Source organism: Eumetopias jubatus, unplaced genomic scaffold (assembly GCF_037043125.1).
Source record: "Eumetopias jubatus isolate StellerSeaLion01/CBP00866 unplaced genomic scaffold, mEumJub1_p1.0 scaffold_16, whole genome shotgun sequence".
Classification (NCBI taxonomy): domain Eukaryota; kingdom Metazoa; phylum Chordata; class Mammalia; order Carnivora; family Otariidae; genus Eumetopias; species Eumetopias jubatus.
In genome coordinates this window covers 15,249,464-15,321,552 of record NW_028274822.1, presented here as the reverse complement: position 1 = coordinate 15,321,552, position 72,089 = coordinate 15,249,464, and the positions used below count along the sequence as shown (strand labels likewise).

Below are 72,089 nucleotides of genomic sequence, written 5' to 3'. Positions count from 1 at the left end.
GGATACAATGGAACAGCTCTCAAGAGTTCCAATGGGGCACTTTTGGTAGAGGAGGGAAGATGGGGGAAATTGCGAGACTGGACTAAAGTCAAGAAAAGCAGAGTTCCAATGGGGCACTTTTGGTAGAGGAGGGAAGATGGGGGAAATTGCGAGACTGGACTAAAGTCAAGAAAAGCAATAAAGCGTATGAGCACCGAAACGTCCAGTAACCCAAAAGGAACCAGAGAAAGAGAATAGGAGAGAAAAAAAATGAACAAAGCCTCATTGAGAAGGCACTAGGCTTTAAAAAATTACCACATTATGCATATGTGCAATAAAGAAGAGCAGGACTTTACGCAAAAATAAAGTAGCTGTTTTTCTTTCTTGCTATCATTATTTAGTACACATGTTTTATTTCGTAGTTCTAGATACTCTGAGTCTCTAAGTGTCTTGATGACCCAAGTAAGGATCACATATTGATGAATGATCTGTAGCCTAGTCTAAAACCCATTTGCTCATTCCCCCTGATGTCCTCTGTGTTATATTTTCATCATAGTTTCCTTGTTACTTAATTAAGTCTTCCATGAAGCCAAATGTAAATTGGAAGGAAGAAGCACTGAAATTCGGTCATTAAGGTAACTTCTATGTAGACGCAGTCTGCCAAAATTGGAAAGGAAAAGCCAAAATCCAAGATAAAAATAAAAAGGAGAAGGAAATCGATGCTTAGTTTTTGGGGAAAAGAGAGTCCCTTTCCCCTAATAGGAAAGAGAAAAATTGAGAAAGTGAGGTAAGGTAAGACATCTAGCTTCTTAGAAGGCTGAGGGAGAATTAATATAAAATCAACAGAACCTATTCATAAATTAGCCATGGAGCTCAGAGGGTTCAAGGCAATTATATTAACATACATTGCCAGATTCCAGGCACCCTTATGACACAGGATAATTGAGTATGCATCTAAGGAATGACATGGGTAAGTATATATTGTGATATAGTTATAGTTACAGTGAAATAATTAATGAGTTATATATGAGGCAACTAGAGCAGTCAGGACTCCCATCTTACTCCCCATCCCATAAAGTCAAATGCAGAGCATAAACAGCCAGCATTATCTCCCCAGGCAGAACTCCAAAGGCTATTCTCTAAAGGAAGCAAAATCAATGTTGGACAAAGGTCAGATTCTCATGGCAAGCATCCTTTCCCCTTTCCCTTTCTGGCTAAATAAAATGCTATTGGTGTTGACTTCACATTGTGGAATGGCGTCTGCAGTCTGTTACCTAGATTACATAGCTCTACCTACCAAAGCGACCTACACAGAGCTCCTTAGAGAAAACATCTAGAGAACCATCTTACTCTCCTGGTAGCTTAGAAAACCTGTATCTTTCTTAAGTGTGAATGGAGAAATAGGAATGAAATGCCAGGTATGTGATGAAAACCAGAAGCATACAAGAGAAAGGACAAAATAAAAATTTTCAGCGGCATTTTGAAAGGTTAAGAAAATAGGAAAGGCCTTTGAGAAGTAATGTAATCAGAGTGATCAGAAGAAGTATTATATTTATAAAACAAAAACATAAAGCTATGAACAAGGAACAATCTGAGAAGATGATCTCAGAGATTAAACATATCATCATACAACTGAAGAACGACGGAAAGTAAGGTTGAGGACATCTGGAATACAGAGCACAAAAAGATAAAGAGTCAGGAAACATGAGAGAGATGAGGAATAAAACCACCTAGGTGTTCCATTGTCCAGCTAGTAGGAATTCTAGAAAGAAAGAGCAAGAGAGTGGAGAGGGATACACACCAAAATAATAACAGAAAATAATTTCCTAGAGCTAAAGGAGGACACATCATCAGACTAAAGATAAATAAAAAAGAGTCACCAAACAAATGCAAAAGGAACCATGCTGGGGCACAAGAAATTGCAAAATATTTAAGAATAAAAAGAAGTTCCTAAAAGCTTCTTTACAGAATAAACTAACTGCTGCTGGGACGCCTGGGTGGCTCAGTCAGTTAAGCGGCTGCCTTCGGCCCAGGTCATGATCCCAGGGTCCTGGGATCGAGTACCACACTGGGCTCCTTGCTCAGCAGGGAGGCTGCTTCTCCCTCTGTCTCCCTCTGCTTGTGCTCTCTCTGTCAAATAAATAAAATCTTTGAGAATAAACTAACTGCTTTCAGAGGAAAATGAGGCAATCTGACATCTGATGTTTGGTCAGTCCACTGGCTACAAGATAACATTGGTGCAGCAATGCCTGGAAAGCAATATGGAGGTTCCTCAAAAAAGTAAAAACTGATCTACCATACAATCCAGCAATTCCACTTCTGGGTGTAAACCAAAGGAAATGAAAACAGGATATCAAAGAGATATCTGTACTGCTATGTTTATGGCAGCATTATTCACAATGGCTAATATAAGGAACCAACCTAAGTGTCCATCAATAGATGAATGGATAAAGAAGGTGTGATATAGATATACAATGGAGTATTATTTGGCCATGAAAAAGAAGGAAATCCTGCCATTTGCCAAAACATGGATGGACCCTGAGGACATTATGCTAAATGAAATAAATCAGATGAATATGTATGATATCACTTACATATGGAGTCTAAAAAAGCCAAACTCATAAACACAGAGTAAAATAGTAGTTACAGAGGCTGGAGAGTGGGGAAATAAGATGTTGATAAGGGTACAAACTTGCAAATAGTAGTGGCTAACTTCTAGAGATCCAATGCAAAGTACAGTGATTATAGACAATATTATATAATATTCAAGCTATTTCTTAATTATTCCAACCACAAAAAAGAGACGATAATTACATGATGTGACAGAGCTGCTATCTATCACTACAATGGCAACCACATCATAATATATTAATATATCAAATCAACATGTGCACCTTAATTAGCATCATGTTGTATGTCAAATATATCTCAGTAAAAAGAGTTCAAAAGACATTAATACATGGGTTGCCTAGGTGGCTCAGTCAGTTAAGCATCTGCCTTCAGCTCAGGTCATGATCCCAGGGTCCTGGGATCAAGCCCTGCATCAGGCTCCCTGCTCTGTGGGAAGCCTTCTTCTCCTTCTCCCACCCCCCTTGCTTGTGTTCCCTCTCTTGCTGTGTCTCTCTGTCAAATAAATAAATAAAATCTTGAAAGAAAGAAAGAAAGAAAGAAAGAAAGAAAGAAAGAAAGAAAGAAAGAAAGAAAGAAAAAAAGAAAGAAAGAAAAAGGAAGGAAGGAAGGAAGGAAGGAAGGATGGATCTGGGAGCAAGGAGGGAAGCAGAACTAGTATTTCTATTTTACTTGATTTGTTACCAAATCCATGGACTACTTTGATAAAAAAAAATATTTTACCAAAGTTAATGAATATAGGCAAAATTTCATATGGCCCTTGATGTTTAAAATTCAAGCATCAGAAATTGTATACGATCTTGTCCACCACAAAGTTTCAATCATCATTCAGTGTCTGGCATGTGGTTGATGTTAATAAATAAGACATAAAGAGCTCTTACAAATCTGTCAGAGGACAGCACCTAAGTAGGAAAAAAAAGAAGGTAAAATAGATAAATAGATAGTTCAGAAAATAATTACACGTGGCTAATAAATGTGTTTAATTTTTTTTCTCACTAGTAATGCAAGTTAAGCCTACAGTGAGTTATCACTTTTCCCATGAGAAATTGGAGATTGTTTACATTTACGATAATGCATGCATACACAGAAGTTGTGGTGAGGCAGAACTCTCATACATAACCAATTGAAGCATAAATTAGTTAAAACAACTTTCTTGAAAACATCAAGTACAAGCAAGAATCCTTAAATATTCATACTTTCGATGCACTACCCTTATTTCTGGAAATCAATCTTAATAAAATAATCCAAGATCCTATAAAATACTGATGCATGTGTTTCACAGACCTATTTAACAGAATGAAAACTGGCATCAATCTAAGTGATCAACACTAATATTTAAATAAATGATGTACATCCATATTAGAACATATTATTTAATAATTAAAATGTCATTACAAAGTGTATGTAATCAAATGGAAATGTCCATGACATGATAAATGAAAAAATCAGGATACAAAATAGTAGATATATACCAATTTGGAGTGAGTGAGTATATGGGTATAAGAAAGCAGGAGAGAGAAAACTATGGTAATGTATTTCAAAATGTTAATAATGTTTTTTTCTGGGTAAATCTATTACAAATTTTTTTTTCTATTTTTTCCATATCGTTCAATTTTTCTACAAGGAAGGTTTATTTTTAGAATTAGAAAAAAACAAATATTACTTCATTAAAAGTTAATGGAGTTCTGCTTCTGGTGAGGGCAGAGTAGCTTGTAAGGGATGAAAACTGCAGATAAAATTATAAACACTGGACATAATTGAGAAAACAAGTGGTCAAAAGCAGAAAGAAACTGGAAGAATCAACCTCTGAAATAGGAAAATGCACTTGGTAGGTTTGCATTTATGCAACTTTTCATGTGAGGAAAGTCCTCATTCTACACAGTGTGGGATGTCTGGACCTTAGGTAAAAAGCCTGAGTCTTAGTGGCTTGGCTTTGGGGCTGCCATGTTACGTAGAATATGTTAAAGGAAACTGTGGAAAGGAAAGAGTACGGTAAAATCCAAAATTCTGCATTTAAAATCTGCCCAAACCCTTGGCTGGCCCCTGATATATAAAGAGCTGACTCCTGAATGTCTAAGAGAAAGTGACAGACTGTCAGAGCTTTTAGCTGCTGCCAACCATAAAGGAACTAGCACTTTGAGACTGAGTCTACCCAGATTAATTCTTGATAAAACAACTATAAACACTCTCCAGGGGAAGGTAGCAGAATTTAGACCTGGAGTGGTTTTATGCACAATGTTCTGTTTATAAACAAAAATTCCTAAATAAGGAAAACATAAAAAAATCTGATTCAGAGGGAAATATTGCAATATCAGTCATCAGGAATCAACTGAAACCTACAGATGTCATAATATAAAGCAGTTATTTTATTATAAATATGTCCAGAACAAAAAGATGGAGAATTTCAGCAGAGAGATAAAAACTACCAAACGATGGAGACTCAACAGTACCGTATCTGAAATTTTAAAAATCAGTGGATGCAGTTAGCAGAAGATTGGAGATGGAATTAGTGAACCTGAAGACAGATCAGTAGAAACTAATCTCAAGAAGAGAGAAAAGAATAGAACCTCAGTGACATGAGGACAATACCAAACAGTCTAACATATGAGTAGTTGAAGTCAGAAAAGGACAGAAAAGAGACTGGGACCAATATATATATATATTTGAGGAAATAGTTGCATAAAATTTCTTAAAATTGTTGAAACAGAAACTTACAGTTTGAGAAAATCAGCAAAGCACAAGCAAAATAAATATAAAGAAAACCATACTAGGGCATATCATAGTCAAACTGCAGACAGCCAGAAAAAAAAGATGATACATTATACACAGGAGAACAATAATAGAAAGAACAGCTGACTTACCTTCAGAAAAAACAAGGGGTATTTTTACATTCATTAAAATGTATTGAATTGTGCACTTGAGATGTGTGCATTTCACTCTCTAAAACGCTATAAATGGATATTGAATTATAGTTTGTAGGTTTGCTTTTTTTCACAGTGGTATGAATTAGCAATTTTAATACTGTATGCCCTATACTCTAGCTTGAGCAGAAATGTGACTACATTGACAATAATGAAAGCTAGGTTTCTCATCATTGGAGAAGAGAGTTACAAATATGGAAAGAGGAAAGACTAGAATACACTCTGCATGCTGGACTGGAATGAGAAATATGAGCATGAGCATATAAATATATAGAAATAAATATAAATCCATACATATATGTGTATGTGTGCACATACATATATACATGTGCATTCATATAGATACAGGTGTATATGTCTACACATGCGTGTATTTGTGTGGGGGTTTGCATGTATAAATCCCCACACATATATTTCCTAGGCTACCTGATAAAGGGACCTAGAAAAAAATGACCCATCAGTAGTACTGAACATACCTAGTCCCCAAATTTTAGTTTCTAAAGACCATTATCCACTAAAAGTGCAGGGATTTTTGCAGAAAAGCTTAGGATATCTTGTTGTATCATAAAGAAAGGAAGAACTAAAGTAATACTAGCAACATATCAAAAGAATACAGGCCAGTTTGAAAGGGATCCCACTGGCCAAATTTTGAACAATTTGAATATTAAAAATAAATACTGATGGAAATGGCTTATATCCCATTGAATCAAATAAAAATCCATTAGTTCATTTGATATAAATACATCAAAGTACATAAGTAGATGGGGAAGGGCAGGGAAGTTCTTCTTTACAGTAGAACTCATAAATATAGAGGGATGCTTAAACTAGTGGACAAAAATTTGGTGAAAAGCAGTCTATTTGTGTAAGTCTCAAAATAGCTCCCTCTCAAACTGCTTATTAATTTCAAAGGAAAAAGTGGTAGAAAACTTGGCAGACACCACCTTAACCATGTGATATACACCTAAAACATGCAATTCTGATATGATACATTGAAGACACAACACGCTTCTTTGGAAGTCCTACCAAAAATGCATCACAAAGGGGCACCAGGGTGGCTCAGTCGGTTAAGCGTCTGCCTTCAGCTCAGGTCATGATCCCAGGGTCCTGGGATCGAACCCCGTGTCAGGCTCTCTGCTCAATGGGGAGCCTGCTTCACCCTCTCCCTCTGTCTGCCACTCTGCCTACTTGTGCTCTCTCTCTCTCTCTCTCTCTCTGCCAAGTAAATAAATAAATAAAATCTTATAAAAAAAAACCCACATCACATCAATCTCATTATAAAGAAACAGACAAACCCAAAACCGAGAAACATTTTACAAAATAATTGGTCAGTGCTATTTAGAAATATCAAGGTCAAAAGAAACAACGAAAGAATAAGGAACTGCTCCAGATAAAGACGAGAGATACGAGAATTAAAGGAAATGCATGACGGAGAAAGGGGATCCTTTCTACACTGTTGGTGGGAATGCAAGCTGATGCAGCCACTCTGGAAAACAATATGGAGGTTCCTCAAAAAGTTGAAAATAGAGCAACCCTGTGACCCAGCAATTGCACTACCGGGTATTAACCCCAAAGATACAAATGTAGTGATCTGAAGGGGCACCTGCACCCCAATGTTTATAGCAGCAATGTCTACAATAGCCAAACTATGGAAAGAGCCTAGATGTCCATCAACAGATGAGGATAAAGATGTAGTATATATATACTATGGAATATTATGCAGCCATCAAAAAAAATGAAATCTTGCTATTTGCAGTGACATGGATGGAACTAGAGGGTATTATGCTAAGCGAAATAAGTCAGTTAGAGAAAGAATTATCATATGATCTCATGATATGAGGAATTTGAGAAACAAGGCAGAGGATCATAGGAGAAGGGAGGGAAAAATGAAACAAGACAAAACCAGAAAGGGAGACAAACAATAAGAGACTCAACCTCAGGAAACAAACCGAGGGTTGCTGGAGTGGAGAGGGGTGGGAGGGATGGGGTGGCTGGGTGACGGACACTGGGGAGAGTATGTGCTATGGTGAGCGCTGTGAGTTGTGTAAGACTGATGAATCAAAGACCTGTACCCCTGAAACAAATAATACATTATATGTTAAATAAATAAACAAACAAACAAATAAAGGAAATGCATGATCCTGCACTGAATTCTAGAACAGCAGGAAACAGGAAATAGCCTTTAAGGACTTTGTTGGGGCAGTTGATGAGATTTAATATGGAATACAGATTATATTACATCGCTATTGTATTTCCTGAATTTTATCATTGTACTATGGTTATGAAAGACAATGTCTTTGCTCCAAGGGAAAAACATACTTATTTATGGGTAAGCAGCTACATCTCCAATTTGCTCTCCTATGGTTTGGAAAGTGCTATCTTTACATAAATATATGGGTCAAATATATATGCAGCCAATAATCTGTATTTGTGAATTTGCCTACTCATTAAATTTATTTATAACCCTAAAATCAACACAGTGCTTTAGTGATCATTCACAGACAGAGACAAAGCAGCACAAAATTTGAGTCTCTTGACTTGCATGTTCCCAGCTGAGGAAGAAAACAGACACACTCGGCCTTCTTTCAGCTCTAATCTTGTAAACAAATGTCCTTTTTACGGTCTATTTAGTGGCACATTTTTTTGCATTTTTGTGTGTTTAGTGATTTTGATATTTAAAAAGACCTTCCACTGCAGGGCAGAAGTGCTGTCTAGTGTTCCTAAGCTCAAGAAAGCTGTAATGTGCCTTCCAGAAAAATACATACATTATATAAGCTCCCTTCAGGCATGAGTGGTAGTGCTGTTGGTTGAAGGTTCAGTATTAATGAATCAACATTGTCAATTATGTTATCTTGTTAATAAATCAAGTGTTTTAAATAATACTATTTATAATTTATATACTAAATAAGGTAACTTTAAACAAAAACACACATAAAAGTTATGTATTAATCACTTGATTAAAAAAAAAAAAAAAAAGCTCGTGACCCGAGACTCACAGGAACCTAATCCCATATTTCCTCTAGGAGCAATGGTTCTGGATTCACTCACTCAGTGTTCACAGTGACTTTACAGAACATGACTACTACAAATTACAGCAATTCCCTATACATAAATGATAGATAGATAGATGTAAATATAGATACATAATTGGCTCTATATGTACATATAGATTTAGAACAAACAGAACAAAAAGTAACAGTTGCTGCTGAATCTGGGGTAAAGGTATATGGAATTCCTCTTACTATTCTTGCAACTTTTCTGCAAGTGTAAAATGTTATCAAAATAAAAATTTCCCAAAATGCATGAGATGATAAATTATTACAAGATGCTCTTCTCTACAAGACATATTAATGGGTTTCTCTCTGCCTAGAAATCTGAAATCATATGAGAATGCAGTCTTCTGTGTGGTATTTTGGACAATTAGAGAGAGAGAGACTGCTTTGATAAAATCCAGGCATTAGCAGATATATGTTGTTCACACAGTAAAGATGAAGTAACTAAAAGACACAAAAGAGAAGCAATGACTTTTTTAGGAGCTCATGGAATGTGCAGTCTGAACAAGACATAGTAAGTAGCAGCATAGAAAATGACATTGGCCAAGAGACTATGGTTCTGTTAAGGACCTATCAAAAAAAAAAAGGGGGAGGGGGGAACAAAGTCACAGGAAAAAGGCCCAGGTCCTCAGGAAATGATGACAGCCAGTCTGGGGTTCTCTTTAAAGTACACATCAAATTAGCTTTTCCCTATTGAAGTAAACTGGCTTAGGTTGGAGAAGTTCTATTTTGCCAAAAGGGGCTCTCTTCACCCATTCCTCCTTTCATTCCTGGGTGGCAACCATTAACGTACTGATCACAAATAGTCTGCGGATTTTACTTTTAATTAAAATATGTCCCTTATATTATGGAGCCATTAGCTCCTGATCTTAGATTCTACCACTCATTTCTAATATTAATGGATATGGGCTCTTAGCACTTTGCGTAATAATTTTAACATTAAGATTCATCTTTCTCAAAATGAAATACCTATCCTTAAAAAATTTAGTTTTATACTTGCACACATATATGTATATAGTTTCTATAATGCCAAACATCTGACTTTAAAAAACTGAAACCCAAAACTGTTGTTGCTTTCAATGTTTTTATTCATTGTTTTCACTTTAACTGATTATTTTAATAGATATAGCTCAGATAATTTCATACATATTGATTTTCCCAACCAAGTTTTGGAGAAAAAAATAATAAAGAAAAATAATAAAAAAATAATAAAGTAAGTCATTCAGCTTATCCATTTAAATGAAAAGATAACGATTTTCTCGAGACCATAGTGTTAATATTGCAACTAAATGAAAGACATAGGACTTAGGACTCGACTCTGCTCAACAAATGTTTTATTAACACTTACTACGTACTGGAAGGCCCCTGTCTTCAAGGAGCTCACACAACATACACACGTATACACACAATTATACATCTAATCGTAACCAATTATATCCTAGCTGGCAAAGACTGTAGTGAATATTGGGGGAAAAAAAAACAATCTACTGATCACCTATAAGACACTAACCTCTGGTAGCTCACTTCATCTTTATAAAAACCTCATGATGTCATATTTTACAGATATGTTTAGAGATTCAGAGATGTGAAATCACCTGCTCATGGTAGGCAGCAGAGCTGAGATTCAAAGCTCTTCCTACTTCCAATACCTGTTTATATCTTTATTCTTTTTTAAAGATATGCCATTAAATTACATATAAAGGAGTGATTCATTCCACCTTGATGACTCAAAGAAGGTTTTCAAAAAGAAGTGGCATAGAGTCTGTCTTTAAAAACTATTGTCATGATCAGGCTCCTGGTAAGGTAAATGACTACGGGATGTTAGATCTGCATTCCTGAGGAAGAACCAACCTGCCAGTGTGAATCTGGTGGACTGTGGATAATTTGAAGTTGATTTGGAGGCTCTAGCTCTAATGATGCCATTCATTAAATACGAACCCCAAAATGAAAACAAGTTTGTAGCACGATAAAACATTGAAGTGAGTAACTCAAAACCAATTATTATATCGAGACATTATCTTTATCTGACTTTAAGGGTAAGAGAGATATTAATTGGGCAGAAGAGGAAAATATGAAAATTATGCTTTTATAGGCTGAAATATGTGTAAATCCTTGGGATTATTTGAAAACTCTATAATGAAATGCTTTATATGTAAAGGTGAAAAAAATTATTTTTCAACAACACAATTTTTTTTAGCTAAAACTGTTTAGTTTTTGTTTGTTCATTTTTTCCTACTGCAGGCTGGGGAAGACTGTCAGCAATTAATTAATGTCTTTTTTTAAAATTTTTTTATTGTTATGTTAATCACCATATATTACATCATTAGTTTTTGATGTAGTGTTCCATGATTCATTGTTTGTGCCTAACACCCAGGGCTCCACGCAGAATGTACCCTCTTTAATACCCAGAACCAGGCTAACCCATCCCCCTACCCTCCTCCCCTCTAGAGCCCTCAGTTTGTTTTTCAGAGTCCATCGTCTCTCATGGTTCATCTCCCCCTCCGACTTACTCCCCTTCATTCTTCCCCTCCTGCTATCTTCTTCTTTTACTTTTTTCTTAACATATGTTGCATTGTTTCAGAATAACAATTCTGTGATTCAACAGTCTTGCACAATTCACAGCGCTCACCATAGCACATACCCTCCCCAATGTCTATCACCCAGCCACCCCATCCCTCCCACCCCCCACCACTCCAGAAACCCTCAGTTTGTTTCCTGAGATTAAGAATTCCTCATATCAGTGAGGTCATATGATACATGTCTTTCTCTGATTGACTTATTTCACTCAGCATAACACCCTCCAGTTCCATCCACGTCATTGCAAATGGCAAGATCTCATTCCTTTTGACAGCTGCATAATATTCCATTGTGTATATATACCACCTCTTCTTTATCCATTCCTCTGTCGATGGACATCTTGGCTCTTTCCACAGTTTGGCTATTATGGACATTGCTGCCATAAACATTGGGGTGCACGTACCCCATCGGATCCCTACATTTGTATCTTTGGGGTAAATACCCAGTAGTGCAATTGCTGGATCCTATGGTAGCTCTATTTTCAACTGTTTGAGGAACCTCCATACTGTTTTCCAGAGGGGTCGCACCAGCTTGCATTCCCACCAACAGTGTAGGAGGGTTCCCCTTTCTCCTCATCCCCGCCAACATCTGTCGTTTCCTGACTTCTTAATTTTAGCCATTCTGACGGGTGTGAGGTGGTATCTCATCGACGTTTTGATTTGGATTTCCCTGATGCTGAGTGATGTTGAGCACTTTTTCATGTGTCTGTTGGCCATTTGGATGTCTTCTTTGGACAAATGTCTGTTCATGTCTTCTGCCCATTTCTTGATTGGATAATTTGTTCTTTGGGTGTTGAGTTTGATAAGTTCTTTATAGATTTTGGATACTAGCCCTTTATCTGATATGTCATTTGCAAATATTTTCTCCCATTCTGTCGGTTGTCTTTTGGTTTTGTGGACTGTTTCTTTTGCTGTGCAAAAGCTTTTTATCTTGATGAAATCCCAATAGTTCATTTTTGCCCTTGCTTCCCTTGCCTTTGGCAATGTTTCTAGGAAGAAGTTGCTGCAGCTGAGGTCGAAGAGGTTGCTACCTGTGTTCTCCTTTAGGATTTTGATGCACTCCTGTCTCACGTTTAGGTCTTTCAACCATTTGGAGTCTATTTTTGTGTGTGGTGTAAGGAAATGGTCCAGTTTCATTCTTCTGCATGTGGCTGTCCAATTTTCCCAACACCATTTGTTGAAGAGACTGTCTTTTTTCCATTGGACATTCTTTCCTGCTTTGTCAAAGATAAGTTGACCATAGAGTTGAGGGTCCATTTCTGGGCTCTCGATTCTGTTCCATTGATCTATGTGTCTGTTTTTGTGCCAGTACCATACTGTCTTGATGATGACAGCTTTGTAACAGAGCTGGAAGTCCGGAATTGTGATGCCGCCAGCTTTGCTTTTCTTTTTCAACATTCCTCTGGCTATTCGGGGTCTCTTCTGGTTCCATACGAATTTTAGGATTATTTATTCCATTTCTTTGAAAAAAGCGGATGGTACTTTGATGGGGATTGCAATGAATGTGTAGATTGCCCTAGATAGCATTGACATCTTCACAATGTTGGTTCTCCCAATCCATGAGCATGGAACGTTTTTCCATTTCTTTGTGTCTTCTTCAATTTCTTTCATGAGTATTTTAGAGTTTTCTGAGTACAGATCCTTTGCCTCTTTGGTTAGATTTATTCCTAGATATCTTATGGTTTTGGGTGCAATTGTAAATGGGATCGACTCCTTGATTTGTCTCTCTTCTGTCTTGTTGTTGGTGTATAGGAATGCCACTGATTTCTGTGCATTGATTTTATATCCTGCCACTTGACTGAATTCCTGTATGAGTTCTAGCAGTTTTGGGGTGGAGTCTTCTGGGTTTTCCACATACAGTATCATATCATCTGCAAAGAGTGAGAGTTTGACTTCCTCTTTGCCGATTTGGATGCCTTTGATTTCTCTTTGTCGTCTGATTGGTGTGGCTAGGACTTCTGATACTATGTTGAATAGCAGTGGTGATAGTGGACATCCCTGCCGCGTTCCTGACCTTAGGGGAAAAGCTCTCAGCTTTTCCCCATGGAGAATGATATTTGCTGTAGGTTTTTCATAGATGGCTTTTAGGATATTGAGGTATGTCCCCTCTATCCCTATACTCTGAAGAGTTTTGATCAAAAAAGAATGCTGTACTTTGTCAAATGCTTTTTTCTGCATCTATTGAGAGGATCATATGGTTCTTGTTCTTTCTTTTGTTAATGTATTGTATCACGTTGATTGATTTGCGGATGTTGAACCATCCTTGCAGCCCAGGGATAAATCCCACTTCGTCGTGCTGAATAATCCTTTTAATGTATTGTTGGATCCTATTGTATCCTATTTAATGTACTGTTGGCTAGTATTTGGCGAGAATTTTTGCATCCATGTTCATCAAGGATATTGGTCTGTAATTCTCCTTTTTGATGGAGCCTTTTTCTGGTTTTGGGATCAAGGTAATGGGGGCCTCATAAAATGAGTTTGGAAGTTTTCCTTCCATTTCTATTTTTTGGAACAGTTTCAGGAGAATAGGTATTAATTCCTCTTTAAATGTCTGACAGAATTCCCCTGGGAAGCCATCTGGCCCTGGGCTTTTGTTTCTTGGGAGATTTTTGATGACTGCTTCAATTTCCTTAGTGGCTATAGGTCTGTTCAGGTTTTCTATTTCTTCCTGGTTCAATTTTGGTAGTTGATACATCTCTAGGAATGCACCCATTTCTTCCAGGTTATCTAATTTGCTGGCATAGAGTTGCTCATAAGATGTTCTTATAATTGTTTGTATTTCTTTGGTGTTGGTTGTGATCTCTCCTCTTTCATTCATGATTTTGTGGATTTGGGTCATTTCTCTTTTCTTTTTGATAAGTCTGGCCAGGGATTTATCAATCTTGTTAATTCTTTCAAAGAACCAGCTCCTAGTTTCGTTGATCTGTTCTACTGTTCTTTTGGTTTCTAGTTCATTGACTTCTGCTCTGATCTTTATTTCTCTTCTCCTGCTGGGTTTAGGCTTTATTTGCTGTTCTTTCTCCAGCTCCTTCAGGTGTAGGGTTAGGTTGTGTATTTGAGACCTTTCCTGTTTCTTGAGAAAGGCTTGTATTGCTATATACTATCCTCTCAGGACTGCCTTTGCTGCATCCCAAAGAGTTTGAACAGTTGTGTTTTCATTTTCATTGGTTTCCATGAATTTTTTTAATTCTTCTTTAATTTCCTGGTTGACTCATTCATTCTTTAGTAGTATGCTCTTTAGCCTCCATGTATTTGAGTTCTTTCCGACTTTCCTCTTGTGATTGAGTTCTAGTTTCAAAGCACTGTGGTCTGAAAACATGCAGGGAATGATCCCAATCTTTTGGTACCAGTTGAGACCTGATTTGTGACCCAGGATGTGATCAATTCTGGAGAATGTTCCATGGGCACTAGAGAAGAATGTGTATTCCGTTGCTTTGGGATGGAATGTTCTGAATATGTCTGTGAAGTCCATTTGGTCCAGTGTGTCACTTAAAGTCTTTATTTCCTTGTTGATCTTTTGTTTAGATGATCTGTCCATTTCAGTCAGGGGGTGTTAAAGTCCCCCACTATTATTGTATTGTTGTCAATGTGTTTCTTTGCTTTTGTTATTAATTGCCTTATATAATTGGCTTCTCCCATGTTAGGGGCATAGATATTTACAATTGTTAGATCTTCTTGTTGGATAGACCCTTTAAGTAGGATATAGTGTCCTTCCTCATCTCTTATTACAGTCTTTGTTTTAAAATCTAATTTGTCTGATATAAGGATTGCCACCCAGCTTTCTTTTGGTGTCCATTAGCATGGTAAATGGTTTTCCACCCCCTCACTTTCAATCTGGGGGTGTCTTTGGGTCTAAAATGAGTCTCTTGCAGACAGCATATCGATGGGTCTTGTTTTTGAATCCAATCTGATAGCCTGTGTCTTTTGATTGGGGCATTTAGCCCATTTACATTCAGGGTAACTATTGAAAGGTATGAATTTAGTGCCATTGTATTGCCTGGAAGGTGACTGTTACCCTATATTGTCTGTGTTCCTTTCTGATCTATGCTGCTTTTAGGCTCTCTCTTTGCTTAGAGGACCCCTTTCAATATTTCTTGGAGGGCTGGTTTCGTGTTTGCAAATTCCTTTAGTTTTTGTTTGTCCTGGAAGCTTTTTATCTCTCCTTCTATTTTCAACGACAGCCTAGCTGGATATAGTGTTCTTGACTGCATATTTTTCTCATTTAGTGCTCTGAAGATATCTTGCCAGTCCTTTCTGGCCTGCCAGGTCTCTGTGGATAGGTCTGTTGCCAATCTAATATTTCTACCATTGTAGATTACATATCTCTTCTCCCGAGCTGCTTTCAGGATTTTCTGTTTGTCTCTGAGACTCATAAGTTTTACTATTAGATGTCGGGGTGTTGACCTATTTTTATTGATTTTGAGAGGGGTTCTCTGTGCCTCCTGGATTTTGATGCCTGTTTCCTTCCTCACATTAGGGAAGTTCTCTGCTATTATTTGCTCCAATATACCTTCTGCCCCTCTCTCTCTTTCTTCTTCTTCTGGGATCCCAATTATTCTAATGTTGTTTCGTCTTATCGTATCGCTTATCTCTCGAATTCTGTCCTCGTGATCCTGTAGTTGTTTCTCTCTCTTTTTCTCAGCCTCTTTATTTTCCATCATTTGGTCTTCTATATTGTTGATCCTCTCTTCTGCCTCATTTATCCTAGCAGTTAGTGCCCCCATTTTTGATTGCACCTCATCAATAGCCTTTTTGATTTCGACTTGGTTAGATTTTAGTTCTTTTATTTCTCCAGAAAGAGTTTCTCTAATAACTTCCACGCTTTTTTCAAGCCCAGCTAGTATCTTTAAAGTCATGATTCTGAACTCTAGGTCCGACATCATACTAATGTCCGTATTGAGTAGGTCCCTGGCTGACGGTACTACCTCTTGTTCTTTTTGCTGAGGTGATTTTTTTCGTCTTGTCATTTTGTCCAGAGGAGAATAGATGAATGAGAGAACAAAATGCTAACAGGTTAACAACGTCCCCAGGAAATATACTCTATACCAATCAGAAAAGACCTGAAACCAGGGGAAAAGAAAGGGAAAGAAAGAAAAAAAGATAGAGAAAAAAAAAGAAAAAAAAGATAAAAACAAAAACAACAATATAAAAAAAGGAGAATATGATCAAACATGATCAGGCTAGTGCATAGATCAGTGCCACACGCTAGATTTTGGGTGTATTTTGGTCTGTTAGAAAAAAGTGCCTCCTAAAATTTTAAAGGAAGAAAGACATATATGTACAAAATAAGGGTTGATACAATGAAGGGATGGAAGATGACTGTAAAGATGAAAATTATAAAAGATTTTATAAAAGGAATTGATTAGATAAGTTGTTTGAAAAAAGAAGGAAGAAGATTTAAAAAAAAAGAAAGAAAAAAGGGAGAGAATGTGATCAGGCAGGAGACTAGAACAAAGCCATACACTAGTGATTTAGGGTATATTTTGATCTGTTCGGAGAAACTGTATGTCAACATTTTAAAGAGAGAACAACTTATATATATATGCCAAAAATAAGGGTAACTACTATGAAGGGATAAAATATGACTCTAAAAATGAACAATAAAAAATGTGTTTTTTTACAAAAGGGATTGATAAGATGTTGGTTGAAAAAGGGAAAAAGAAAAATTAAAGAAAAACAGTTAAAAAATTAACTTTGATGAACTAATGAATCATGGTAAAAAAAGCCATGAATTCTATGTGCAGTATTCCCCTAGCGCTGGAGTTCTCCCGTTCTCCTTGATCGGTAAACTTGGTCTTGGCTTGCTGGCTGTTCCTGCTGATCTTCTGGGGGAGGGGCCTGTTGCCGTGGTTCCCAAATGTCTTTGCCGGAGGCGGAATTGCCCCGCGCTTGTGAGTCCGGGCTAAGCAAGCTGCTCGGGTTTGCTCTCAGGAGCTTTTGTTCCCTGCAAGCTCTCGGTTCAGCTTTGGAGGACCAGGGCGAAAATGGTGGCCTCCCAATCTCCGCCCGGAGGAGCTGAGAACTCGGGGCCCCACTCCTCAGTGCGCCCCCAGAGAAAAGCAGTCACTCCCTTCTCCCTGGTCTCCGGCCGCACTCCGTGCTCACCCGGCCTGTGACCGAGCGTTTCTATCTCTGGCACCCGACCCCGTGTGCAGTCTCCAAACCCAGCAGATCCCTGCAGTGCGCTCCCAAGCTGCTCCTCCCGGGGGAGGGAGGGGAGTCTCCCTGGATCCTCCGCTTGTTGGGTCCCTGCTGGAGGAGCAGTGGCCCGACTGGGCCGCGGATCACAGTTTATGGCAACCCCGAGCTGAGAGCCCGCGCCTCGGCTCCGTCTCTGCAGCCGGCTTCCCCGCTCTGATACCTGCGAGCTCTGCTACATTCAGGCACCCCCGGTCTTTCTGTGACCCCAAGGGTCCTAAGACCACACTGTCCCGCGAGGGTTCCACCCCCCGCTTAGCCACTGCAGCGACGTCCCTCAGCGGAGCCGACTTCTAAAAGGTCCGATTTTGTGCTCCGCGGCTCTAGCACTTGCCAGAAGCGGCCGATGGAGGCCCCTCCCCCGCCGTCTATCCTCCCGAATATCACCTCGGGTTCACTTCTCCGCACGTCCTACCTTCCAGTAAGTGGTCGCTTCTCTGTTCAGAGTTGTTGCTACTCTCCTCTTCCATCTCCTGTTGAGTTCGTAGGTGTTCAGAATGGTTTGATCCCTATTCAGCTGAATTCCTGAGACCAGACAAAATCTAGGTCTCCTACTCCTCCGCCATCTTGCTCCGTCCCCTAATTAATGTCTTTTGAAGTTGTAGTCTTTCTGAACTGCAAGAAAATATAATGGGAAACATTTTGAGCCAAATAACACATTAATGTGCCCCTAGATTTCAAACCCATGATTGTTTAAGATGCCTGAAGTTGTCCCATGGGGGTGTTTAAATTCTTCTAGATGCTCCCAAAATAATCCTTTCTGACCCAAGTTAATTGTCAATCTTCGGAGGCTGGCTCTTGCCAAGGAGAGCTGGGGTGACATGGGAACAGAGACTCCCAACTGGGATTAATACACCAGCGTCTGTTAAGCTGCGATGCAATATCCCAGGTGTCTCTCCACCTCCTGTTGCTCTGACAAGGAACCAAGGGGGAGAAAATAGAAAAAAAAAAAAAAGAGAGAGAGAGAGATGAAACTTACTAAGGCAAAGGTAGTATAAAATTACTATTCTAAGTCAGTCTCATATTTTATTCAAAGTGTCATTCTTTAACCTAGAGAAGTAACAAGTAGGGTTTGGGAGTGGGGGAGATATGTTATTGCCTCTCCCCCAAAGAGTAATCTTACATGATTAGGTGAAGAATCCCAAATATCTCTATTCTGTCTTCCTGAAGCCTCTACAGCCTCTTAAAGTAACAAATTCTGTGGCTTTTCTGTCCACAATATAAAACAGTACTTTCTTGTCATTCTCTAAAATTTACTCTTCTAGGTTTCAAAAGATGCCTCTTAGATTTAATATTCCAAGAACTATGAAAGCCCGCATTCACCTGACACTTGGACTTCAGTTATATGATCATGCGAACTTTCAACCTACATCTATTCAGGTTTGACTCTTAATTATTTTGCTTTCAGTAATGACTCAATCATTTACCAGGTATGTGACCTTGGGCTAGCTACAATGATTTGTCTGTGTCTCAGTTCCTTCATCTTTAAATATATCTTAATAGTATCTATCTTGAGAATATTACAAAAATTAAATTATTCAATGCATAGAAAGACTTTGGACTAATGCCTGATTTCTATGATAAGTTTTCAATAATTCTTAACTATTGTTTTCATTGTAGACATAGGCAATGTCTAGATTTTATTGTCTGAAGTTAATGATGCCTAACTCTAGGGTGAAGAAATAGAAGAATTGGGAGGAAATATGAAAAAAGTGCACTTGAAGTTATATCTAGCCAATAATAACAATAATACCATTTTATATTTACATAGTGCTTACCATTTATCAGGCACTGTTTAAAGAGTTTTACATATATTAAGTCATTTGGTTTTATAACTTTATAAGGTATATATATACTGCCATCATCATCACCATTTTACAGATGAGGAAACAGAGGTAGCAGTAACTTGCCCATTATCACACAGCTAGTAAGTGGCAGAACTAGGATTATCCCATGAGGTCTGGCGATAGATTCTACATAATTTTTTTTAAGATTTTATTTATTTATTTGCCAGAGAGAGAGAGAGAGCACAAGTAGGGGGAGCTGCAGGCAGAGGGAGAAATAGGCTTCCCACTGAGCAAGGAGCCTGATGCAGGACTCAATCCCAAGACCCTGGGATCATGACCTGAGCTGAAGGCAGACGCTTAACCAACTGAGTCATCCAGGCATCCCTAGATTTTACATCTTTACCTATCATGTAATATTGTATCTCATAATGGTTGCTGAATAAGTGTTAGTTATTATTTTATTAGTCTTATTACAAATGTTGCTACTTCTGTTGTTGTTGACCCTCATCCTTTTAGAAAAATCCAGCTCAGGAGGACGACAGCTGAGAAAATTAGGCAGAGTATATCCTGCCACAGCATCATGAGCATTGAAAGAGCAGGAAGCCAGGTCTCCCTGAACAGAGTGCCTGATGTTGGGAGGATTAGTTATGGACAGGAAATCCAACCTAGTTTAGCTCCGATTTTGATTGGGTATATATATATTCACACACTCACTGGCAAACCGGTCAGGAGAATCCTAACTTTTCAGTAAATGGCTCTGAACCCTCAGGTAAAACTATAGAGAAATAAGATGGGGTTGGGGGAAAACACGCAAATATACAGATCAGGGCAGCAGAGAGTGGTTGAGTAGGAAACATCCATGGGGAAAAAAAAATGATACTTTTATGAATCCCAAAGATGGTCTAAACTATTTTAAAGAAGTGCATGAAATGTACTATTTAAACTGGATAAAGAGGTGGAATAGTGCAGAGGTCAGCAAACACAGCCTGATGCCTGTTTTTGTACAGTTCCAGGAGCTAAGAATGATCTTTACGTTTTTGAACGGTTAAGAAAAAAAAAAAGGAGGAACATAAGAATATGTTTTATAACACATGAAAATTATACAAAATTCAAATTTCAGTTTCCATAAATAACATTTTATTGGAACCCTGCCAACCCATTTGTTTATGTATTGTCTACATCTGCTTTCTCACTACAAAAGCAGAACTGAGTCATCCCCAGAGAGACCATATGGCCCACGGTCTAAATATTTCCTATCTGGCCCTTTACAGAAAAAAGGTTGTCGTCAACCACTGGCATAGTGCAATGGAAAATAACTTAGTTTCTGCCAAAAAATATTATTACTGTCACTATGAATAAAATACTGCTACTTTTCTCTTACCTCAGGTTTTCTCAGCTATAAAAAGAGAGAGTTGCCCTTGGTCACAGTGGTGATCAAGCTAACCCCTCAGGAATGCTGTAGTTGGCTAAGGAGCCATTGTCAAAGTGCAGAAGAAAGAAGTCAACAGGGAAGACCTTTGCCCTTCCTATAATCACCCTTCTTCAACCGGAACCATGACTCTGGGATCTGATTTTCTAAAGAACATTTCTGAGAAACAAACTGCAGTACCAAAAATAAAAAACCAGATTTGACCACTCCTGAAAGGGCCTCCCAGGTTGTAGGTAGGCCTCATTCTGCCCTTTAGCTTTCCCGTCTTGACCTCATGCCCACAACAGGGGCAACTCTCTGGGTTTTCACTTGTCAAGTCCCGTCCTAGATCAGAGCAGGCAGGTTCACTTTCTTCAATATAAACTCTGTATGCTCATCAGTCAACATTTTTAAGCCCTTTCATTCACAGCTTTGGGTCTATACTACTTTGGGTAGAACCTTGTGCCTTGAAAATACTGAGAAGAAGCTGTTGTTTAGGTTACCTTAGGCTTTAAAATTTCTAAATGCATCAGTAAGAAACAGTGGATAGTCCTTTGAATCGAATGAAAGAGAAGAAAAGGGGACTAAACCACTGAAGTAGTCCCTGAATTTCAATCCTTTTATGCAAAAAAAGAAGTGAAAGATTCCATCAACAAAGCTGGGGCAGAGAAATGTATGCATGATACTGAAAAACTATTTACCAACCCTTCCACCCCATTTTTTTTTTTAACTTTGCATTGATCTTTTGATAGAACCATCAAGTGACTGGTTGTTTGCTTCAGTGATATAATAGCCTTCATAAATTCCATTTGTTTCTGGAGATTGTTATTAAAGAATGGAGCAACTTCCGGCTCTTTGTAGATGAGTATCCTCTTATTGGGTGAGAAAAGATACTGAGATACATTTTCTTCCTCCTCTTAGTGATTTTGCATTTAGGAACCCTAGTTATGTTATTTTTTAAACTTATTTCCACTTAGAGACCGCAAAAATGCAACTTTATGGTTCAAAGAGAAACGCTTAACATGGCTTATAAAAAATGTATAGGACTTCTCCAACATCAAATAACTCTTCAAATACTACAGCTTGGTAGGCTAAGTGTAAATGAAATGGTAACATGCTCCAAACATACCTGAATTTAAAAATTAAAAGAGAAAAAGACTTCAGGCAAAATGTACCATGATCTTGAAAAGCCCTACTCATTTAGAAAGTTATTAGAAACATTTTGCTAAACATACAACAACTAGGACTTCTTGTCCCTTTGGAATTGTTCAGTGGGGGAAAAAGTCTGAACGTGAAGATAACACACAATATTCTTGATGCCATGGTTTTAAATTGAAATAGTCTGTTATGCTTCCTTTCTGATGCTCCCATGCGCTCTTAAACTCTGGCCATGGCAGAAGCAGCTGCATTGCACTGGGGTGTGAAATTATCCTTAAGCATATTTGGTGGAAGAGTTAAGTTTATTCATTGTCATCACAAAAGTAATTGCAAGGACAGTGAAGCAACTGAGCAGGCCTGGTGGTGTTTAGACAAAATAAGATTTCTGTTTCTCTCTGTGTAAATACATATTCTGCAACAGTATTTACAATAAAATCTTTTTATTGAAATTTTTTATCAAAGATGTAGAACATTAAGAGAATACAGAATATTCTTTCTTTTCTGAAGATTCTACTTATTTATTTGAGAGAGAGAGAAGGAGGGGGGGCAGAGAGAGGGAGAGAGAGTCTTACACAGACTCCCCGCTGAGTGCAGAAACACAGGGCTCCATCTCACAACCCTGAGATCATGACCTGAGCTGAAATCAAGAGTCAGATGCTTGACCAACTGAGCCACCCAGGCGCCCCTAGAATATTCTTTCAATTTCACTTTCTCTCTTCCTCCATCTCCCATTCCTTATTTCAAAAAATTGACCAGGGTGCTCCCATCTCACAAAGCTTTTCGGAGACCCCTCTTTTAAGCATTCTTCAGAGAATGGCATTATAGTCATTTGAATTGTGGCATAATTTAAAAGCAAATGGAAGTCAGCACGTAGACTGTAACAAATGGTTATGGAACTACCACCATAATTCCACCAAGAGGCAGAATTCAGTGGTCCACTGACAACAGTACAAGGTGGGGTTGACTAGGAGTTTAATACAGAAATTAAAACAATGGATTAGCCTCTTGAATAAAAATTTTCCATATCTACAAAGCAAGAATAACTACACAGAAGTGAACTGATTCCTCTCAGAGAAGTGGAAAGCCTTTTCATCCCCCTTAGTGAGAGTTTTCTATTTAATAGCATGCTTAAAAAGCACAAGTAGGAGGGCCAAGACTGAGGGAAAGGCCCCTTCATCCTGACCCAGTCTCAGGTTCCTGGTTTTCTTTTCTCACCTATGATAATTATAACTGCCCTGGTCCTCTAGATTTTAACTGGCTTTTATTTTGTGTTATATTTTTCTCTTGACACCTTTATTTAAATGTATGTAAATATATGTAAAGTGACTATTTCAAATATCTGTGCAAAGACTATGCACCCAACTGCCCCCCTCAACACACACACACACACACACACACACACACACCTGAGTTAGAAATGTGATTAGTACCATTCTGGAGGAAAGAGACCCTGCAAGGTTAACCAACTTGCTTAAGTGGCCCAACCAGTGTTGACCAGTCTGACTTCAAAGCCTATATAATTTCTTCTAAAACAGCTCCTTTCTATCTGCTAGGTGATACATTGAGGGCCTTCAGACTTCTCTATGATATTTTCAGCTTTTTTTAATAATAAAAACGTGGTGGACAACGTGTGTTCTCCATACACATCCAATAAATTTATGTATGGCATGTCACAGATCACCTGGATGAAAAAGTTAAGATGAAGCATTGCCACAGTTTTAGGATCCACATCACATTCCTTTACAGCTCCTTCTCTTCCTAGTAGCCAGATTTTTAAAAAGTAATCCTAAACAAAATCCTCCAATGACTTCCCACTGCCATTCCAAGAAAATCAAAACTCCTTGCCTCACTTCATGAGACTCCACATGATCTACTTTTCTAGCCTGGTCTTTCACCTCTTCCCCCCACCCCCCACTCTGCCCCCTCTCAGTAACTCCTGGAGGGGAGGTCCCTCTTCGGGATTTTTTTTTCTCCTATACCTATACAACACTCCAAAACACAGGACAGGTACTCACAAAACAAATACTTTCAAACGAATGAATGCTTACATTGCTAATTGTTGAGAGCTTCGAAAAAGAAAAAGAAAAACAACAAAAAACAGACCTAATAAGTAAATAATGTGATAAATCATGAAAAGGCCAAATCATGACATATTACACTAACGGAATGAATATTTTTCAGTTTAAATTTAAAAGGGTGAAAAAAGTGGGTCTTCCCACATAGTCACTCTGGTATGACATGTTGAAGAAAGATCCTGCCATAGTCACGATGCCAATATTGCTTTAATTTCTTCAAAATAGCATCATTAGTCACATTAAGTTAAAGTTGTTCATTTCAATTTGCTTTTATATTTTCATTTGAGTTCAACTTGATGCAGCAGTAGCATCTCCTGGGAACTTGCCAGAAATGCACATCCTCAGCCTCCAGCCCAGACCTACTGCACCCAAAAACTTAAGGTGGGACCCAACTAAGTGTATCCTAATAAGTCTCCACCACTCATGATTCCGATGCCCCCTAACCTTGACATCACTACAGGAGATACTGACTCAGATAATATTAAGACTCTGGCTATACAATAGAGAAATAGCTTCCCCCTGAAAAGGGCTTACTTTACAGTGGCTTTTTATTTTCGTTTATAAAATGTGCTTCCCTTTAATGTGCCATCGTATCTTTCTAGTTTTCTTCCTTCCTCCTGTTTTCTTCTTCATCTACTTAGGCTACAAAGGTCAATGCCAGTCAAACAGCCCAAATACTGTTTGGCTAAATAGGCTGTGTTCAGAAGATTCCAAATCAAGCAGTAAACTGGGTCGTCTAATTCAATCAAACACAAAAGTGAAAAATGAAGTCACTCATTCCACCTGTTTGTCTTGCTCCCAGCATAAGGAGAAAGGAAGCCTCACTTAGGATTCCATGTCAGGCAGTCATACTCTACACAACCATCTCAGAAACGAGGTCTGGAAAGTGCCCCACAAGCCACTGTGTGGTTTAGGAATCTGTATTTTGAGACTCATACTCCAGCTACCATGCTGCCACCTTTTTTATTAGTTATGCCCTCTAGAACTCTGAAGTCTGTAATTCTCATAGAACAGGCATCTTTAAAGCCAGGAAGCTTCCAAAGCGAATGAGTTGCATTAAACTTGCAAATACATTTATCTTGAATTAGTCTGGGGGAGAAATGGGAATGCAGTTTCCTCACGAAAGATCAGAAAAAGGCCAATTATCCATCTTCAAATTACCATTTAAAATAATAAATTGTTTCCCCACAACTTTCCTCCTTGGCCCCTGAGCATGTTTTCGTGTTGTCGCAAACAACAACGCAGAGGTTCTTCTCTAAAGAAAGACGCCACGCGACGCAACAAGCTCTCCAGGAGAACAGAATAATCGGTTGTTTATCTCAGAGGCTGGGTCCTTCAGCAGCGGGGGGGCTTGGCACCGAGGAATGCTTTTCACACCAGGTCTCCTGACAAAATTATCAGCTGGGAGAGGAAAGTGGCTCCTGTTGTGCGCTGAGTCACAACACAGCTAGAAAGCTGAAGCAGCCTCTCCAAGGAAGCTGCTTTTGTTGGGAAGTCATTGCAGAAGGGGAGGAAGTTGAAAAGAAGAAAGGAAAATTAGATCCGAAAGAAAGTGCATCCTGTCTTCCCCAGACACACTCATATTGTGTGGTATGTGTCCCTCTTCTCGGCTCTAACCTGTTTAACTATAAAAAGGCCCTGTGTCCTCGAATTCCAAGGAGAATTTGTGAATCCGAGTGCTAGAAAGCAGCCCTCCAACTAATCTGTTTCTGAGCTGACAGCAGTTAGAAGAATCAGTGCTTATTTACTGAAACTGCTTAATGTGTTTATCTGTGTTAGGATCACTCTTTCCTTTCTCCGTCTCTAGGACAAGTTGCCAGAAGCCATAAATTCATTTCAGGATTCATGAATTCAAAACTTATTATGAGTTCAAAAGGTTTCCTTTGAACGAAAATCTATAAGAAGTTCAATAATGGTGGAAAACCCATATTCTTTTCTAAGGAAAAAAAGTTGTAACAAACAAGATAATTGCTGGTGGTATTTGTCAGGGGATAAGATACAGTTCAAGGCTACCCTATGAGATATAAAAACAAATTAGTCACCCATGTCTTAAAGGGTTGAAATGGTAAATACACACTTTCATAGAAAAGAAAAATACCTGAAATTTCTGCCCTTTGATGGTTTATACATAAACTCAAGAAAGAATGTTTCCCAAGAATCCTAAAAGCTGAAAACTCTGTTTTTGGTAGTTATTTTTTTTTTAAGATTTTATTTATTTGACAGAGAGAGACACAGCGAGAGAGGGAACACAAGCAGGGGGAGTGGGAGAGGGAGAAGCAGGCCTCCCACGGAGCAGGGAACCCGATGCGGGGCTCGATCCCAGGACCCTGGGACCATGACCCGAGCCAAAGGCAGATGCTTAACGACTGAGCCACCCAGGCACCCCCTGTTTTTGGTAGTTATTTTAACATGACCAAACCAGAGTCATCCTCCAAAAGTACAAGTGGCATCATTCGCAGCATAGAAAAAGCATAGGCTTTGGGGCCAGCAAAGCTCTAATGGCATCTTTGTTGTATGTGTTTGGGTAAGCACAATATCTCCCAGTATCTCTCTCTCTGATTGATTCAGCTGAAATTTACTTAGTTAAGTGCTTACTACAAGCCATTGCTAGGTTCTTGGCCAACAGAAAGGAACAGCGAGGAGGCTAGTACAGCTGGAGGTGAATGAATGAGTAAGGGGAGAGAAGGACAGAGAGCTAAGGCTGGGCCAGGCCATGTGGTAGTACCCTGACGCCATCATTCAGCTTTTATCCCTCCCTTGGAGGGATTCCATGAGAGGAGGAACAGAACCTCTCTGCCTGCTCTGAGGGGAAGGGAAACCAGTTAGGAGGCTGTTGAGATCTGTGGGTGAGTGATAAGGTTGTCATGAATGTGGGCGAGTGGTCACTGGATATACTTTGTAGATAAGCCAGTATAAGGTGCTGATGGATTCAATAATGAGTGCGAGAGAAAAAGAGAAGGCAGAGATAACTCCAAGATTTTTGGCCTGAGCAAGTGGAAAAATAAAGCAGTCGTTAACTGAGCCTATGAAAGGCGGAGGGTAGGGTGAGGGAAAAGATGAAATATCAGGAGTCCAGCTTCGACAGATTAAATTTAAAATGCCCGTTAGACATCTAAGTGGATCTGGTACCTAGAGATACAGGGAAAAGATGTCCAAGGACTAAGTCTAGTGGGACTCCATCATTAGAGATCAGAACAGGAGAAGATAGGAAAAAAAGAGAGAGAGAGAAAGAGAAGGAACAGCTGAAGAATATGAAAAAAAATTCAGAGAGTGTTTTTTGGAAATCAAGGAAGTTTTTCAAGAAGAGAATAATGTGGGGCGCCTGGGTGGTTTAGTTGGTAAAATGTTTGACTTCAGCTCAGGTTATGATCTCAGGGTCCTTGGATTGAGCCCCCCTTTATCAGGCTCTGTATTCAGCAGGGAGTCTGCTTATCCCTCTCCCTCTGCCCCTCCCCCACCTCATACACACACACTCTCTCAAATAAATAAATAAAATCTTAAAAAAAAAAAAGAATAATGCACTGTGCTAAATGCTTCTGAGGTCAAGTCAGTGGAGACCGAGAATCAACTACTGGATTTAGCAAGGTGAACACCATCCAACACTGATCTTCAAGGGTCAACCCTTGATAAGAGTGCTTTCAGTGAGGTGGGAAAATGATGGGCTGATTGGAATGGTTTCAAGAGAAAAAGAAAGAACTTGGAGTCAGCCAAGTGCAGAAATCCCATTCAAGGAGTTTTGCCAAGGAACCAGTGAGGGGCGCTTGGCTGGCTCCCTTGGTAGAGTATGTGACTCTTGATCTTGGGGTCATGAGTTCAAGTCCCACGTTGGGCCTCAAGCTTACTTAAAAAAAAAAAAGGAAACAGTGAAATGGGGTAAGTAGTAAGAGAGGAATGTAGGGTTGAGGGAAGATGTTAACATTTGTCTTAAGATTGGAGAAATAACAGCATGTTGTAGGCTGATGGAAATTATTCCATAGAGAGGGGAAGAATTCCTGATGCGGGAGAGAGAAATGAGAACTGCTGGACGGATATCTTTGAGTAGCCTTAGCTGGGAAAAGACCAGTTCCTCAGGGGATTGGCAGAGAAAATAAGAGTGTATATACATTGTTACAGAGTGAAAATGGGAGAAATGAGGGGAAGATAGGACACAGTCAGCTGAGTGAAAGAGTGAACGTAGTGAACGGAACAGCACTGCCTGCCAAGCAGCATTCAGGCTCACCGAAGGCCACGATGTTCTCATGTGCAGGGGCAGAAGAGGGGATGAGTATTAGCCAAGGAACTTGGTCAAACAGGTACAACAAGGTGAGGGTAGAGCAAGGGAGAAGAGAGTATATGCAAGAGAGTGACCACGATGATTGAGCTTTGAATATAAACTGGATAAAAAAGGAAGGGAAGACATGAGGTGGGTGAAGGGTTGCGTGAAGGGGGATTGAAGATGGCAGTAGCTGCATTAAGGAAGGATAACATATACATATGAGATTAACCCTGGATGTTTTTAGGGAGAACACCTGGTCTGGGGATGTCAGCGGGAATCAAAGAGGGCTCCTCTCTCCTCCTTTCATATAGGGAAGATCTCTTTGAGGGAGAAAACCCCTTGAGAGGGTTTCATGGTAAAGCACCAGGGAAGAGCCAGGTTTCCATTAAAACAAGAAGGCGAAGGAAACAATCACAGCAGAGATTGAGGATACAGGGGGTGTTCAGAGGTCAAATGTGAAAGGGGTTCAGAAAGCAGAGACAGATGGGAGACGGGAGCCAGGGAAGTCGGCGCTTGGAGTCACGTGGCTCTTAGATAAGACAAATGAGCTTGGGGGCCTGACCTCACTGAATGTGAAGCAGTCATGATGAGATTAGCCCACGTGGTCCCCAAACCGTCCGCCTGCCTGTGGAGGACGCAAGCATTGAGAAACACGGGAGCGACAGGAGCATTGCCAGGAGCAGCACAAGTTATGGGGCCTGCCTGATTCCGGAGAGGCGATTTATACGTGATGGGCATTTGATACGCTAATAACAAACCGAGTTCTAGTTAGTGTCTGCACTTGAAAGTAATAAAACACCATTTATTAAAACCCATTCTAAAAATCAAATTTGCCTGAACTATGTGAATTATCATTAGTTTAAAACTAACTTTGGCTCCAATTAAGTTAGAGCTACCTCTTTTATAAAAAAAGAATATCCCATTTGCTATATAATTCTTTAGCCCTATCTCCTTCATTTTATGAATTTATTCTTTTCATAGAGCTGTCAGCATTATCTACTTGATTGGGCATTCGCAATTTATTAACATGAGGCACAGGGGCACTCAGGAAAAGCGTTCATGCCATATTGGTTAAGAGGATGCGGTTTCCTTTGATTTCTTCCCCCCTTATTTTCAATGCTTATTGCAATGCTCCTTTCTCACTTTCTGGCTCACTGGCATCCTGCGTACATGTACCTTTACCGCCTATTCCAGCAGTTCCCTGTTCAACCCCCCAAACCCTCTGGCTCCTCAACAGACTATTCTCAGTTAGGTGTTAGAAGACATCAAACCACATTAGAGTCATTGGCTCTAAGCAATGACTGATTTGAAGGTAAAACTGGGTACTTTCATGAAAAGAGGGAAAACCTACTGACTCAAACACACTTTCAGTAGAAAAAAATATGTATGTTTTGGGGGCACCTGGGTGGCTCAGTCAGTTAAGCATCCAACTCTTGATTTCGGCTCAGGTCATGATCTCAGGGCTGTGGGATGGAGCCTGGCGTTGGGCTCCGCACTCAGTGGGGAGTCTCAGCAGGGAGTCTGCTTGAGGATTCTCTCTCCCTCTGCCCTTCCCCTGCCCCACTTTCTCTCTCCCTCTCTAAAAAAGAAATAAATAAATCTTTTTTTAAAAATGTATGTTTTTTTAATTGGGAAGACTGTGAAGAACAGCTACTTAATAATGGCCTTGATCTACTCTAAACTAGCACTATTCCGATTTCCATCCCTCACTGCCGTATGTCCATCCCAGTGCGCACACACCACACAGACCCAAAATCAGGAGTTGTGATGGGCCAACACACCCTTTTCTGTACGACCATCAGCAACCATCAGCTCCTAGCTTCTCCTTTTCACAGCTACTTATTAGTAAGAAGAACATTTTTTTTTTTTTTTTAAAGAAAGTGCCATCAAACATTCGGCCGTATTAATCTCCCATCTGTAAAACACACTTTACTTGGATTATCAGCAGGGTATGTGTCCTCTGAATTTGTTTTCTGGGGAATGGGAATTTATTCGAGTAAATTAATTTGCAAACAGATACAGCTATTGCTGGATGAATGGATTTTCTCTTGGCACTTTGAGGTGCAGCTCTGTGGGTATCTGGGCTATTGGCACTCACTGAAGTCCTCACACTGTTTGCCAGACCCATTCCTATAACGCTGGAAGAAAATGTATGTGACAATTTTGCAGCTCAGAACCCAACTTGGCCATCTAGCTTCCTGTTTTACTATTTGAGTATTTAAATGGATTCTGTAAATCTGCTTTCTTAGATTCCTAGATGTGACCATTCATTCGCTCTTCTTATTTTGATTTGTTAATATGATACTTTCACCATTGCCAGGCCTTGCTTTAAATATTCTGAGGGTTCTACCACATGAGAACAGAACTCCTTGAGGTTCAGCAGTACACAACAATCCACTTAGAGCTGGCCAATGCTGGAAATTCTTCAAACTCCAGACATTAAGAAAAGACTTCATTATCATATCCTATTGCTCTGAATGCAATAAAACAAAGAAGCCCTAAACAGGCTTCCCACAGGCAAGTGATGTGTCTAAATGAACAGTTAGGTAGGGCCTTGATCTATTGATTGAGAAAACAAATGGATATGAGCCTTAATGTCAGTAATTTGCTTTGTTTTTTTATTTGTTTGTTTGTTTTTAATTGTACCCTTACTGCACAGCGTAGAGACAAATTTCAGCCGAAGGGACTGAGGTAATAAGAAGTGCATATTCATCAATTCGTAGAGAGAACTTAGAAAGTGAATGAGATGTTACAGAAAGCTTTCCTCCATATGTAAAAATTCTCTTTCATACAATTTTTCCATGCAGACAATAATATTATGATTCTGTGAATATCGACTAGCCCAAAACACTCAGGAGATAACACTGATCATGGTTAGTTCACACAGAGGTGCAAAAGTAAAGACAAGCAAGAACAGTCCTCAGTTTACACAATAAAGGCTGAAAATAAGGAATATGGTGCCTATTTCCTGAAATGGCTTTTACAAGCATCCCTTTTTTGCATTAAGCCTTGCGTGCTCCCAGCTCTGAGTCTCAGTTTTTACCATCTGTAAAAGGAGGAGGTTAAAAACAAATGAACTTGACGTTCTATTTTTATGGTTCAGAGCTCCTTGATGATATGTGAGTTTTAACACCTTGTGAGATGTTCTCTTAAAAGCCCTAAATTAAAATTTAAATGTGATAACTAATTCACCAATTATTTTATTTTCCCAAAGTAAATGTGCATGCATCTCAATCAAATATTAAAGACCTACAAAAAGAGTTTTTACTAAAAGAATGTTCTTTTGGTAGGTCCTTCATGGTTCAGGAAGAGGTCATCCTTATGCAAAGAGTTCCTGGAGGGGAAGAAAAGAGGCAGACACTTCTGAGTAATCAGAGTAAGTGGAACAAACACGAGAGCCAAGTTGAATACAGAAAGGCCCACTCACAACAGAAGGCAAATCTGCTTTCCCCATTAGCTGAAAAACCTGTTAGAAATTTTTCAGGCAGGAGGGAAAAGAATGGTAGGGAAAGGAAATTGTTTTTCCTGGTTTTCCATCTGCCGGACTCCTGTTCACAGGGAAGAAAATCATTGGGAGTAAAATGCTAGACTCTGCTCTTTTCCTTTTCCTACGTGTAATAGTCCTCCACCCTTTAAGAATACAGATATCTTTGCCTCTTTTTCGAATTTATTAGAAACTCCAGGGAACTTAGAACTGGGTTGCTAGTTCGCCCCGTACAAGGCTGAGTCTCAGGTGCCTATAAAGTAGCTAAGCAGCAACAGCGACCGTTCACTACTCTCTTCTTACCAGTTGGTTCCAACATAATATATTCCAAATGGCCCCTTGTGGGGGAAAGGAAGCTGAAGGAGGGTGTAAATCAATATGACCAGCAACTCTTTAATAGTGAGAGCTTCTGCAATACTTAATGTTCCCATCCTCACGGGAGGGCAGCTCTTCAGATTCCTGTTAAAGGAAAAGCTGTAATACGCTCCACAAAATGGATTGATGAGTCAATAACCAGATGATTTGTCTGTGTTCACCTTGGTCATGTTATAGTCCTTCCCCAACAGAGACTATTCTTAGGATTCTAAATTATTATTCCTTGATTATTAAATTTTTAAGAAGAAAGATAAGTTTTTTGTTGTTCTGTAAACTATGTGTGAGGTTTGGGTGAGTTAACCTACCAATTTCTGTTTTATAGAAAAAAATTTGTGTTTTCTTGTCTTAATTCTTAACACATTTTGTAAAATGGCCATTAAAGTTGACCTGGTATAGTGTGTACTTACAGAGTAAGAAATAAGCCTCAAGAAGAAGTTACGTGTATTTTACAGGTTTTTTTTCCTATTTCATGCAGCAGACTCAACCAGGTAAGCTCTATACCTGTGCTGTCCAGGTCAGTAGCCCCTAGTCACATGAAACTCTTTTGACTTAAATTGATAAGAACTAAATAAATATAAAAATTTAGTTCTGCAGTTGCCCTGGCCACACTTCCACTGTTCAGTAGCCACATGTGGTTAGTGGCTGGGATGCTGCACAGCACAGATATAGAACATTTCCATTTTGCAGAAAGTTCTATTTGACAGTGTGGGTCTACACAACTTGAGTTTCTACATACAGCAATGCCGAGAGGGGTTTTCAAACCAAGCCCTCCTAAAAGCTATAAAATATCCTGAAGAAAATTACTGATTTCATTCTATGCACTATAATTAATATATGATTTATTTTAGAAGTAGTCCTTGTTGTTGAGTAAAGTTGCAATCTGACATCTTTTTTTTAAGATTTATTTATTTTAGGGGGGAGAGCATGAGCAGGGGAGGTGCAGAGGGAAAGGGAGAGAGAGAGAATCTCAAGCAGACTTCCTGCTGAGTGTGGAGCCCAACTCGGGGCTCAAACCCAGGACCCTGAGATCATGACCTGAACTGAAATCAAGAGTCAGAGGCTCAACCAACTAAGCCACCCAGGTGTACCACAATTTGCCATCTTCTACAATGATAGCTTTTTTTTTTAATTTTTTATTGTTATGTTAATCACCATATATTACATCATTAGTTTTTGGTGCAGTGTTCCATGATTCATTGTTTGTGCATAACACCCAGTGCTCCATGCAGAACGTGCCTCTTTAATACCCATCACCAGGCTAACCCATCCCCCTACCCCCCTCCCCTCTAGAACCCTCAGTTTGTTTTTCAGAGTCCATCATCTCTCGTGGTTCGTCTCCCCCTCTGACATACTCCCCTTTTCTTCCTCTCCTGTTATCTTCTTCTTTTTCTTTTTTCTTAAAATATGTTGCGTTATTTGTTTCAGAAGTACAGACCTGTGATTCAACAGTCTTGCACAATTCACAGCGCTCACCGTAGCACATACCCTCCCCAATGTCCATCCCCCAGCCACCCCATCCCTCCCACCCCCCACCACTCCAGTAACACTCAGTTTGTTTCCTGAGATTAAGAATTCCTCATATCAGTGAGGTCATAGCTTTTAACTGCCTTTCATGGGGTGAATGGTTTTTTTCATGTCTGCTGGCTAGTGATTTTTCATTTAGCCTTCCCTGCCAGCCAACAATTTAGGTTGCATTCTGTCTCAATAGTGGTTTGAGCAATCACTCCAAAATTCTACTTATTTTCCCTCTAATATTTTATTAAAATAATGAGAAAATGAAAACAGTAATATTCATCCAAAGATGTGCATGTTTTATCATTGTAATGCAACTGGAACAGCAAGGAAGTTAGATGTACCCAAAGCGGTAAAAAACTTTGGCTCCAATTGTGTATTTTCTGAAGGACAGAAAGGTGTAATTAGGTGTGTCCAGGTAGCAAGTATCTGGCTTGAGTTGGATGGTGTGTGAGGCAAGATAGAGGGCACACTCGGGGGCATAACACTCTAAGGCTTACTCTGGGATCCTAGCAGTGACCATGACTCCACTTCCTCCATCTCACGACACCACTAACCACTGTGGTTGCATGAGAAAAGCTAGAGGATGTCTGAAGCTCATTTCGTCATGCAGAACTCAAGTCTCTTGCCTTCAAACTATGTGCAAGGCAACTCGGCAATGGTTCTTCTCACTGCCCTTGAAGAGGAAGTGTGTATGCTGACATATCACGTTGCTCCTGGCACAGTCTACCCATGCAGAAAATTCCCAGGCATTTTCCTCTTACTTCCCACTTAGAGAGCTCACTCACCCAACCTCCCAAAGGGAGAAAACCCATCTAGTCATTGCATCCAGCTTAGAGTCCAGGATGTTAGGACAATTTGTATGATCCTCCAAATGGTCTAGATGTGGCTTCTCTAGACCTGGCTTCTCTAACTCGTTGGGTTAAAGATGGAAAGTCTAGGCTCCCTCCATATTCTCACAGTATAAAATCCTGGAGCAAGGACAGAATTCATCCAAAGGAGAAGAATGTGGACACAAAGCAATCGCTTTGCAATTTGCTTCAGAGCAATTTTTATATCCTTCTGGGAGAATCTGTGATATCTCAGCACCTCAATCAGGGAAGAGAGAGGTTCCTAATACAGGTAAGCCCGGATTCTGCTTTCGAGAAGGAGCATCCTGAGCCATTGTTCTTAGCAACTTCTGGCTCATCTTCCAGGAGGCTCCTCCTTCTTCATTACCCTGCTTGGCAACACCTCAAGTATGGGGGAGATGGGGACAGAAACATGCCCTACTTGAGGTCTATTTATAGCCTCTGAAATCTGTCTCCTGTTCATGGAAGGCTGGCGGCCCAACAGGTGTTTTAAGTGTTGAACAGAGGTCTTACTAGTAAAGACTCATGGATTCTTTGTCAAAATAGTTCTGTCACTAACAATAGGCTTCTAATCCTTTTGCTTCTAGCCAACTCCATGTGCAAGTAACTACAACCAAAATTCTTTCTACACGTGGTTCTTAACACAACAGTGACTACCCTGAGGTTGCACACAAAACGGTGAGAGGGAGTGCCATGTTCTTAACCTGAACTTCTCCGAGCTACTCCATTCAGCTAAGTTTGGCTGGACCTTTGTCACTCAAAGCCTTTTAAAACACTTCCAGAAGCAGTAGATTTTTCCAAAACTCAAAGCCCTGAACCTCTGGAAGCTCTCTTTTTGTGTCTGCCTGCAAACTACAGAATTCTTTCCTGAATACCTTGCCAGTGCAGCTAATACCCAACAGTACAACTTGTACACAGTTGCGAGCACGCACTGCTGTGGTTCTGTTTTCCAGATTCTTCCCCTAGAGCTATAAGCTGAGAAGGTGCAAAGCCTACCTATCAATACCAAGTAGGTGACAGTATTTCCAAAGTACTTTGCATAATACGTGCCACTATCTCTTCGGTTTCCGGTATCAGTCTCCTCGCTGTTTGTTGTTAAACTGCTAAGTAACTGCCAAACACTTCAGGTCATTGTTACAGTAACACCTCGTTTCCAGTATCAAATACTTTATCAGTCAGAGTTTGATGAAGTTCAAGAAGTCTTTCTAGGAATTTCAGGTAGGAGCAGCTTTACTGTAACATTGGAAAGCTGGGGAAATCAAGCTCAGGAGGCCACTTCCAGCAAATCTTCAAGGCATCTGGGAAGGTGCCACCAACAGTGAATACCTTCTTGGCAGGCCTGAGCTGGAGCCTAACCCTGGGATCCGTGTTGGCTTCATCCCATGTGCTCCCCTCCCCTCTATGGTAGGACGTCCATTCCTTGCCTCAGTGTCCACGCTGAAGATTGATTACAGATGGATTACAGATTACACTCTTTTCTCGGTAGTTCTGACAAGGCTGCTTAAAGTTGCAGCTCCATCTCTTGAGACAGATTTCTTTGTGGTCTTCCCTCAGCAGCATTTACTCTGGAAGCTCAGCATTCATCTGAACTGGCTATTTCTCCTGGTCCTGATAAAGGACCCCATTCAAGCAGAGCAATGAAATGTCTTTTAAGCAACAGCAGGACACATCACTAGTGGTCAATATTATATAGGTTACAATTGCAGAAATGGGTAGTGGAAAAAAGATAATTTGTTGATAATGCCAAGAAACTGTGACTTCAGCAAAATAAACTACTTTCTTTAAATCCTATATGCCTTCTGCTGAATTGTGGCTTTTTGGAGTTCACAGCAACACAATCTCTAGAAAGCCTAGCACTTTCTAGGGATGAAGGACCTACTAACAGAATACAGAGTCAGTGATCCAGTCTTTCCTACACTCCAGCCTCTCTGCGACTTTACAGAGGATTGAGCAAGAGTAAAATACTTGCGGGGGCGGGGGGGAGAGGGTGTCTCTTCTTATAAAAATTATTTTTAAAAAATGTCAACCAGTAATATGCCACCAAGGGACCCCATATAATCTTGGCTTCCCCATATCCTAGGAAGGTAACAAAATACCCAGTCCTTTTTTTTTTTTTTTTTTTAACTGGCTTCATCATCGTGGAGGATCCACATGCTATGGTTACAATTCAAGTATGTTTCAGTCACAAGTCCTCCTTTGCCACCTTTCTCTATACAAAGCTACAGACCTTTCTACCTGTTCACAAACATACAAACAAGAGGACCATCATAGTGACTTTACAGGCAGCCGGAATATTACTAGGGAAATAAAAGACGTGGAATGAACAATGCAACATCACCAGAGACCCCCAGTGGTATTTGACAACCTGCCAGAAGACAGAAGAGACAATGTCCAAGACGGAATTAAAAACCAGAAGCCAGTCACACTGATCCTCCACGGTAACTGTTCATGCCTCCCAGAAATAAATCTGAATTAACACACATTATTGATTTTGGTTAGTTTTTTTCCAGAAGTAAATATGGGAAAGGCCTTTTGTCATTATATTCCAACTTTTTTTTATTTATTTAAAAAATATTTTAAATTTTTTATCTATTTATTTGTCAGAGAGAGAGAGAGAGCACAAGCACGGGGAGCGGCAGGCAGAGGGAGAAGCAGGCTCCCCGCTGAGAAGAAGCCCGATGCGGGACTCAATCCCAGGACCCTGGGATCACGACCTGAGCCAAAGGCAGATGCTCAACCAACTGAGCCACCCAGGTGTCCCTATTCCAACTTTTTTTTAAAGCACCGTAATAATAATCCCCCCTTCTTCGAAATGCAAACCAACAAATTTTTGATAAGAAAAGCAAGGAAATGACATAAGGGATTCCAAAGAATGAAGGGCACAGTGAAAATGAATGAGTCTCTCCCTTTTACCCTCTTCTGTAATATGAGAGCAGAGACACTCAATGAAATTAGTAGGCAGTAAATTTAGATCTAATAATAGACCATACTTCATTAGCTGGGTATATGGAATTCTCTGCAGCAAGAGGTCATGAGATGAGTACAGTGGCTGGATTTTTAAAAAGACTGGATCATTTTATGTCCATTAATAACTTCCTGAGTTTGGCAAGCAAAGTTAATGAGAAAGGTTATCTGATCACTTGCATCAGAGTGCATCACTTGCTTCAGTTGGCATTAGAAAGAACTGCTTCCCTCTTTTATAGGATACCTTACAATTGAGTGAATCTGTCATGTTTCTGTATGTCTTCCTCTGAACCACAGAGTTAAGTCATTACTGGAGAGATGATTCTACACCCACTGAATCAATATTCAAGTGCTTAGAGCATATTCAAGTGCTTAGAGCATAGACTTAAGACTTATTCTCAAATGATGTAAAATACACATTTATTAAACTGTCTGAAATCAATGGGAGTCCTCCTTCCCTTCATCACCTTCCTTCCACAGTTGTGAACAGAGCAATGGGGCCCGAGCTGGAAATTCTGTACAAGTCACTCAGGCAGAATCTCAAAGATACAACTAGTCTCCTTTAGATGCATCAGTATTACCATGAAGAAGTAGGGGGCAACAGCTGCTTCTTTTGGACTACTTTGCATTAATGCAAATCAGAGGGTAGTCAAAATACTTCTGGACACCTCTCTGCACCGGGCACTGTTTCTGGGTGGAAGAACCACAGAGCAAAGTCAGCAGCACAAGCACAAAGCCGCACAAGGGAGAAGGCAGATATTTATTTTTTTAATGCCCAAAATGCAGCGTTGCTTTTGCTCTAGTCTCAGAGAAGTGAAGGACTAATTCAGATGTAGTTGCTAAGCCAGTCGTCTCCATAACAAGTGGAAGGGATAATTGTTCTTTTCACTCTGTCTCCATCAGAACCTGAGTTCATCACAGTAAACATCAATGAATGATAAAACTGAAAATAACACTATGCTCTGACTATAAAGGAAATTCTTCCACTTAACAAGATAGATAATTCAAAATGCTTCCAAAAGCAGTCCTGTATTTGTCACTTGCGTTGACAATTGCACACCATCTTGTCCTACTGCGTAAGCAAAAAAATGGCTATACCCTACACCCATTATACAGTTACTCATTAAATAAGCAAATCTTTCCATTGAAGTAGAATAAGGACCAAGGCAGGAGTTGAGGCCAGAAAGGGAACCAGGTTGCAAAAATGTAACAGGAATGGATACACTGTTGAAGGCTTTCTATGCCCCACCACAGGATTTGGAATTATCCTACAGCTAACAGGTACCATTGAAGGTTTTGAGCTGGGTAATGGCATCATTAAATAGGAGTTCTCAAAATATCACTCTGGTGGGAGTATAGACCTACTCAAGAGGTAGGCAAAAAGATTTATTAAAAAGCTATCTCAGTATCTAGGAAAAATGATGAGTATCTGAAATATAGTAATGTCAATGAAAGAAAAACAAAGTGAGGTCTTCAAGAGTCACTTGAGAAATAGCATTTGCAGAATGTTGGGATTGACTGAATATGGGGAAGGGGTTACAAAGAAGCTTATAGTTGGGGCGCCTGGGTGACTCAGTCGTTAAGCGTCTGCCTTCGGCTCAGGTCATGATCCCAGGGTCCTGGGATCCAGCCCTGCATCGGGCTCCCTGCTCAGTGGGAAGCCTGCTTCTCCCTCTCTCACTCCCCCTGCTTGTGTTCCCTCTCTTGCTGTATCTCTCTCTCTCTGTCAAATAAATAAATAAAATCTTATCATTTAAAAAAAAAAAAAGAAGCTCATAGTGGAACTCCAAGAGATCAGATAATGCCATGTTTTGAGATGGGAAAATGCTTCTCTAACCTGTCAAAACCCCCTGGGGAGTTTTATAAAAATACAGATGCCCCCGAGCCACCCCTAGACATCATGAAATAGTAGGACTGGAGTAAAAACCAGGCACTGACATTTTTTACAAATCTCACAGGTGAGGGTGATGTGGAGCCAGGACTGAGAAGCTACTGACGCAGGAAACATAGCAGACATACAGATGTGGCTTCCGAAGGAGAAAGACAACTTTGTTTTTGAACAGACTGCAGTTTAGATACTTGTGGAGATGAAATCCCCTAAGGGGAAATGGGTCTCTTCCATGTTATGTGCCTAGCCCAGTGCCTGGCACACGAGGGCATCCCAGAAGGGCTTATTTCACTGAGGGAATGAAAATCGGTGGGCAATCAAAAACACAGAAGTAGATCTTAAAGTCAAGAATACACTGAGACACAACATGGCACCATGGCAAGAGGATGGACTTTACAAATAGGAGACTCATTGGCTATGTAGCTTTGAGCCAGTTACTCGGTATCTCCGAGATTCAGTTTCCTTAATTTTGAAATGGGGAGAATATGATTGCACTTCCAATGCTTTTGAAAGAATCAAGTCCATTTGTATGAATAGATGTATAACTGCATATTATAATTAATACGTAAGTCACCTAGGGTTGAGTACAAACTCAATAAATGGTAATTATTGATATATCATTATCCTTATATGGACTTGAAGTGCATGAGATCTCCTAGGAAAGATTTGTGTGTCAAAGAACAGCAACATAACCCTGAAGTACATGAACAACAAAAGGGCAGGTAGGAAAACAAATAAAAATAATAAGAATTCGTGACAAGAGAGGAGACCCCAGGCAAGCAGAGTTTCAGGAAGAAAAGAGTAACCAGTAGTGCCAAGTGCAGCAGAGAAGTGGGAATTAGCTGAAAAATGACCATTGGATTTGGCACCTAGTTAGTCACCGGTGACTTTAGTGACTGCAGTTACAATGGAATTAAATGGGTTGAATTGGGAAATACAAACTAGTCAAAGAAGTACAGACAGTGGATATGGACTACTTTTTCAACAAATTTAGCGCTCAAGAAAAATACTGAGAGTTGTAAGTTAAGTGGGGGTTGGGGGGGGTGGGGGGGTCAGAGCTGAAGATACACTGCTAGCTCTTGAGGACCAAAAATATATTGTTGGATTTTTTGAGGCTGAGTTATCTATTTCCTCCCCCAATATCTAGAGCACTGCCTGCCACCTATTAGTTCTACTAACTACAGTTCTTGCGTGAGTGAATGAGGAAGATATTCAAGGGAGAGAGAGAGGACAGGAAGGTGTTAGAGGGTTAAGAAGCGTAGCAGGAGAGTACAGCCCAAAAGTAGGAGGAAAGAGGGGGGGAATATGAAGTTCCGGTTTCATCTGTTCCTGCCATATTGGGTTCATTCTGGCCTCTATAGATTTTGCCAGGGACTTTGGCCCCAGAATAAACCCATGATCCCAAGATAGCCTCTTTATGAACTGAGGGAAAAAACTCTTAATATTGCCTCATTTCAGAACCTGTTTATTGATCTTCCCACCTTCCTCCCTTTGTGGGCTCCTGCATGCTCCCTGATGGGTTAATTCCCAGATTTGGGCCTACAGCCCCGGAGGTAAGGTTGTGAGCTTTCAATCTTTGTGTTTATAGTTCTTAACAAGAAAGCCTGAGTGATCACGACCAAAAGGAGACATGCCACATTCCCAGGGCTGCAACCTCAGAAAAAAGCCATCAAGATCACAAATGATGTTAGCAAAGGCAGAGAGTCTAGCTTGTCTCTTGTCGCAATTCCTAAACCTGGAGACTCACATGTCCTCTGTGACATGCAAACACTTTAAAAGCCTAGGTACAGATAGATAAAAGAAGCCTCCTAAAGGCACCTTTATAATATAAACAAACTATACACAAGTTAGAATAAACACACACACACACACGCACATACAAACGTGCACAGAAACATACAAACTTGCCTCACACTCTTCAAACTACCAACTCCTTTGCTGTAACTGAGGTCTCCATCAACCGAGTTTCACCCACACCTGACCTACCTACCAGCTGCTCACTTGGTCTAGAAGCATCTGCTCCACCACGTCTGCCTTTTCTATTTCACCCTTGCTCGGGGTCTCAATATAGCTTACAGAGCTGACAAATGAATCGATTTAGACTTGGTAATGATCGCAATCAAGTGAAGTGACTGATTCTTCCAGGGAACACAGTTAAAGTAAGTGAGGGAACTGGTCAACCCGAGACATGAGAGAACCCTATCGTGGAAATTTGAAGTATCAGAGGAGGAAGAAGATGCTTGGGGCAGGAAGACTCGGCGCATTACAAAGGCGGAGTCTGATGGAGTCTCCTACTCTTTAGAGATGAGCGAATAAACATGAAGAACACTTTGTTAGACTATTATAAGCATTCTGCCATGAATGTAAGAAATATAAGAAAAAAATAAAATTTGACCAATTCCCACTAAATCCACAATATCTTTTTCCTGCGAGAAAGTAAAGAAAGGATTACTACCATGGGATTCTATCAACTCCCTTGTGTCTCCTATCTGTTCTCATCAATCTCTAGAGAGAAAGTGAACAAAAGGCAAGTATTTGAAACCAGAAAATGCTGGAAATAATTTGCCAAACACTGAGACATTTCTTTAGTAGCATCTGTAATTTTCTCAGGCCTCTTTGGAAACTTTTTTGCTACCAGTTGAAAGATTATTAAAGGAAAATGTATACAGAATGAGGTAGGCACCAGAAATGAAAAGATAGGATCAAAACAAAGTGTTTAAATTCTTTTTAAAAAATGAAAAATAAAAGGCTTTGAAATGTTCACACAAGCTGGGCCAAACATGTTCACAAATATCCTGGCCGCTGCTAAGCTAATTATGAGATGGTGTTTTGCTTTGTGTTTAATGAAGTAGCCCTATAATGTTAAAGCACAAAGATGAACATTTTAAGATATTCATTTTGATACAATCAATGATCCATTTTTGCAGAATCTTGCCCACCACTGGAGAGCTTTAAAAGTTTAGACAGCACATCACAGAGCCAACTAGCTAGAAAGGTCACCCACCTGCCTTTTCCAGCTCTCCTATGTATTCACTGCTCTGGGTTTTCACTTTATTTAGGAACTTATATTTGGCCAGAATTTTTTATACTTCAGAAATTTTACCCCAATTACTCTCACAAATTCATTTTCCTGAATCTTTAGAATTTCTGCCAAGAGCACTTTAATATCATGGCAGCCTGTTAAAAAGCAAAAACGTTTTTCCTTTTACTACATGACACAAAATAAGCAGTCTGACTCTAAGAAATTGTGACTAACGCCAGCATATATACTCTGCTCCCCACTGTATTCCTCATACTGGACACACACAGAGCAAAGCTGGTCAATGTAGTCATTCTATTTCAATTGAAGCTGAAACTTATCCCTATAATCCTTATATATCATCCTCATAATTAACAGTTCACTAAATCATAAAGGATTATATTAAAATAAATAAGTTTAGAGGTGACTATATCTAATATTTTGAAAAGTGGAAAGCTTGTAACAACTAATTCCAAAAGGGCAGTCTATATATTCAAGAAAAGCAGAATATTTATCAAAGAACAGGTGACTGCATTCACACACACACAAGTGTGCGTGTGTTGTTTTTCCAAATCCAGAAATCAAATACTATTCCTTTAGCTTCCCTTAGTTCTTGCCACTCCAATAATGCTTAACCTTGTCAGTGCAGACCTAAGCCCCAAAAGTATATTGAGGTCATTCTCCACCAAAAGAGTTAAACTAATCAGTAAAGGTATGAGACAGTCACCTCAGGAAACACTATATAGCAAATATTTGGGGTCACTTACTTTCCCGGTTAAGGGTGAAACGAGATACTGATTTCACCAGGCAAGAAAAAGGTTCCAATTTGAGCTCCCTAAGCTTCATAGACTCAAAGCCCATTCTCAGTCAACCTTCAGCGTGAGGTTATCAAAATAACTGCCCCCTGCTCGCTAATCCCATTTCTGGTGGTTTTGTAGCACTGAAGAGTATGACTTCCTTGTTTTCTTCTTCGAGGTTGGTCCTAAACTGGTTCTAAGGAAGTTGCCCTGGGTATTTGTTCCAGCCGAAGACTTCAGTGCAGGGGCTCAGAGCCTCAGACGCTGTGGCATTTGAGCCTTGCCTCGTGTCTCAGCTCTACCAAACATCGACTTTGTGGCCTCAGACACGTTGAATTGTCTTGACTTCTGACCCTTGTCATCTCATCCTTAAAATGGGGTTAACAACAATTGCACAGTTGTTTTGGGGTTAACTTACATAATCTATCTACATATATGCATATATATATATATATATATATATATATATATATATATATATGGTCTTGCCCACCAGGGTAATACTCAATAAATGGTAGCTATAATTATAAAAATCAGTTGCCCATTTACTACCTGATAGAAGTTTATACCTCAAAAATAGATTAACTTTTGAAAACCAAGCTAAGTCAATGCTCACACAGTAAAAAATATCTTAATGGCATAAAGATCTCTCTGAAAGTAATTATCTGAAATTCTCATTCCTTTTTAAATTACCTCTGAGGGGAAAAAAAGAGGAGTGGGGTGATGGTGTTTTCAAACTAGGACCTACGGGCCAAGTCTCCCCTGAACTTGTTTTGGTAAATAAAGTTTTATTGGAACAGTCATTCCAATTCATTCATGTACAGCTCGTGGCTGCTTTGGTGCCACAAGGGCAGAGCTGAATAGTTGCAACTGAGACTATACGATCTCCAAAGCCTATGATGTTTCTTCTCCGGCCTCTTACAAAAAAAGCTTGCCAACCCCTGATTTAGAACATAGGTTATATTACTCCTATTATTAGAGAAAAAGTTCCATTACCTTTTGACCACACTTAATAATTGTAACATTATATATATACCAAGCAGCAATACTGATGTCACTTACTGGGGCGGATGCCCAGACAGACATCTGTGGAGGGACTGGAAAGTGAAGACACTTCCAATCTCCAGAGGAGTCTGGGGGGAAAAAAAAAAAAGAATCTGGCAGCAAATGATAATATGGGAGGAAGGGAGAGAAAAAGATCGTTACTACAAAGAATAGACACCAGGTTTTCTTCCCCTGGAAAACTTAATTGCTCCAAACAGGGCCAAGGCCAGGAGGAGACTAAAGACACTCATCTGAGGCACAAAATGTAATTGGGTGGGGACCAAAATCTTGACTCAAGATCAATAATATTTTGCAGACTTTAAGAAATCAAAAGTAATGCAAATAAGTCCATGATGAATAAAATATCAGAATTTTAAACAAAGACGAGATCAGTACCGCTGATTATTTTCTTTAGCCTCACACTCTTAATACTGCGCCTCACGGTGCTGGCCCAGCTTGATTCCCTTGTAACTACGCCAACCCATGTCTTCTGGAGCAGGATTCCAAAAGGATGAGCAGTAAAACAACCAGAGAAATTTAAATACAGGTCTTTAGATATGTGGGCAACACAATTCCTGACACAACTTTATTTTTATCTCCCACCATCCTTTCAGACTTTATTCAATGTGGGTGATCTTCAGCTGCCCCAGGAAGCAAGTCCCGGCAGGCTCGTGATCTTTCTGCACAGCCTTAGGTATTAGGCAGCGCTAAGATCTGTTGCGAACACAATCTAAATCAGAAATTAGAATGACCAGTCTCATTAAAAATAAAAATAAAAATAAACAAAAACTAATTAAGGGCAACAATCCTCTCTTGGCAATTTACCCCTTTCTCAGGCTTCCAGCCTGAGATACAAAGGTGTGCCCTTCTTCTTCATTTCCTTGCCTTGTGATTCAACCCTTGCTCTCAACTCATCCCAGTTTGCTAGTTTGTTTCTTATAACTATGAGTAGATGGAGGAAGGAGTAGGAAAAGCTACCAAGTCCCCAGAAATACCACTTAACACAGGCTTTGTGCAAGCTTGGCCTCAAAGGTTAACTGGGGACCCTGCAGCCCCCACTGCAGGTTCCTTGGATATTCCCCTGCTCCCAGTCTCTGACTTCAGTTCACTGGACCCAGGGAGATGTGGAAAGCCAACTTAAGACTCCTTCCTCAGCCCCAAAGGATCCAGCATTTATTTCCAGATTCTCGTTGTTGTGGGCCCTTTGTTCTCCTACTTGTACTACTTTACCAGACCCAAGGCAAACCCACCCATCTCTCTCTTCTCTTCATCCACATCTGGTCCATAAAAACACGTCCTCACTTTTTTGCCTTGATAGACACCAGGAAAGCAGGGGAACCCACAGCAGCCACCTCTTTCCTGCTGGCATAGAAGTGACAGCCCAACCTTGCAGGTCTCCAAACTACAGGGAACACAGAGGTCCCACGGGAACCCCCTCCCTAGACTGGAGGGTGGGCCATCGCATCAGAGCACTGACTATACAAGGAAATCTCTTCCCAAATCCTTTCCTCTTTCCACTCTGACCAATTTTTATAATCCTGAAGTCTGGTTGAGGAATCCAAAAATCATGGAACAAGTTGCCCAAAATTTCATCTATAAATTCTCCATCTAGACGGTATGCCTGATGCCCACTTTGGTGTCACGTTGGACCATAGTAAAACCGAGGCACAAATACTTCCATTTTAATATCTGGCGATAAGATATTCCTAGAGGTACAGGGACAGGAAAATAGGCTAGGGTGGTGAGGTTCCAGAAGACTAACTGCCCCGAGAGTTTGCATAATAAATGCAACAACAACAGCCCGTGCTCAGTATATTGCGCCTTGAGTGCAGTTGGGGAAACTAGAGCAACAGCTCTCGCTCACCTTCCCACTTAAGGGATGAAATTTTCCTCAGCGGATAACATTAACGATCGGAGTATTGCGTTGTAGAACTTTGGAATTTAATCTATCCATATGGATATTTTAGAGGTGCTTTTTTGAGTGCTGTAAATCTTAATTCCTAAGTGCATCTTTGAATAACAGATGCTAAAATACGTACAGTACAAATAAAAGTTTTCACCAGCCTGCACAATTCTAACAGTCTTCCTTACGTTTATTAATGCCACCTCTGTGCCTTCTAGACCTCCATTCTCCTTATACTTGCTTCCCACATCATCTGGCCTGCCATCAAACCCGTTCAGAACCGGCCCTCGAACAAATTCCAAGAAAACTCGATCTGAAGTGACATATGGAACTCTTCTATTTTCTCCTAACTTGTTTTCCCAATGAAACACTTTGGTGTGATCTGAGCCACTTTCTTGATCACAGGGGAGCTTTTAAAAAGTTTCTCATGTGAAGTTTTCAGGGTCCATATCATTCATTGCCTACCTTTTATTATTATCATTATTAAAGAGAAAATATTCAGTCCTGTGAGACAAATGCACCATCCAGGAGATAAAAGTGACAGTGGCAAGGATAAGAAATGCAGTATGATTTTTACTTAAGTTCCCTCGACTGGATCCCTTCACACTGCTTTAGCCCTCAAATTAGTCTTCTCCAACACTCTCCACTTTGGAAGAAGCGGTGACATAACACTCGCTGCCTAATGCCCAGTCTCACTGCTCTCTCCTAGCATCCAGTTCTGTACCGCAGGCTTTTCCAGGCTACTCTTCTGTGATCTCCACCTGTCTGCCTGGAGCTCTGGAGAGTTCCACAAGGAATCAGCACAGTCCAGCATGGAGCCCAGGGCAAAGCGCTTAACAAAGCAACCCAGGAACATTCTGGAAATCCTTCTCATTCTGCCATGACACTCAACTATAAGAGCTTTGCTGCTGTTACATCTTGGTCCTTTATTTCTCAATGTCTCTGAAGATCCTTTTGTCAATTCTCCCAACTCTTTATTTCTAACATAAATGAAAACATCACGGAAGGCAAGGACAGTAAAAGCCTAGATTGAGAAAAATATTCCATCTTCAATGTCTGTGTGGCTCTGAGAAATGAGGAAACCTTTTAAAACAGCTATGAGGCTATCTGCAGTCTTTCCATTTTGATTTTCTCCACTCAACAAACATGATTACTAAGAGAGCTCATGAGTTCAGAAGGATCACAAAAGTGGCTAAGGAAAAAGAATATGAAGATGCCTTCAGAGTCCTTCTGCCCCAGACCCTAACCATTGTACCATTAATCTCCTCCCTTTAAGTTAAAAAGGCCTGGAGGCATTATTTATATTTACCTATTTTCAGCCTATACTTTCTGTGAACTCAATTCAGTGACTATACCCAGAAAGCATAAAATACCTGGGGGAAAAAAAAGGAGTCAGAACGATAACCAACAGTTCCAATACCCAGATGTTTGAGGCTGTGCAGATAAAGCAGCCAGGGGGTTTCTGCATTCCTACCAGATGCTTTCAAATTATGCATATTGACCTCCAACCTTTGTTTTCAGGTGCTCAGGGACATAATTCTGTGACGTAGAGAAATTCAGAGTTGTGGCCCTGACATACCTCTTCCTTTATTTAGTTACCTACCATTTCTTGGTTAACTAAAATATACCTACAATGCTCTGAAAGTAAGTTCTCCCCAAATTATTATATCGTTTACAAAATATTTGCAATACAAAAATGGTCTTGTAACTGACAAGCTTCAAAAGAGGAACAAATAAGCCCAGTGTTCTTGGGAATTTTCCCTTCAGTATCTCCAGCCCTGGTTTCTTGGGGCCATCTTCCTATTTACCCCAAACAAGGCAGGTCTGTGAAGGCAAAGATTCTTGTGAGGATCTAAGCGTGCACTGAAGATACCTTGGGCTTACTTGTCAGCTATGTAGTTTGGTATGGGCTGTGTGACATAGGTGGAAAATTGCTGCATTATATCAAGCTGTTAACTCTGAGGCTTAGTGTTAATCCAGGACTCACTGAACTTTTTCATTTAACCTCTAAGTGCTAATCTTCTTCATATGGGATTGCTACTTTCCCTCCAACGTTCGCGACCTAGATACACAGAGCAAGTCTCATCCACTACTCATGGACTCCTACTGATGATTACTTTTGTGTGTTCAACCTGCTAAATTCTAATGCTGTATAATTCCTTAGCGGTGTTCCCCAAACTATTATGTGATCAAGTCAAATGCCAACTGTCCAGAATTTATTAAAGCAATAGTCCGAAATGATGCTTTGAGCAAAAAATGGTAGAGAGCACTGATGTCTCAAATGATTAAAACTAGCTTGCTAGTGTTATTTTGTATTTGTCTTGTCTTCTTTGCTTTTGTCAGGTCATCGCTGAAGATGAGATGCATGAAAAGTGGGATATTCTTCATTCTATGCTTTATGGATCCACATGAATAGGTGGTTCAGTTGAAGGAAGGTAGTCACAATGATAAAGGAAACAGTACAAATAGAGGGACTTGGTTCTCTAGTTAGAAAAAAAAGAAGGAAAAAGAAAAACTCACTTAATGATGCCAACCCAAGATTTCTGAAAAGTAACAGATCTTTATGGAGCAGTTGGTGGCAGGGGAGTGAAAACATTCTCGTGTGGGGCTGTTGTTTAAGTGCAACAGAAATGCTCTGTTTACCTTCTTTCTTTTATGAATTCATGGCAATGACCTTAGGGCAGAAATATCGGAATCCATTGCCAGAGGACTGCTTGAGATGGCATGATTGATTAGCACTCCATCAACCCTCTATCTCTTCTCAGATCACATCTAACAGTGTGCTTCTTCCCTTTTTCGTGCCTTTTAATTTTGCTCAGTCGCATTCCAGGCTTTATGGCTGTATGCGTTTATTTATTCTCTCCATGATTTCTTTTTTTAATTTTTTTTTTCCTATCCTCTTAACTAAACACATTTTTAACATCCTTTAAAACAGAGCGGCTTTTGGGTACAAACTGCACAAAATACTCAATGGTAAATAATGTCCTGATTAACTGATTCTATCCAGGTTGCTAAACAATGATGTTTGCTTAGCCATGGCATGGGTTCTCACAGATAAGTGCATAGACAGTACCTGACCATAAGCTTGGCGAAAGATTTTTGTGTATTACAGTGTGTGCCCAAGAATCCACTCTAAGTGTTAGATTTTATGAATGACCTAGGTGTGCCTATGAGAGATCTATGGAGTCAGTTCTAAGGCCTGATAACCCAGCGATGGAAGCAATGATACTTAGTCATGATTAGACCCCCGGGAGAATGTTTCTCTTCTCTAGAGTAGCTACAGAGAATTGAGTAAAATTGCCCAGGGATATCTACCCAACCTCTTTTTGGAAAAAGCCCTGTCCTACCCCCTTCCTTAATGCCGATTCTCACTCCTTGCTCAGCACCAGCTGTAGTTTTTAACAGTAGTAATGGAGAGCTCATTGCCAAGGCTGCGGGTGGTGAAGAAGAAGGGCAGAGGGTAGAGCTCACTCATGTCTGGGGCCCGACAGCACATAACCTTGTCCCACCAAGTTGTAACTCAGATTTCATTTCCCATTGAAGCAATATTAGGACCAATAGCTATGTATAGTTGAAGGAGCACTCCTAGTAAACACCTCCGGTAAACTGTAAGTGACACAGATTTGTTGACTGATGTGCAATTTCAGCCTTCAAGAATTTTATTGTTTTAAGTAGGAAACCAGGTTGCCAGTACTGATAACTATCAAAATAAAGCTTTTGTTGGGGAAAGGAAAGTGCATTTGTTGAGTGACTGCATTTCAGGCACTATATTTCAAAAAGGCCTTCAAAACAGGTATTTTTATCCTCATTTCATAGATAAGAAAATTGAAACTCGGAGAAGTTAAGTACATTGCCCAATGTACCATCTCTAATAAGTATTGGAGTAGAGACTCAAATACAGCCGTTGTTTGTCTACAAACCACATGCTTTTCCAACTCTCCTGGCTGGTAATTTCAGAATACAACTTGTTCACGGATTGGAAATTGCCAATATTAAAAAAAAAAAAAGTGTGATCATGACTTTATTTTGCCATAAACAAAAAATAAAACAAAAAGAACAAACCCACAATCGTGCCAACAGAATAAATCAAACTGTTTTCACTTTCCTATATTTCCTTTCAGCCTTGTTTGTGTTCAAATTTTGACTCAGCAGCTTAAAACCCACAAGACCTTTGGTAAATTAGTGAATTTCTTGATCCCTCAGTTTCTGCTTCTGTGGAAATGAAGGCAGTAACAGTACCTTCCCCAGAGTACTGTTCTGAGCATTCAAAAAGCACGTGAAGTGCTTGGGTGGTCCCTGGCATATGATGCAAAGTCAGTCAGTGATATGTTATCATTACTTATGATCACAGCAGTGTAACCACCTACTCTTACTCAGTTTCATGATATGACTGATCTATTTTCCTGTGAGCCTCCTCCAAATAAGTAGCAGGAAGAAAAATGTAAACTTGACAATTATGAGAAGTCTGTGCCTAGTCAGTATCTTTCAGGTAAAAACTGAGTTTGAGATTCCCCTCACGCACACCTCTACCACCGCACCGCTCCCCAATATGGCAGTCGCTGGTGAGTCCACAGGGCATTTTGGACTTGGAGTCCACATGGTGCCTTAGCGATCACTGTTGGTCTCTGCTGAGAAAAGGTTGGCCTGGTTTCTTCTTGGATCCTTTATTAATTTCCTATTGCTGCCGTAACAAATTACTACAAACTTATTGGCTTAAAAACTAAAAAATGCAACTATATTATTTTACAGTTCAGGAGGGCAGAAGTCCTAAAATCAAGGTTTTGGCAAGGCTGTATTCCTTCTGGAGGCATTGGAGGAGAACCTGTTTCCCTGCCCTTTCCAGCTTCTGGAGGCGACCCACAGTTCCATGGCTCATGACCACATCACTCTGACCTCTGCTTCCATCATCACATCTCCTCCTCTGACCCTGACACTCCTGCCTCCTTTTCAACCTTCATTAGGGCCCCTGTGATTACACTGGGCTAACCAGGATAATTTCCATCTCACGATCCTTAACTTAGTCACAGCTGCAATGCCCTCCTTTGCCAACAAAAGTAGAATATTTACAGGTTCTAGGGATTAGGGTGTGGACATGCCTAGGTGAGCCATTATTCTACCCACCAAATGCCCCTCCATACTGGTGTCCACTAAGCAAGTAGCAGTGCATTTGTGATTTGTTTTTTGCCTCAAACTGAGAATGGCAACCTTTTGTTTTTGACACCACCTTAATCTCACCCTTCTGGGTTTTAGTCACAGCTTTTAAGTGGCTCCTGGTTAAAGTGAACCTCCCATGGATTATGTGTCAAGATCATCTCCACCTCAAGGCAAATACTTTCATGAAAGGCTCTCGTTTTAGCTATTCTCTTATTCTTCCACAGTGCACGCTGCACAGTCTCTCACTTTGGGGCCCGTTCCGTGGCAATGGGAGCTGATGGAGGCTCTAACTCACAACTGTGCCTCTGTGCAAGCTTACCACATCACCACTCCCATCCTGCTGGGTCTGCATCATGTTGCTGCAAGGTTACTAGGCATGGCAGACTTCTCCTTTTCCCCCACCCCAAGTCCCACAGGGAAAGTAGGACACAAAAGGCTCTTTGCTTTTGGCTTTCTTGTCGCTGTATCTGGTAACACCCACTCCCTCTAAGATTTTAGCCTGGCGGGGGGGGGGAGGAAGTGGGGAGGCCTCATTATTTCACTTCCCTGAACTCCCTGTCTCCAACTTACCACACTCACAGGACGTGTCCTCCATGTCACTTCCTTTTCTTTCCTGAGGAGTTATTTGCTCTGCTCTGTATCCCAGAGCCAAAATGCGGATTGGGGGGGGGGGGGTCCTATTGATAATGAAAAATCAGAAAACACTGTCTTTGCTATAGGGACCATTTTTTATTTTATTTGCATTATTTGCTTCCTCATACTAATGTTTTTTGGTTGGCTAAATAATCTTTGTAATTATTATTTCTAATGACTACATAATAGTTCTTCATAGAAAGAGACTTTTTAAGCACCCCAGTAGTGTGAAGGTTATGTATATTGTACACAGAGTTATTTTTTAATTTCTCCGAATCTTTTTTTCTTAGGATAAATAACCTTTAATTGGAATTACTGTGTGAAGAATATGAAAGCTTATAATTCTTAAACCATATTTTCGTATTGATTTCCAAAAAGCTTATTCCCATTTATACCGCTGCAGTATGAACATACGTACTTCTCACAGCATGTTTTTTAGCTTATATGATCACTTTTTTAAATGTTGGGATAATAATGATAACAACTAAGCTTACTGAGCCTTATTCTGAGCCAGGTAGTATGTCAGCAGTATGGTTAATACATGCACAAGAATACATGAGATGCTCATAGTATCCCTGTGTCATATGTTTACCCCATTTAACAGATGAAAAACCTGAAGCAGGGAGATCAAGTAATTTTTCCAGGTTTGCACAGCCAGAATATGAGGTAATGTCAGAGATGCTTTAAATTTAATTTCTTTGTAGCTTAGTTGGATATTTTTCCATATGTGTGCTAACTAATTATATCTCCGCTTAAGCAAACTCTTAAGGGAGCTTCACTGTTTGTTTTTTTAACCAAAGAAACGTGAGCTTTTTATATAATAATACGCTAACCTTTTGGCTGTTATTTTTGTGATAGAAATTTTCACAGTCTATTATTAATAACTTTTTATATGTTTAGTCTACCTGCTATGCTAAAAATACGATTATTCATATAACATTTTACTGGTGGTTTTAAAAGAAGGAATATAAGGGGAAATCTTGTAGAATGATTTCTAAAAAAAGTAGCCTCCTGGGACTTCCTAATACTCAAAATTACACATAATATCTAAAAGGACATTTCAACATATATAACATTAACTTTAATTTATATCACCTGGCATGCAGTGAGCCATATTTCTTTCAATGGCTAAGCTGTTGCCAGGTTCTAAATTAGGTCCCTTCTGGAAGCTGCATTAACTCCTTCAGGATAGCACTGCAGCAGTGAGCACAACAGATACCGCCTCAGGAATGGCAGGGAGGTTGGATTCGCCAGAGAGAGCAAGATCCCAGCCAGGGAAAGCCACACGCATGGTCACTGGATGCCTGCCATCCTACCAGGCTGCCCGCCCCCTGGGCTGCCCACAGGGGCTGTTTTTGGTTCAGCTGTGACTAGCAGCATAGCTGGCTGGCCAGGTGACTCATCAGCACAGTATATACCTGAGAGGTAAATGGAGATACGAAGCTGACAACGTCCTGATCTGTTTGTGACAGAATGATAAAATGTGTCAAGTTGGCTTATTCTACTACAAAGCTTCTCTGTTTCCTTTGTCCCCTTCTACACCATCAATTGCCCCCACCTTTGCTGCCAAGCTTCTAGTACATCCACACACTCCTGCCTAACTCATCACACACAGACTCCAGAATCGATTCTAGCATCATTTCTCCAATCAAAATGTTTATTAAGCGCCTATGTGCTAGCAGTCAAAACTACAACAGTGATCAAGATGTGGTCCCTGCCCTTTAGGAGCTTACATTTGACATCTTAGTGGGAATTCGGTCCATGCACTGCCTCCCAAGAGTATTAAGAAGCAAACCTTCTTTCTTGTAAATTAAATTTCATGTATCAGTAGTTAAGACGTTGGTGATAGCTTCAGTGATAAAAGAGCCTTCGTGCTGCCCTCTCAAATCTCTCTCCCTCTCTCCTTTGTCTCTCTTGCGCTCTCTCTCATCTTATATCCCTACACACATTCTCAATCCCTATATTGAGACCTCACAACTCCCAGTGTTTTCTAATTTGTTGTGGAAGGAAAAGTGTATTGAGTGTCAAATTCACCATACTACTTATCCAATGAAGAAATCAACAATAAAATGCTTTTCCAATGTAAAGTCTGCATTGCATAAAAATGAGGAATATTTAAATGAAAATAGAGACAGAACAACACTCTGGAAAATATATTTTGAAACTGTACACACTCAGTGAATAACTTCTGACGGCTACAGACCATTCTAACCTTTATCTTCAGAAGGGAGCAATTACTCACAGCCACGTGGCATATATGAATTATCACTACTCACTTGTGAAAGCAAACATGTAAATGCCACTGTAGGCAGTAATGGTCATGCACTATCACTCTACTTTTAATAGAATATTTGTATTGATACAGTTAGTAAATTTAAAAAGATATTATTTTTATGCCATAAAGAAACTGTTGTATTACAAGGGAAAGGCAAAAGAAAGAAAAAATAAAAATAAGCATGAAAGAAGACAGTAGGGAAAGAGACGAAAAATAGAGAAGAAACATAACAAAACTCATACTGAGTGGTTGGGAATGCTAGGTGTTTTTACATGAATTACCCCATCCAGTATTTATTTTTATATCCAAGAAATAAGTATTCTTCACCTCTGTGTTAGTGTTCTCCACAGAAACAGAATCAATAGAATAAATGTATGTACGTATACATAGAGAGAGGCAGAGACAGAGACCGAGATAGAGAGACAGAGAGATTTATTTAAAGGCATTGGTTCATATGGTTGGTAAATCTGAAATCTGAAGGGCAGGCCAGAAAGCTGGAAAATCTAGCAAGCTGCTATTGTCTGATGTTTTGAGTTTGAAGGCTAGAAACTCAGGTAGAATTTCTATGTTGAGGTCTGGAAGCAAAATTCCTTCTGCTTCCGAAGACATCAGTCTTTCAAGGTCTTCAACTAACTGGATGAGGCCCACCCACATTATGGAGAGTAATCTGTTTACTCAGAGTACACTGATTGAAACGTTAATCACCTCTTAAAAATACCTTCACTGCAGCAACTACACTGCTATTTGACAAAAAGCTTGGCACAGTAGCCTAGCCAATTTGACACGTAAAATTCATCGTCACACCCTCATTTTTCGAAATGGAGAAATGGAGGCTCAGAGATGCTAGTACCCCATCCGAGGGCACATAGGAATTTCAAAAAAGCAGCAGTGTACAAGCTTTGGAAAAATGTTTGCGAACACATCCCAGCTGCAATAATTACTAGCTGTGGGAACCTGGGGAATTAACTGAGCCTCAGTTCTTCCAACTGTAAAAGGGATTCTTTAGCATAATTTTCCTGGTTGTTGTATGGATTCAATGAGATAAAGTATTTGATACTATGCATGGAATAGAAAGAGACCTGTGATAAGCAGGTGCTTCTACTTTACCACCCCTCACAGGGCAGAACCAGATTCAAATTCAAGGTTGGCTGGCTTCAAGCTAGTCTGCTAATTAAAAAAACTCATATCCCAATGTCAAGAATATAAAATACTAATTTGTTTTACGCAGAGTTATCACATGCTGTGTAGTTATGCTATTTCTTTAGCAAACACTGGCGTTTCATCAGGTCTGAGAAGAGAAGGGGGATAGAGGGTGCACACAGAGGAGTAATATAAACAAGTCAGGATGACGAGGTTATTACCCTCAGAGGAGCTTACAATCTAGTCTGGAAGACAAACAGATATTTGCATCACATGTCACACGAAGTCCAGAGCTTGAGCCGCTCAAGGGCATGTTGCAGCCCTGTCAATAAGGCCTATGCCACATTCAGATATCCCCTCATCAAAATGATTGACACCAATAAAAAAGAATAACGTGTCCTTTATCATTTCCAGTATTTTTGTGGAAGCACAGTCTCTGCAGGGATATAGGGACCATCTCTGTAAGGTACGGTAAACACAACATACACGGCAAATAAAATTGTTAGGTCATTATACATGTTCACGATGCAATAGCAATAACCCTACGAAATTACAGGGGTTAGTGACCAGCTTGTTGTAGCCCTAGTGCCCACTTTTTACTTGGGTGTTAAATAACAAACGTTAACCTGCGAGTCATAATCTGTTCTGTTGGGATTATTATTTAGTAAAGCATACTTTTCGTGTATATATGGGTAGGTACAAAGGTACAGCTCTGCAATAAGCAATCTATTTTCTTCATTCTTTAGGTTAAATAACACATGTAACCAGAGCACCCTTCCGTGTTATGTTTTAACCCATTACCTGCACAAAAGAAGAAAAAAGAATAATAAAAGCAGTTAAGTACAAATTTACAAAGCTCCCTTCCTAAAATTCCCTAAAAGGACAGCTTACCACCCTCCTCTGTGTTGTGAACATCTTCCTACAACTCACAGGCCATCACCGTATTAATTAATAATCATGACACCTTGGTGTTGACATACGAAGTGGAATTTAATTCACAAATGCTTATGTTCGCTTTGAGCCTAAAACTCTCATTTTCCCTAAGTAAATAACTGTTTCAGTGCAATCTTAGGTTCCCCACTCTCGCCTACTCCATACCATCTACCACCCCTCTAGCGAACTCCGAGAGATGATTCAGTTCTTCCCTCCTCTTCAAAGTTTTTTTCTGTCCGTTCCCCCTTCATCCAACTGAATGGTGGCAGATTGCTCCTCCCCAGTGCGTACCCCCTGTGCACTGTATGTCGTGCATCTGCAACACTTTCGTTTTGGCTGACTCCTCGTAAGCTGTATGTTTCCTGGGGCCAGATGCTGTATTTGATTCATTTTCTATTCCCAATGCCTAGAGTGTATCTGGAACACATTAAGTAACTAATACTATTTGATAAATAAATGAATGAGGGGGAATATCACAGTTGCTCCCAAAAGTGCTTTGACTGCTTCCAGCTGGTAGCTTTTGCACTGGAGAATTCATTGCGATGAATGTGAGTCTCTTGGAATCAGAATATGAGAGACAGAAGAGACTTCAAGAACCATCCAGTGCCTCATCTTACAACTAAGGGAAACTTGACCCTCAAAGTTTACTATTCTAAGATGACACAAATTACAGGTACCAGTCCCGGGACCAGAATTTACGTCTCCTAACAATTTGTCAGATACTCCTTGACCCTCTACAATGCTGTCTCTCTTGAAAGTGAAGTAAAGTGCATTTCCTTTCAAAGATGTTGTATATTGACATATCTATTAATTCACAATGGCAGTCCTCTCACAATCAGTGAGCTTCTTATTATAGCATTAATTCTGCTTTTCCCAAAGGTCATCACTTTTTTAAAAGATGCCTTGAGACAGAGTTTCTTAAAGAGACATACTCAAGACTTTAGGGTTCCTGTTTTATACATAAATATTGAGTGGATACATGTCATTTTTCTCAGTAATAGGTAATAGGTGTGTAAAATATATACATTTTACCAATGTAGGTCTTTTTTAAAAACAATAATATGCAGCCTTCTGTACTCAGATTATACTGTGCACTTAGGGGCATCTTTTGTTACTGTCTGTTGTATTAGCCGCAACTATAAAAAGAACAATTTCAATGAAGTGAACTTATCTGCACAGTAGAGATTTTCCAATTTTTGAAAATTGAGTCCTTTATGATTTTCTTACATTTGTTTATTTATTGAGAGGGAGAGTGCACAAGTGGGAGGGGCAGGGGAGAGGGAGAGAGAATCTCAAGCAGACTCCCTGTTGAGCACAGAGCCTGACACAGGGCCTTGATCCCAGGACCCTGAGATCATGACCTGAGCCGAAACTAAGAGTCGGATGCTTAACCCACTGCACCACCCAGGCGTCCTTGAGTCATTTATGATTTGATGGCTAACATAATCATCTCTAGGTCTGGTAATTCCACTCAGTACTTTGATTTCTATGTGTGCTGGCAAGACCCAACAGCAGCATGCAGGCTCCCCTCAGCAAGAACAGCCAGAGATCACAAGACGATGGATGACAGAATGTCAGTGGAAGGATGCTTTCTTTTAAAATGTTTAAGACACATTTTAAAATCTGAATTGTCGATTTCAAAAGAGAACACTTTTATGTTTTTTTATATTTATATTTCTGTATTTGTTAAGGTTTAAAAGTTTATATCAAGTCAGCTTTAAAATGACAAGGAATGGTTGGCCTTCAAATAATAAATTAAGATATAGGTTTGGAGTTGTTAGGACGTCAATCATTCTGACAAACAAGTTTCACTGCTGAATTAAGCTTTAAATTTTTATATATCTGACTGCCAGTTGGGAATGTTTGATGTAGTCCCCAATTCTCTGTAAAAATGCTATTTTCAACAGAGAGTCCAAAATGTTGTGTGGTTAGTAATGGCAGTGCACACATGTGTCAGATTCACCAACGGACCACCGCCCACATGTCTCTTCAAGAGGGTAAGTGACCACCCTTTCACTGACCTCAAGAGATATTTTCATCCTGAAAACCAGCAGGCTAAGAAAGCACTTGCATGAAATTGTACTGTGTAGCACAGAAGGTGAAAGACAAAAGAAATCATTAAAAGTATCAACCACGACCCCCAACATATCACAAATACAAGTGAACCAACATATCACTAGTTAGTGCCACAACGGGACGAAAACCAGGTTTCCAAATTCTCTCTACTCTCTCTACTTGGACCTTCTTTTTCAGGTCCACACCCTCATGACAATTCTTTCTTCTAAAAGTCTTAAGGTATATTCCCTCTTTAATAATTTAGTAGTATCTGTTTTAAAGTGAATGAAATGTCCATACCATGTACTCAAACACAGAATTCAGAGAAGTAATTCCATGCCATGTTTTGTGAAAGATTTTTGTTGAAACACTATCAGTCTTGGAAAGCAAAATAAGAATAGATTTTATTTTTTCAACACATTTGATGAAATATATTTGTTTGTCCCTCAACAGTGAGGGAGACTACTGAAACGGCTTGACCTTTGGAAGAACAAGAATGCAGGGTAGTGATCATGAAATGAATTCCTGTCAAAGATATAGCTCGATGATCTAAAAATTAATGTGCTTGTTTATAAAACAACTAGAAGATAGCCTGTAAATATAAACAGTAGGAGGAGAGGCAAAAGAGTCACAATCCATGTCATCTGTATTGTGCTTTGGGTTTCAGAAAAACAAAAATCCTCAGTAGAAATGTAGAACTATATTTGCATAAATGTAAAGCTAACCTAAAATTATTTTACTCGAGAAGAAAAAAGTCCAAGTAAATGCTTTGCATAGATAATTTACACATAACTGGATGATAAACAAAGAAAAAGATGCTCGACCTCACTCCCAGTTGGGCAAAGGTAAAATAAAATACAATTTTTCACCTACCCTACTGCAAAAACTATAAAGATTCGTAATCATTACTGTTGAATATTTTATGGGAAATCAGACATTTACATTTGGAGAGGGTGAACATATAAACAGACAGAGCTTCTTGGAGAACAATTTAGTATCACCAATCCAATTTTTAAAATATACATCCCCTCTGACCAAGGAATTACATTGCCAGGGGTTTCTCCTCCAGAATGTGCACAAAGCTATGTCTTTAGAAAATGGTCATTACACTGTTGTCAAAGTATAACTTTAAGAATACTCTCAATGGGATGCCTGGGTGGCTCAGTTGTTAAGCATCTGCCTTTGGCTCAGGTCATGGTCCCAGGGTCCTGGGACCAAGCCCCGCATCGGGCTCCCTGCTCAGCGGGGAGTCTGCTTCTCCCTCTCCTACTCCCCCTGCTTGTGCTCCTGCTCTCACTACTCACTCTCTGTCAAATAAACAAATAAAATCTTTTTAAAAAAAAGACTACTCTAAATGTTTTCCGATAAATACATTATTGTGCATATATGTGGAATATTATGAAGCCAGTAAGAGAAATGAGGAGACCATACCTGTGCAAATGGGCAAAGATCACAAAGATAGGTGAAATAAAAAGAGCCACGATAGAATTCCATTTGCATATTTTAAAAACTGCACCTGTATGCCCATATCTCTAATTTAAGAGTCATGTTTCTATAAACACAAGTGTATAGAGAAGGTCCTAGAAGTATATACAACCAAATGTTAACAGTAATTGCCTTCTAAGGAAGAGAACAGAAACTGAATAAAAGGAAGAAACACATTCACTTTTACTATCACACAAAAATAAATTACCCTCATTTTTTACAAGCATTCATTCATTAAATACACACACACACCCCAATTTAAATTACATCAACCAAGTGCTAGCTGATTTTTCCAATTCATACAAGTTATCAGTAATTAGTGCACAAATTATTCATACTTAACAAGCAGGGTCAAATTGTCAGAAGGTGCTTAAGACAAGTTTTCTAACAAGATTTCTAAATATATATATATATATATTCTCTATGAGTCTGTTTATACCAGTTAGACTCATAATCTATAATGGATTTGTGAAGTATAGGGAAGATTCTATTCAAATTCTGTCATCATTGGGCGCCTGGGTGGCTCAGTTGGTTAAGCGACTGCCTTCAGCTCAGGTCATGATCCTGGAGTCCCGGGATTGAGTCCTGCATCGGGCTCCCTGCTCAGCGGGGAGTCTGCTTCTCCCTCTGACCCTCTCCCCTCTCATGCTCTCTCTCTATCTCATTCTCTCTCTCAAATAAATAAATAAATAAATCTTTAAAAAAAAAAAAAAATTCTGTCATCATTGCTAAAAGTTCCAAATACCTAGAGCCAAGATTAATGGGAATTTACTAAAATGATGCCATTTGCATCTGTGGATATTGGTGAAAGAAAGACTTCAACCTTGCCGGCTTAAAATATGTCAGGCTATGAAGTCTCCTCTAATATGGTTTTAGCCACATCCTACTTTTAAAGATTATTTGAGTCTCCTTTTTGGAATTTTTTTTTATGTCCTAGGCGAAGAGTGGTCAAACTCTTCGCAGCTGACCTTTAATTATTAACCAAAAAAGACTAAAAATGAATTCAACTTAATAGGATAGGGGAAAATAATAACAATATAAATCAAACTAAAACTGAAGAAAAGACATAATTCTAACACAGTATCTGAAAGTTAAAAATTGAAGTCTGTTTTATTCAGAATATAACCACAAAAAAAAACGGCTCTTTGAAAAATTAAAAACATAGTAGAAGACACGAAGAAGTCCCAGACAAAAGGCTGCAGTGGATGAGCAAAAAGATAAACAGGAATCCTATGTGAAATGAGTGGTGAGGCAGTTCTGCAACACCCCCTCGCTCCCCATTGTCTTACACCTGCTTCAATCCTTTATTTACTTCAACTACTTGGCCCCTGTAAAAGCTGAACTATGTAACCCTGAGCAAAGAATATAAACAGGCAATTTATAGAAGAAAAATATAAAAGACATAAGTAAATTCAAGAAAATGTATATCATCTCTCACCCAGCTGTTTGGTAAAAATAAAATTATTGACATTAACCAATATTGGTGTGGTGGCAAGGAACAGAGAATTCTTTACTTTATTACATTCATGCCATCTTTTTGGAGGACCTCACGTTGCCATTAATTAAAAATTTTAAATATGTACCACCTTTGAACCAGAGATCCCACTTTTAGGTATTTACTCACAGAAATCATACAAATTCACAATGATATCACTTGAAGCATTTTTGATGATAGTAAAAAAATAAAAATAACTTGAATGTCCACCAAGAAGGGGCTGGTTGGATAAGTTCTGTGTTCTGTGAGATGACATACTGACTACTATTCAGTCATTAAATAAAATTAAATAGATCTGTGCTATTGTAGGGGAAAAGTTGCAGAAAATGTTCACGATACAGTCTTACCCTAAAGAAACAAAACAAGACAACTCTATTATGAACACCAGGTAAATGGAATACTACAGACCACTCAGCTGGTCAGTCACAGTACCTAATCCTGCTGGCTCAGTGAATTTACCAACTGTGAATAAATGACTTTTTGGCTGAGGCTATCAGAAAAAAACTACCCCCCAAGTACCTCCCCTTTATGCAAATAAAAGTGCTCTTTAAAAATTCTAAACAGTGTGCACAAAGAGTCAATAAACATATGAAAAGGTGATTATTCCACTGGCCATGAGGGGAAAGAAAATTAAAACCACAATGCAATCACATGCACAAGAGAATGGCTAGATGGAAAAGAGAAAACATTTGTAAATGCTGGTGAAGATATTAAGTAACCAGACTCTCATACATGATGGTGGAATATAGTTGATTTAATTTTAGAAAATTGGTTGTGTCTACCAAAATTGACCATTTGCACATATTTATATTTTGGACATAAGAGCATAGAACCAACCAAAATGTGTATTCTTCCAGAAACATACACCAGAATATTCATACCCGCACTATTCCAATAGCCCCAAACTGAAAATTATGCAAATGTCCATTTGCCAAGAGTATAGCATATAGTGTTCAAAAGGGAATCTGTTACCAAGCTGAACATTGAACATATAAGTAATTTTGACGATGACCGTAAAGAAGCAGAGCTAAAAAGTTAAGTGTGTATTTCATCCTCTGGATTCCCCTTATGTAAAGGTAACTATGTAGCAGACCAATACACTTTAAGGAAATCCAGAATTGTACTAATAAACAATAAACAACAGAGGATTTCAGGGGGAAAGCAATATAAAAATCATCCCCCCTTTCATTTTCCATTTCTTTACTGTCTGTTCTACATACAATATGGCAGAGAGAGTCTAAGAACTTTTTTGTCACTTAGTCAACAATATCATGCATCATTTGGCAGACACGGAGTTTTCCAGTGTCTAAGGGAAATAATACGTATGAAGAAATCAGAGCAGTTCTTGACACATAGCAAATACATTAAACCTGAGTTGCTCTTCTCTGTCCTATGCTAAGATATGGCTGAAATAATGATTTGGGGGATGGTTAGATTAGATTAGATATTGTTATCTTGTCATCTAACTCAGTTTCATCAATCACTGAAAGACGCACTCAGAAAGCTCCTTGCTTTCTGCCCGGGAGGTTGTTGTTTCACTTTATTTCACAAAACTAGTCTCATCCATTGACTTCCAGTAACATCCAGAAAACCCCTGGGTTTTGTGTGATGTTTGCACTCCTAGAGAACCCTGGACACTGAGTATGAGCAGCGAACCCATTAGGGAAGTGGCTTTGTTACAATCCGTGTATTCTATTTCATGACTTGATTCCATTTAAAGCAACCCATTTTATCTTTCACTGCCTGATGATAATAACCATCTTTATTTTACAATAAGAAATGAATATTGCATTAATTATGGCTACTTAATCATTTTAGAATACTATAAATGTTTCAATAAAAATTGCAATGCTAATCAAAATATTTCCTGTTTCATTAAAACTATGAACTGTCCCTCATGACTGCAAAATGAGCAATAAAGTTTGATAGCATGGTGCAGTCAAGATTGCCCATTGGATAAGGGTGATTTTTCTCAAAATGTGTTACGTGAATGCATTAAATATTTGATGCTTAATAAAAGCAAAATAACATCCCTTTCCACTAAACTGCCTCAAATACCAATTACATAAGAAAGATTTGCTAAACTAATGATTTTCTAAGTAGCTGCAAACGCTTGTTTAATTCCTGATGTGTTCTTTGTTCCTCAGGATGGATGTGAGTTGTTGTTCTCAATATTTGGTGGCATCACTTTTTTAGAGCAAGGATTTACTTAACAAGGCCTTTTATTCTGCCTTGGATTTCATACTGATGCTTCTAACAATGAACTCTCAGGGAACACTGCCTCAGACATGAAAGCATTAACACAAAACCAGGGCCCTGTACCTCTCCGTTTTAATTATGTGATCTCTGGGCTGCTTTGTCTTAATCATATTTGAGAACATAACAGTATTTGTAAAGGATAGAGCTCCTAGTCCATTGTTGCCTGCAAACATCATCTAGCTTGTTCCCTTTAATGACTCACTTTTCCTGGTGTCCACCCCCTTGTGTAATCCTCTCTCCTTTACTGATTCTGGGATTGGCTATGTAACTTTCTTTGGCCAATGGCACATCAGCAAATGCAGGGCAAACAGAAGCTAGTTAAGTGCTTGTGCATTAGGTCTTACCTTTAGGGGGGACTCCTTTGCCATATGGAGAGATCACATGGACGAGAACTAAGATGGGTTGGCTGACAGTCCCATGCAACCGTCAGACATGTGAGTGAAGTGGTTCGGAACAGGCCAGGCCCAGCCTATCTGCCAATCAACAAATGAGTCCCGCCAACAGGATGCGAAGTAGTGATGAAACGCTCTCCGCCTTGCCCAAGTTGCTGACCAGCAGAACTGGGAGCAAATAAATGGTTCCTATTTCAAACCATTAAAAATCACAAGGCTTCCACTCTGTCTTTCCTTATTTCTCTGGGCCAGAAAAGAGACATGGGACTGATGAGCAAGGCTCAATTATGTGAAAGACGACAACGCTTGGAGGAACCTCTCAGGACAGAAATGAAGAGTGTTTTATCTGACCAGGATAGATCAAATAATGGGTGATGGGCATCTCACCCGGGGCCATTGTGACTAATAGCTGTCATCAGACTGGTATACTAATAGAACCACTGAAGACTCTGTCAATATGTCAGCCACCTGAAATTAAATCTAACTCAGTGGGAGTGACACCAAATTGTTTCTACCCGCTGAATCCGTTCTCAAAATAGAAATCAGGCTTGGAAAGACAGTTATTTTTTTGCACCCCTCGTTTATACAATGCTTCTTATACAACTATATGTGCTTCAAGTGCCTGACTTCTCTAAATAAAACACAGTTATTAGAGGACATACAATTCTTTGTATTCCCCCATTGTACCAACATATAATTGATCAACTATATATGACCATTATTGACTGACCTTGGCAGTGCTCGATCTTCTTTGTTCATTATTCCAGTCATTTGGCAATTATTTCCTGAGTATCTTCCATGTGCCCAGCATTGAGCTAGACATTGACAGACAAGATAAGCAAGGTCCTCATGGAACATCCATCCTGGAGGAGAAAAACAGACAATTACCCCAAACATCTTAAAAACATGATTATTAAAAATCGTGTTTTTTTTAAGATTTTATTTACTTATTTATTTGACAGAGAGAGACACAGTGAGAAAGGGAGCACAAGCAGGGGGAGTGGGAGATGGACAAGCAGGCTTCCCGCCGAGCAGGGAGCCCCATGTGGGGCTCAATGTGGGGCTCGATCCCAGGACCTGACCTGAAGGCAGACGCTTAATGACTGAGGCACCTAGGTGCCCCAAACTGTTAAGTGTTCTAAAGGAATGAAACAGGGGCGCCTGCACCACTGGGTGGCACAGTCAGTTGAGAGTCAGCTCAGGTCTGATCTCAAGGTCATGAGATCAAGCCCCGCATTGGGCTCTGTGTTCAGCATGGTCTGCTTAGGTTTCTCTCTCTCTCTCTCCCTCTGCCCCTCCCCTCCACATGTGCACACTATCTCTCTGTTTCTCTCTCTCTAAAATAAATAAAATCTTTAAAATAAAATAAAATAAAACAACGAAACAAAGTGATTTTAAGAGAGAAAGTGCTAAGAGAAAAGGCTTCTTTAGTCAGAGGGTGTCAACAAAGACCTGTCTGAGGACATGATATTTAAGGCCTGAAGAATGAGAGGGAGTCATCCAGGTGTAGTCATCCCAGATGACTAGGTCTAAAAGTTTCTGTGATCATGACTACATGTCAAATGTGGCCTCACTTTTACACACTGTCAGCCAACAGTGAACAAAACAGGGAAAGACAAGACCCTGAGACTCCTGGGTGCCTCAGTCCGTTAAGCGTCTGCCTTTGGCTCAGGTCATGATCCCAGGGTCCTGGGATGGAGCCCTGCATTGGGCTCCCTGCTCAGCGGGGAGCTCTGCTTTGGCTCTGCCTGATGCTCCCCCTGCTTGTGTTCTTTCTCTCTCTCTCTGACAAATAAATAAATAAAATCTGAAAAAAAAAAGAAGAAAGACAAGACCCTACTTCTATAATCAGTGCAACTGACAATTTATTAAAAAAATATTTGATATTAAGTAGATCAAATTACCTGGTTGGATTGTGTGGGTTTTTTCTTTTCCATTTTTCAACTAGTTGTGATGAAGTTTTATGAAAATACAAGTCTATCTTTATGTTGCTATGTTACTTCTACCCAGCTGTCTATTTAAAAATGTCACTTACGATAAAGCCAGACTCTCTCTCTAAATCAATTCACTTGCATGAATCTTTCCAATGAGTTTGATGATACTGTATATATAGATGTCTACTGTGCCATTTTGCAGGTTAAAAAAGTGAAGTAAATTATGAGATGCCTATTCCAGAAGGAGAATTGGCACAGGTCTGTTTTGAAGATAAAAAAGAGAGTCGAGAGCTCTTGACTTCTAACATTCAGCTCATCAACCTGAACCTTTTCCTCATATTCGTCTTAAAATTGTTAGTTTCACCCTAGAGAAGGATGTTATATTTATATTTTGGACATAAGAGAGAATTCTTATATAAATTTTTGGCTGAACTAAGTCCATAGAAAAGAAATATCCCAAGTGTAAAAATAGAGTTTGGTGGTAGAAGCAAGCCGTACAGTAATAGCTATTTCACACTTTCAGGAAGTTGATTCCAGCATGGCTTGCAATTACAGGAACAGGGAGACATAAGCTAATTAGTTATTGAGTCCCTATGTTCTTCTTTAAAGAACGCCATCGATCTTTGCCCTCAGAAAGTTATTTTTACACAGTCACATGTGCAAGCTAGTGGGTGACAGACCTCCTGTGGGGTCCTACTTTCAGCTTTGGTCTTTGAAATGAAAATAATCATACTTTTGTTTACAGAGAGTTCGAGTCTTCCACATAGTCTGGAATATGGCTATAATCATCAAGTGAACCATATTTAATTACCTATGGCTAATTTTACTTGTATAGCACTCAAATGTATTTAATATTACCATTTCAAAGCCACGTGGGAGGTCTTTTAACTGCACTCCTTTAAATCTTGATAGCATGAGTCCTGTGGCTACAGTTATGTGTATTATTGCCTCCAAAATGCTGATAAGAGAAAAAAATCAGATAAGAAGGCTTAAGAATAAACCTATTTGGCCACTATGAGCTTAATGAGAGATTATATCTGTTTTAACACTGAAGATACTTTTGTTCTAATACAGTTCATTTGAGACCTTGTGTGCTTCTAGTCCAAGTGTGCATTCATTATCTTAAAAATGAGATAAACGTATTTATACACTCTGCAATTATATAAAATTAAATTTTCTTATACAGAATATTTTAATGCATTAGATTTCTAACCCTTTATTCTATCACAGTACTAAAACTTCAGACCAATATTAAAAGTACGGCAGTAGTTTAGTAGAGTGTCCTTGGAGGTGGAGTGAGGTCTGGGATCTGGAGATGAAAGCAGGACTGTACTGGAGTCTGGTTACCTCCCCTGGTAACCCCTGGTTACCCCTGGTAAGAGAAAGCATAGAGACAAGTCCCCATCGGAAGGAGCCTCCCTGTCCTGGTGTCTTACTTCAGCGGCCTGCTGAGACTTCCAAAGGTGAGAGCAACCACACCCAGCAGGAAGTGGCCCAAGACATTTTGCCACACCAACTGCGTGGGACTTTAAGAGACAATATTTCAACTGCCAAAACCGCATTTCATAGTGATCCCAGGGCTCGTACCATCTTTGCTCGTCCCATAGAAAGCTCCACTCATTTGCGTTATAGCCCAGATTTGATTCTTCAGCGTTATTAGGGCAGTGTGATGAAGGAAAAGGAATCCTGGGCTCTCCTTCTCCTAAGGACACTCCTTCATATTGGCCATGTTTTATTCAGCTGGATGGCCTTAAAATATAAGGCAGAGGGCTTCCTGTTCTAAAGGGAGGAGATGGGTGTCATATTCTAAAAGCCTTTTCAGCATCGTGCAAGCTTGCTACTATAATACCCCTGCTGTTCCAGGATCCAACAAGATGGACAGGTCAGTCCCATGGATTTTTAGAAATGTCTCTTGAAATAACTTGCTTAATCTGCTTTCCAGGCTTACAGGGCCACCACGCCAAATTTCCTATTTATTTCTACCTCACTTTTAATTGAATCAAGTTTATTAAGCAAAGTTACAGTGTGGCTGACAGGCAACACCTCAGTCCAAGAGCTACAAGGTCATCTCTATACAATATGCCAATATTCCCCATCCCAGAATACCACAAATTCTCTTGTCTGGTCACTCCTTTGTTCCACAAAGACACTAATGTTCAACAAAATAAATCTTCGATTGGTTCACACTGATACAAGTGTCAGAATTGGGCAAAAGCATCTAGCATTAGCATTTTCATTACTGGATTTCTAATGTTCCCCCTACTCCAAACCTCCTGCACCCACATCCTTTCCCACCTCAGGAAGACGGTCTTCCTTCCATACAGTTGCTCACACCAAAAAACTTTATTCACGTCTCTCTCTCGCTTTGCATGTCAATCCATCAGCAAATCCTTTTACTCTGCCTTCGAGAAACACCCAAAATCTGCCTTTGGTATATACCCAAACCCAGCCACCTCTCACCAACCCCACTGCTACCACCCTACACAGAGCTTCCATCTTTCTACCCTTGCTCCCTTACACACAAACTGTATAAACTCGAGAATAGTCCTTATAAAATATGTCAAATCATGTCACCCCCTCACTTGGATCCCCCATGTGTCTCCCCATTTCACTCAATAAAATCCCAAATCCTTACAGCTGCTGACAGTCTTCCTCAATATCTCGAAGATCTCCTCCCTCCCTCCTGCACCTCCTCCCTCCCTGCCGTGATGGCCTCTCCTATTCCTCTGATGCACTATGCACCTCTGTCTGAAAGGCTCACTTTCTCCGTCACACCTCCCCCAGAAGGCTAACCCCTCACTCATTCAAGTCATTGCTTAAATGTCATTTTCTAAATGAAACCTATTCAAGCTGCCCAGTCCAACCCTGGAAATGGCACCCAGGCTTAGCACCTTAGCATCTTAACCCCCCTACCCTACTCCTTTTTTTTTTCCTCCAACACATTTCTTTTCACCATATTTATTGTTTGTCACATTCCACTAAAACATAAGTTCTAGGAGACGAAGATCTTGACTATGAGGGCACACAAAGCAGGTGTCTCCCCAATAACTGTTGATTGAATTTTCTCCTATGTGGCTCCATCTCAGCTGGAGGGGTCTTACCCCAGTTCCTGGGTGGGGTCTGGGTCTCTTCTCGAGCAAGAGCAACCAGGAACAACTGCAGCCTTGAACACTTCCATTGAAAGTTACGATGGACTCCTCCAAATTGAGCACAATCTGTTCAGAGTTCCCAGGAGCTGTCAAAATACATATAAATAACACCCATAAGATTTGGAAACACATGGAATCTCAGAACTAAACATGATCAGTATAGCAGCCTGCAATTTGAGAAGAGTTCTATTATTTTAAAGTCTAGACCAAGAAATCTCACATTTATGTCTGGTGACAATGCTGGTGAGAGATTACTGTCACATATGGAGAGCACTTCCATTTGTGGGCATGAGGTCATGCGGAATTCCTTGCCTGATGACACTCTGCCCGTAAGGCTTCTCCCTCGGTCCTGGAACCCAGCGTAGAACTGAGAAGTCTCTATTCTGAACTCTCCTCTTTCCTATGAACAAGGCAAGCCACATGATAGCATTCGAGCCTCTAAATTCCAGGTCCTGATATTCTCTGCGATTCCAATCTTTGGCTCTTCTTTCAGAATTTCTCTACCAGAGTACAAAGTCAGACCAATTCTGCCATTCCCATAACCATAACTCTTATTCAGAAGTGTTTTCAGCTTGTGATTTCCAATTACCAAAGTCAAGTCTCCACGTTATGTCCACATTTGTGTCAAATCCCTCTCCGCAGGCTTCAGAATTTGGCATTCCACTCATTTCTTCCTAAGTCTGCCCCTAAGGAGCCACGAGAAAAATGCATGATACTCCCCTCCAGCTGCTCTCCCAAACTGCTTTCCTCAGCTTCAAAATTCACTAGGACATGAACGATGTTTCCCATGTTAATGGTAACACACACACATTGCTAGGTTATCCCCTTGTCCAGCTGCTACATCGGATCCGACCCTGCTTCCCCCGAGGTCCTCGGTCACTCAGAAGTTACCTCACCCCTTCAGCTCGGCCTTATAAACCTTAAACTATTACAGTAGGAAGAGACCCATCTTCTGAATCTGAATGTCTCCTGACCTGTTGGCTTTCCCACAGTTTCTGTATTGACTTCAATAATCATTTTTTCCCATTTTCTTCTTGAATTCCCAGAAACCCCCTTTCAAAATCAAAGCAACAATTTTCTGTGCACATGCCAATAATCATATTTGGTGGCCAAGAAAGCTTTCATAGTTCCCTCTACCTCTAGGAACCGGGCTTCCTCAGCATCAAGAAATCACAAATTTGGGTTCTCTTAAAGTCCTCTTTGAACTGTGAATTGTAATAAGTAAACTGGTGATAAAACGTCAAGAAAATCCCAATAACAAAAGCTCCCTGTGGTAGACATTCTGGATACCCAAATTTGGATTCTCGTAATAAAAGCTGAAAAACATGTCCACTTCCCATCCCTGGCCAAAACTTAGAACAGAAAAGATAACACAGGGCAATGAAGGCATCCCAGTCAGCAAATCCAAATACACACACAAGGAAAGGTTACTGGTTCTGGTGCGAGTCCTCTTTGGAAAACAAATTTCCATCCCTTGCAAAACTAGATTCTTCCTTATTCCATCTAGGATGTTACCCAGCGGACATGGAGCTGCTCTTACAGAGTCTGTTCTGGCACAGAAAATGAATTCCCATCCCTGCCAACATGAGTCTCCGCCTATCCTTTTTCCAGCACGAGAACCATGTTTCCTCCATGTGGAGCATTATCTATAAAATTTACAGCTGTTTCCATAGTTGGAGGTTCCCAGGAGAGTCTGCTCCCCAAATTCCAGTCCTTTGTGCATGTATCTGCCTTACTCTGCCCATTTATAACAGTCGTTAGAATCCCAAACTCTCCTATCAACTATCCCTGCTGCAAATGCTCATGGGGGTTGTGCAGAGGGCACACAAGCATACTGACCCTGTTCATTACCATTCAGGTCTTTGATCCCTAGCACCAATGTGTTTAGCAGGCTGAATTAGACTGGAAGTGAACCACAGGAACTTCTTGACCCATCAAGTTAAAGCCTAGATAAGAAATAAGCCAGGTAGTCACTTCGATCCCTTCCCCTTAGGTTCACTGGTGTTCCTAGCCTTCTGAATCCCATTATTCTGATAATGGGAGAGAGACAATGGATACACTGGTAAAAACAGAGTCAACTTTATCATAAATTAATTAAATCAGGCAGTTACTTGGAGCCTCACCTATGTAAGGGTAAGGCTAGATTTCAGACGTGGAATAAGATAAGCATAAACATCCTCAAGAATGCAAATGATTGGGGCACCTGGGTGGCTCAGTCAGTTGGGCATCTGATTCTTGATTTCAGCTCAGGTCCTGATCTCAGGGTCATGGGATCAAGCCCCACATCAGGCTCCACACTCAGCACAGAGTCTGCTTGTCCTTCTACCTCTGCTCCTCCCCCAATCATGCTCGCTCAATCTCTAACATAAATAAATAAAATCTTAAAAAAAAAAAAAAGAATGCAAATGATTGCCCATGAACACGGGTCTACTGCACTCCTCAAGCAGATCTCATGTTAATTATACATGCATGCATTATAGATTTCTGAGGTGAAACACATACCCATCTCTGAATAGATAGTGCAAAAATAATACTAAGCCGGCTATTCAGTTTGCACAGTGTACAGTGAAAATTTACAAGCTTAAGACTAATGAGAAGAGACAAAGACATAGTACTGTCGTGACTTCCTCGAGCATCACGCTTGTGTGCCCTTCAGCTACCAACATGGAATGTCTTCCCATCCTTTTCATGTGTGTTGGCTACATCATTCCTCTTCCCATTCCCCAAACCTGAATCTCATGTGTATTCATTATCATGTTTAATGGCATCTCTGTGTATATATTCCATTGCCCACACTAGGAACATCAAAACCTCAATTTCTCTCATTCAACAGTTTATGCATTGATCAAACAGTTATTTTCTGAGCACTATGTCAGATATGGAGATATCCAGATGGAAGAGAACCAGATCTCTGCCTTCCGGAGCCACACAATCAATTATTGTTACACAACTAAGAAAGGCACTATGGGAGCACAGAGGGAACTTGCTGAACTCCACTAAACAGGACAAAAAAGACTTCTCAGAAGAGACAACATTTGAGGTGATTCCAGAATGAGGAGTTCAACCTACAGACAAAAAGATACCTGCCATTATGGACAGAGGCAAGCATAAGGCATGGGCACAGAAGCATAAGATAGCACAAGATATTGGGGGAACTTAAGTACATCAGTCTGATTTTTGCACAAGTCACAGTGGTGAAAAAGTAGTAGATGAGATAGAAAGGGCAAATGGCAGAGAATGAATGGCCGTAGGCATCACGCTATGGGATCTGAATTTGATCTTATGGGGACTGAAGACTTCTGATGAAATTTTC

The 72,089-nt window shown here is 39.9% G+C and overlaps 1 long non-coding RNA gene across 1 annotated transcript; it reads right to left on the bottom strand.

The window, feature by feature from the left end:
• Window positions 1–17,773: 17,773 nt before the first annotated feature.
• On the bottom strand, window positions 17,774–68,846 carry LOC114208847 (uncharacterized). Its single transcript, XR_003609159.2, has 3 exons — window positions 68,729–68,846; window positions 64,424–64,556; window positions 17,774–17,967 (listed from the first exon to the last, which is right to left on the bottom strand). It is a non-coding gene; the product is annotated as an uncharacterized LOC114208847 (long non-coding RNA).
• Between the last annotated feature and the right edge of the window lie 3,243 nt (window positions 68,847–72,089).